Source organism: Uloborus diversus, chromosome 4, assembly GCF_026930045.1.
Source record: "Uloborus diversus isolate 005 chromosome 4, Udiv.v.3.1, whole genome shotgun sequence".
Classification (NCBI taxonomy): Eukaryota; Metazoa; Arthropoda; class Arachnida; order Araneae; family Uloboridae; genus Uloborus; species Uloborus diversus.
Window position 1 is genome coordinate 185488285 of NC_072734.1, and position 72089 is coordinate 185560373.

Genomic DNA, 72089 nt, shown 5'->3' on the forward strand with positions numbered 1-72089 from the left:
ACCCTGGAGGTTAATTCGTAGTTTAAACAGTAAAAAATATCGTTCATACTTTTATTCGCGACTCCTGCGCTCGAATACGCTACCTTTCGGTGATTAACAATACTAAAGAAAAAGGTAAAACATTCCATTCCACGTGTTTTCTTTGGGGTAAATTACAGGCTTCAGACAGTTTGTGGTGTAAAGTAATTTCAGAAGAATAGAAAAAAAAAGCTGCCCACAAACACGATGAAAAATTACGTCACTCACTAAGCGTCAAAGCAAATCATGAGTTACGGCATTTGTTTGTTTTACCTTTTTCATCCACCATTAGACAGTAGCTGCAGTGCCCCCTATAGTTTATTGGAGTTGCGAATAGATAAGTGGGAAATTTTAAATTGACAGTCAAAATTTAATTCTGATTTTAATCTCATAAATTAGATTCATTTTGCTCGTTAAAAAACCTGATTTTAGTGGAAAAAGTCTAATTCAATCTTTTTTTTTTCTCTTAAAAAGATAAATCTAAAAGCAAATCAGGATCGGAAAATACATACATTTTCTTGAGAAATATATAGAACCTAGTGTTGAGTTTGTTTTTTAATGAATAAGGGTCATTCTCCAGAAAACGTATCCTTTGAACACAAATATTTTTCAATTTCGAAACCTTTTGTTTTCTTTTTTTTCTTATTCTTACATGAAAGTGTTACCTACTAGAAGAAACTATAAACTATGGCCCAACTAAGTACCAATTATTTTACTCATAAATTGAAAAAAAAATTAAAAATACCTTGTTCATAGAAATAAAAAAAAAGAAAAAAACATTTAATTTTTAAAAATTGAGGCCAATTTAATATCAAAGGGGGTGAACAAAATGGAAATTGAGGCCGATTTTTGGGTTAAAAATTTTTTCGCGAATACAATTCTTCCTTTTTTGTAAAAGGAAGTAAAAAACAATCAAATAAAAACAATAAATCAAATAAATCGGTCAGAACAAATGTGGACTATTTCATAAGACATCATGCTAAATATAAGGAAATGTGGGACAAAGTGAAATAGTTGAGATAACTTATGTTTTTCAATATGAACAAATTTGAAATTTGTTTTGACAATTACAGTACATAAAGATAGAACATTTGCACAATAAAACTTGCATTTTTGTTTTCAATTGTGTTTTTTTTTTTTTTTTTTAAACTTGTATGAAACTTGTACTGAAACATTGTTTTTTATTTTTGGCAATAAATTTGTACCTTAAAAAAATTGGAAAATGTTCTTTTTTTTTCATAGAGCAAACTGAAAAATACAATATTTTTCTATTCAAATATTTTCTATTTGATTATTCAAATTGTTTTTGGTTCCATGACATGATCAAATAAAATAATGAATTACTAAATGAATGGAAAGTGAAGCAATAAACGAATAAATAAATAGATTAATCAATTAATATCTCAGAAAAAAATAAATGAGTGGATGAAATAGCGAATGAGTAAGAAAATAGGTAAATGAATGAATAAATAAGTAGCTTATTAAATATATTCATTAAATACTTTAATCAATAACATAATTTTATTTTAATTGATAAGTAATTAATACTTAAGTATTTTAATAAATAATTGAATAAGTCAAACTAATTAAATTTTTCAAGTTGCTCTACATGTATTTGACTAATTGTTTGAAATATTCAAAATAAAAACAATCTTAATATATTAAGTAAATAAATATGCACTGAATATTAGTAAATCTCAATTAATATTTAAAATGTTAATGACAAAAATTTTATCATTTTGTGATAACAAAATAATGTTTGACTTGCAACAAAATATTACAATATGAGTATCTTTTTTTTATTTTGAAAATTGCTTATAGTATCGTACGCTTTGATCTTCAGAGATAGCTTTTTCCTTAATGTAATAGACTGCATGTGTTGCTACATAGTTAAAATAGTGACAAACAGGTGGTGCTTAAGACAGTAAATATTTCATCATTTCACTTTGGCCCACTTCACCTACATGTTAGAAAATTGCAGAACAAATATTACGTTAAAAAAATATTGTAAGCGGCATAGCGACAAATATATAAAATAGCTCTAGGCCTATTTGGATATGTATATTTTTCCTCGACTCTCGCTAACATTACCACTGAGAGAAAAAAAATAACTTACCACATTTTTCAAAAAGTATATTAAAGTTTTTTTTTTTTGCAATTTTTAAGAATAAGCACTTTTAAACGTTGATGAATATTTATCAATAAAATTTTCTATATTTCAACCTTTTTATAACGGAGAATTTTTAGAATTGAACCACAGAGCTTCATTTTTACACTTAATTGAATAAGTTTTATCTGAGCTTCGCCTCAATACAAAACGAACTCATAAGATGCAGAAATTATTTAGTTTAGTTCGTGGAAATTTTAGCATTAATTGAACTTATTGCTAAGAACATATTGAAATATTGTTTGAAATTATAATGCTCCTTAGAGCAAGCCATCAGTACTTATAAGTAAGGCCGGTGAGAGGTCATGTCAGCCTAGTCGGAAACTAGGATCCCTTGAGGGGGCCCTGTTCGGAATCGGAGTAGTATAAATTCGACAAGTTTCATAGAAGGGTAACCACCGGCGACCAAACTGACAAGGGGCCTGCCTACCTTGGCTCTTGGCGGCACTGCTTACAAGCAACGAAATTTGACCCAAACATACAACAGAATACACATTCAAGAAAAGAAACAAATACGTTTCTCAGAAAAGTAAAAGAAATTATTACAACTTTAAATTGTAGAAATTTACATTGAGCTTCATACACGTGTTTCGGGGTTTCAAGGAGCTCCTTTTTTAATTTCTTTTACAAAAAAGGAAGTATTGTACTCGCAAAAAAAAAATTTCACTCAAAAATCGATCCTAATTTCTATTTTACTCACCCTCGAATGAATATTGAGTTTTTTTTTTTTTTTCCGAATCGACCACGTGTCGATAAGTGCCTAAGAGCGTATAGATACGCGAAATATCCGTAATGACGATTTCCGAGTTAATTACAACGAATTTTCTCGTGACGTCTGTATGTACGTATGTATGTGCGTATGCATGTCGCATAACTCAAGAACGGTAAGTCCTAGATAGTTGAAATTTGGTACGTAGACTCCTAGTGGGATCTAGTTGTGCACCTCCCCTTTTGGTCGTATTCGAGTGTTCCTAAAGGGGTCTTTTGCCCCTTTTTGGGGGGAATTGTTTTTATTTCAATGTAAACTCAAGTGGTGTTATAATTTGGCGGACACTTGGCGATATATCGCCATTTTGGTCGCCAAGTTTTGTCGACAAATTTGGCGGGTTTTTTAAAAAATCTGTTACAATTTGGCCACTGTTGATGATATTTAGAGAGTAAACGATTGAATCACATTAAAAATGCCACTAATGTGGAAATGACATTAAATTCGAGTAAAAGGAAGTCATGTGATGCACACATCAGCTCGTTTTCTATGAAAAAGTCGTAAAAGTGGATATTCATATAAATATTCGCAAATGACATATAGGGGCAGTCAGGGCTCGTTGGACCACGGGGGCCGTTAAACCGGTCTCGATAATTTTAATACTGCATTACTATTTTTTAAATTTTAATTTATAATTGACAAATAGCACCTATATAGTATTACAAACCCTCTAAGAAAATCACATGGTAGAATTATGTCGAGCAAATTTTATTTCAGAAACAAATTTTAAAATTGAATTCCTCTCCTAAATAAGTTCGCTTAGTTCATAACTTTCTGAAGTTTTTTTTTTCGTCGCAAAGAAAAAAATGATGACAGCATTTTTTTCAGACCGAGAACCCGGGGGAACGTTGGTTCACTTTTACAAAGCACACAGAAAACGAAAATTTTTAGAAGAATTAGAAAAGCAGAATGGCGTTGTTTCCTTCAGTCAAATGTACTACTTTTAGTCACTGAAATTGATAGAATAAGCAAAATAAAATACCACAGACCCAGAAAAGACTTTCATTTTCCCAACAGTTGTTTTTCAATTAATTTTTTAAGATGTCCGATTTTTGAAACAAGGCGTGGTCTTGATGACCTCACAAATGATGAACTTTGCCGCATCTTTCTACCGCGATTCCACGTTATGATAATCAAGAAGCGAATTAAAATTGCGCTCTACGCTTGCTATCAACCCTATCGTTGCTAATACACATAAGTAAAGATGCGAATTAAATATGTTGCTCTGTGAATGGCAACACAGAATGGCATTTCATCATTTGTGATGTCATCGGACAGAAGCATAAACATTGAAAGCGCGCCGATTTAAGTAATTTTTTTTAAAAATATTAAACTTAATCAAATTATTTAATTATTTATGTTTTTAAGCATGGTCTTTCAGAAAAAAAAAATACTTTTAAAATTTTGGAAACGACCCCATTACAAAACAACGTAAATTAACTGCAAAAGAGTGGATAAAATTTTTCTTTAAAATTGTAACAGAAGCTGTTTTCGTAACGCGGACCAATGTACCACAGACCCGGGGCACATTGGCCCACTTCACAAAGTTCTGTTATAAATTAAATACAAAAAATATTAATGAAGTCATAAAAAAAAACTGATGTGGTGGTCCTGAGAAATATTTAATTAAACACATGGTAGAAAATTAAAACTGCTCATATAATGTTTTTATGTGACAAAAAATGAATAGTAGAAAAGCGGACAACGTGCCCCGACTCCCAATACTCATTTTTGAGAGGTGGTGTTCGTAAAGTGGCAATTCAGTACATTAATATTTTTCAAGACACAAATATTTCAAAAACTATAAAGTTTCAAATGTTGGATGAATTTTTTTCAAAAGATCACACATAAGAAGGGTTACTTACCTTGTTGAATTCACTAGAAGAAATTGTAATATACGTTTTTGATTTCACAATGAAGTTTACTAAAGTGCATTGCAAAAAAAAAAAAAACATGCCGTGATACGTTCGATTTCGTTACGAGATTTTTTAAGAAATCCGATGTATCGCATACACAACAAAACTGTTGCTTCGTCTCCCTCAACTAAAAATAAACTCAAGTTTCTTAAAATGGATAAAATAAGCAACACGCGCATGCGCAATCCACTGCGTTCTTGAAAACTGACCGACCTTGCGGTATTTTTAGAACACGCTCTTTTATTCTCATTTTGCAATAGCCTGTACGAAATATTACAAGAAGCCATTATTTTTCTTTCATTTTACTCGTTTATTTATTTATTTTTTTAAATGTTTGAAAATGAACAGTTTTAAGAAATGATGAGATAAAGCGGAAATTATTTTGTGGATGATATTTTTTTTCTCCTTTTTAAATCCAGGTTTTCCTTTCCACATAAAATAAATAAGAATATATTCAAATTGCGTAGTTTCGCGTATCCATACTCGCAATTCTTGTGATATAACAAAGTGACATACATTAATATCTGACTAACATTCAATTTTTTACACGAAAACATAATGACTGCAAGTAGAATCGCTTCCGTATTAATGCATCGTCGAAGGAGAAATACAAAGCAGGGGTGCCCACTTTTGAGGGGGGGGCGGTCATGGCGCAAACTGTGCCATTGAAATTTTTAGTTGGGTTGCTCTGAGGGGTATTTTTCTCTTTTTGAGGGGAGGGAGCTCTTGCTCTTGGGGGGTGGGAGGGTCTTCTTGATATTTAGGGGTGGGGTGAGCCCTTGCTCTTAGGGGGCACCCTTGTAAATAGAAACAACAAGGTTGATAATTGAAAGAATGCAAACGTTAATAAATAATAAATAAAAATAAATATGAATCTGAAATAAAATATAGAACACACAAGAAAAAAATCCACCGAAATGGAAGAAAAACAGAAGCTGATAGTAAGTTTCATTTGAATCTTTGAAAATTGCTAGTTTCTGTTAAAAATTAATATCCTCTCAAAAATTGCTACAAATAAGAATCGGTTATTCTAATCATGATTTGAAGGATATTATTTATGTTGTCTCTTTCTGCGATAATCATGTCAGTCTCTAATTTTACAACATGAGATCCATCTATGTGTCATAATTTTATTACGGTTATTTATATTGTTCATTTGGTTCGTTACGATGTAATAATACGAAATAGAAGACCTCGAGGCAAGGAGTCCGATTTTGGGTTTTATATTATGACTTTGGGTTTGAAATTAATGAAGAAAAGTATTATCTTTCATTCTGTATAAAAAGAAGCCGTCTCCATCCAATATTCGATAAGAAAGCAAACGTAATGTTCTTCAAGTACCTGTTCGCAATGTGACGCCCCCCCCCCCCAACTTGATATGTTGAACACATGTCGTACAATAAGTCTAACGTTTTAGCAATTTTCGCGGTATTTAAATTTGCTTTAAGATTTTTTGGACCCCCCCCCCCCCCCCCCGAAGCGGCATTTTCCCCTTTTTCTTCTGCATCTAGTATAGTTTTGAATTTCGAATAATATTTCTGCCTTTTCAACGCTTGCATCCAAAATATGTATAAAAGTTGCTCTTAGTTCATAATTCGTTCAGTTGCTCTACAAAGCTTTTCAAAATGTTTGCAAGCAGTTGAAGAACGTATTTGGTAGGCTAAAATCATGAAAAATACGAAAATAATTGATGTGATAAAATCCCACCATAATTAACAAGGATCTAAGTTCGTTTTATTTATTTATTTTATTATTTTATTTATTCATTTTTTCATTTATTTTATTACATTTTATTTATTTATTTACATTTTTTATTTTTATTATTTTATTTATTTATTATTCATTTATTTTATTATATTTTACTTATTTATTTATCTTTATTACTATTATTATTTAATTTTATTTACTTATTTATTTTATATATATTTTTTGATGGTGTTGACATAAAGGAAGGGCAATCTTCTTCAAGAAGTCTTATAATCCGAAATCGAACTCCATATTTGTTCTTCTGTTGATGTTTTCAATCATCGCAGCTCTCCCCCCCCCCCCCCTCTTTATCTTTCCCGGTGAAGGAAACTGTTTTGCCAAATATTTCGAAAAGGGGTTCTCTATAAATAATATCAAACTTTTAATCAACATTTTTGACCGTCACGTTACTTTTAACATACATATTCATGTAAAAAAGTGCACGATGTTACATTTCTTGTTACCCACTCCCTCACCCCCTTCTCACAATTTCCCGAACTCTCCTCCCTTTCTCAAAGCGTGACATCATTTGTAGACAGTCCCAAAATAAAATTGAATAAAATATCATTTTAAATTTTATTTCTTCCACATTTTGCGGTTTTCCCCCGATGTTTTTCTTACACTGAAAACCACTTTGTGCAATGTAAGAATAAATCTTTGTCTTGACTCATTCATTTTACATAGTACTTTAATTTGATGCAGGTGAGAACAAGCCTGAATTTCCTCTCTACAAATGAGCACCATGTTCTTGGCTCAAGATGCAATTCACTACATCGAGGAAGACCCGTCGGAGAAACTTCCTCTCATAGATCAAGTACCTACTGCCCCCGTACAAGAATACGAAAGATTTCCAAAATGGAAGAAGTTCGCAAGAGCGGAAATAAAGCTGCCCAGGACTCAGACCATAGCCGGGATAATGCTTGGGTAAGACATCGAATCTTTTGTTTTGAACATTGGTTGATGTCTGTAAAAGTAAAAGTAAAGTTAAGATTTATGCAATATGCCAAACAACCCGGTTACCACATCTAGAGACTGCAGTTTCGTTCTTATTGGAACTCTTCAGTCTCGATTAGCGAATAACCGAGATGGATGCAGATCAGTAGCGTAACTAGGGGTTGGCGGGTGTGGCTCTCGCCAGGGGGCGGCGTTTCGTGTGATTAAAAAAAATAAGATTCTTTTTTTAAATTCTAGAGTTTGAAAAAATGCTTTATTTATTTTTTTTTTTTAAATCGCAGAAAAAGAGCTAGAGATTGTATATATAATCTACTGAGAAGGAACACATTGGGCATCACTGAAAACAATTCTAAAAAAGAAAATAAGAAAAAAAAGTACAATGCTGCCTCCTATTGTCAAATCAATAAATCAAAATGTTCCAAAAAAATATATATATATATAACTTTAAAAAAATTTGGGAGGTCATGATGACCTCCGATGATTTCCCACGTGGGTGACCCTGGGAGGGGACGCAATTTCTTTAGTTCGCCAGGAGTGCTCGACCCCATAATTACGCTACTGATGCAGATGTCCTCTCATTGAAGCTGAGAGTGCCACCAAACTGGTAGATAAAGCAAATTTATCTTACCAGCGAGTGTCCATATCATGGTGCGGTTCGATTCGTGAATCAACTTCAATTCACCAGTATCCTTCAATTTACTAGTCGAACCGCACCATGCTGCGGACTCTCACTAGTGAGATAAAGCCTTCATCTCGATTGCTCGCTATTCCAGACTGAGGAGATCTAATGAGAATGAAATTGCAGTCTCTGGATGTGATAACCGGGTTCTACCTTAGTCCTGTCTTTGAGGTGGTAACTTACTGCTAAAGTTAACATTTATTTTACTTGTGAGCGTCCGCAGCATAGTGCGGTTTGACTCGTGAATCAACCTCAATTCACCAGTATCCTTCAATTCACGAGTCGAACCGCACCATGCTGCGGACTCTCGCTGGTGAGATAAATTTATTTTATCTACCAGTTTGTTGGCACTCTCAGTTTCAATGAGATGACATCTGCCTCCAGCTCAGTTACTCACTATTCCAGACTGAGGGGTTCTAATGAGAATGAAACTGCAGTCTTTGAATATGATAACCGGGTTTTGCCTTAGCCCTGGCTTAGGGGCGGTAACTTGCTGCTAAAATTAGCATTTATTTGACTTGTAAGCGTCCGCAGCATGGTGCGGTTTGACTCGTTAATCAACCTCAATTCACCAGTATCCTTCAATTCACGAGTCGAACCGCACCATGCTGCGGACTCTCGCTAGCGAGATAAATTTATTTCATCTACCAGTTTGTTCGCACTCTCAGCTTCAATGAGATGACATCTGCCTCCATCTCGGTTACTCATTATTCCAGACTGAGGAGTTATAATGAGAATGAAACTGCAGTCTCTGGATGCGATAACCTGGTTCTACCTTAGTCCTGGCTTAAGGGCGGTAACTTACTGCTAAAAACATTTATTTTACTTTATATTAAACGATAAAATATCGCTTAATTTCAGAAACCTATTCATCTGCAAGCTCCGACGAAAATTAATAATCACAAACTTTGAACTATTCTGCCGTGTGCAGGTAAAGGGCAGTAACTGCAAATTTTTCCATTTTTCATTTTTTTGCATTTTTGTTATCTATTGTACATTATCTTTATTGTAGAAGCTCGTTTATTTGATTTCCGCTGAAAAAAAGGCCCGAAAAAACGTCTAATTCGAACATTTTCCTATTGTTAGTATTGAAATCCACCACATATTTCTTCAAATATCTCGAAAACTTATTTTTGCAGATACTGAAATTTACCGGCACACCCCAGTATTGGTAAACCTATTTACGCTTTTAAAAACGTATAATACTATTCTTCTCTGTGTTCTAGTTTGCTGCTCCTTTGCATGGTCTTGATGCTCGTGGCAGAAGCAATTCGATCGTCTAAACATCATGTTCCATTCTTGATAGATGTTCCAACTGATCTTCCTGATCTAGATTTACCAGGTATAGACTGATTCACTTTTTTTTATTCAAATGATTTGTAATTGGCAATGGGGTGGTTTCCTTCAGTTAAAAGTACTACTTTTAGTCATTGAAATGGATAGAATAAGCAAAAATAATAATATGGGGCCCAGAAAATAATTTCATTTTTCCAACAGTTTTTTTTTAATTAATTTTTTAAAGTGTCCGATTTTTCAAACAAGGCGTGGTCTTTGTGACGTCACTAATGATGCACTTAGCCGCATCTTTCTACTACGTTTCCACGCTATGATAATCAAGCAGCGAATCAAAATTGCACTCTACGCTTGCTATCAACCCTATCGTTGCCAATACACGTGAGTAAAGATGCGAATTAAATATTCTGCTCTGTGAATGGCAACACAGAATGGCATTTCATCATTTGTGATGTCATCGGCAGAAGCGTAAAATATAAAAGCGCACCGATTGAAGTAATTTTTTAAAAATATTAAGCTTAAATAAATTATTTAAAAAATGGTCAGATCCTGTGTTTTTAAGCATGTTCTTTCAGAAAAAAAATACTTTTAAAATTTTGGAAACGACCCCATTCATGCTTTCTTGTAAGATTAGCTTTTATACAATTTATACTGTAAAAATCACGTACATTTGCGTATTGGAAGTCAGCTATTCAATTGAGGATTTTTTTCGCTTTTTATGCATTACGAAAATTTTATGACTATAAAATTAAGAATAGTATAACAAATTAAAAAGTGCCAACATTTGCAGAAATTTCAGACACGTGCTTCGGGGCTACAAGGAAACGTTTTTTCAATGCAAAAAGCGTATACAGAAAAGATATCCTTCTAAAGCTGCTTTTTGGTTTTTGTCGAATGTTTATTATCTTTTCCTTAATAGCGTAAATGTATCTATTTATTTCTCATTATTAGCTATGCTTTAAAATCTTAAATATCTATGAAAAAAATACGCTCTGTACATATGAAGCAAGATTACAGTGAGGGATTAAACCCCCAACCCTCCCGGCAAAATATGGCTTAACAAACACAGAATCTGAAATGTGGGTTAAAATCAAGGTATGGCCACAATACTGTGTTTTGAGGCGTATTACCAATATGTTAATGTGTAATTCACATGCAAGGAGTGTGATCCCCTCAACCCTAGGTGAAAATTCTGGATTTCTAATGATCTCAAAAACCCAACAAGCAGAGGTTGACTAACTAAAGGTGAGACTAAAGGCCCACAATAATTTTGAGACCCCTTAAGTGTCTAAGCCAGAATGCAGCTGCAATTTCATACGTTACGGGGCCCGTTGGAATGCATTTTTGGTGGCCCCCTTTGCCTATCACGGAACTATGTTATTAACATTTAACATGAGCATTTTTGAATCCCCTTCAATCTCCAATAATTTTGAAATGGAAAATCCGTTACTAGCAGAAAGAAAGTTTTTTTGCAATTTATAAATCATTATTTTTTTAAAAAAAAACATGCTTGTACTGCTCGAATAGTTTTAATGATGTGCATAAATCTTTAAAGAAATATGGAAACCCGTTAGAAAGATGGCGCCGCCCCACGCCCATGCCTAGTAGTCCTATTGTAATTAGACCAGGGTTGGCCGGATTGGACCCACTTGGGTTGGACCCAATGGGTTTTTTTGAAAAAACCCATTTAAAAAAACCCATTATTTAGCCCACTTTTGGGTTTTTTTAAACTTTTGTAGAAGTTTTAAAAAAAATTAATTAATTTAAATACTTTTACAATTTAAACTTCTTTTTTATTTGTTCTTACCACAGACAATGGACATAAAAAATGAATTTTGAACTTAAATAGTATTTCTTAGCTCTTAACGTCATTAACAAAATACTTCAAAGATTTTAAATAAATATATTTAACTTTTTTCTTTAACTGGTCAATAAATAACTCAAATTATCGTGACTAAGTCCTGTCACGTCTGATTTTCCCAATATTTGTAGATTGTACAGAGGAAACTACTCTAGCTAAAATTCTTTCATGTGAATTATTTTCTGCAAACCAACAAGTCACAAATCTCGAATAAACAAGGTATATTTTTTAGAAATTAACGGGTTTTACAAACGGTCGGACAGAAAACAAAATAGGATGTACAGTATTTTCATTATCTTACGAAAAAGTTTAATATTTCTTACTATGTACACAGAAATAGAAAAACAGGCAACATAAAATTCAAAGAAATGTCTTGATTAAGCTGGAGTTCAGTAAAAAGGGATTTAAACTACTTGAGGTTCTATAGTAGTTTTGTGTGACTAAATGAAATACAATAAAGTAAAATGCAGAAAAAAATGTAGTAATTAAAAACGGACAAACGAACAATAGATTTTATTACTCGAGAAGTAACTTTGCCCTAACTGTTGGTAATCATGGAAACCAAAAAATCTGAAACTGCACCATTCTTGGGTTCCGTTGTCTTTTTTACTTTTCTTCAGAAAACGTTGAATTTTCCAGCTTTTTTTACCCCAAGACAATTTTTGTGCTTTGTCCATATACTTACGCTACACTATGCTACAAGCACCCCACATTTTCCCTAAAAAAAGACAAAAAAACCCACATTTCTTTTAAAAAACCCAGCTTTAGTTGGGGTTTTTTTTGGGTTTTATTTAAACAAACCCAAAAAACCCTGGGTCCATGGGCTTTTTTTAAAAAAACCCAGGTTTTTGCCAACCCTGAATTAGACCCTGTCAACAAGGTAAAACACGAACTGGCAACATTATCTGTTGTCAGTATTTTTTTTTTCTTTTTTGTGCCGGATTTCTTCAAACGTACAATTTATCAATTTTGAACGCCTATGGGTAGTATTATAATCTGACTTATGCGATCGTTTCAAGGTAAAAAGAAGCTCTCTTACGATTTTAATATCCAGAGGCTATACTTCCCATTAACCCTTCCAAAAATAGAAAACTTAAATTTTTTTTTGAGCAATCACGATTGCTTATTGTTCTCACTTGACTGTTTTGATGTCCTTTGATTTTATTTTCCCACCGCCACCCTCCGCACCATCACCGTCGACCGGCTCCTCACGATGCTGCTCCTATAGCGAAAGCCGTCTCCAGGTGGCATCCATGTCCTACACTTACACGCACATCGCACATACATACACAACTACACACACACGCACACACACACACAAACACACACACACACACACAAACACATACACACACATACACACAACTACCCACGCATTCATGCCTGCACACAGACACAAACACATATGCCTACGCACACATACACATACCCCCCCCCCACGCACACACATACACACAACTACCCACACACTTATGCCAGCACACAGACACAAACACACATGCCTACACACACATACACATACCCCCCACACACAAACACACATACCCCCACACGCAAACACACACGCCTACATACACACACTCGTGATTGCGAAAAATATAATAATTCAAGATGTCAAAATTCAAATTAATTTTTGAATTGAAATCAATTTTAAGGATATCTTTGGTGATTTACTGGAATGGGAAGGTTCGGCTTCTTTCTTTGATTTTTTTTTTTTTTAAATAGACAAAACAATTTTCTTCTAAAAGAAATCATGATGTGAAGAATGTTTCAATGTACAGCTACTATAAAAAAGTTCCTTTATGATAGTACCATTCATCATTCAACCTATACGCAATTTGTTTTTAAGCATACTCTTCTTTTCACATTTTTATCCTTGAATGGCACATAAAAAATCCAAAAATTCTTTCTGAGAACAATGTTTATTATTTTTTCAAGATAAGTTTGGACACTCCACCTTGTTTAAGAATAGTTCTGAATATTCTTGAATAGAGAATAATTATTTCAGTTTTGATTGTTTTAAAAGTTACTTTGATATTCAGAACAATAATAAAAACAGCTTTTTTAATAGCAATACATTTTAGCTAATGCTATATCTGTAAAGTATAATCCTTATAATTTTATTGTAGTTAAATTTAAATATTATTTCCGAGAAATTTAAACATCTTGATTAAGCTTCACATCAGCTTCACTGCGTCTATACCTCAATTGTAAAGGAACAAACTTTACAGGCTCAAACATGCAGCTTTCAATTTGGATTTTTTTTTTTTTCCGTGAATATACTTTGAATAGCATTCTTAAAGAATATGGATCGCGTCTTAGGTTATGTTAATCAGCAGAATAAGTAATGTTACAAAGAATAATCTTTACTATTAATAAAGCTAAAAGTCTCTCTGTCTGGATATCGGGATTTCTGTCAGGATCTCTGTGACGCGCACAGCGCATAAACCGTTCGGCCGATTTTCATGAAATTTGACACAGAATTAGTTAGTAGCATGCGGGTGTGCACCTCGAAGCAATTTTTCAAAAATTCGACTTTGTTCTTTTTATATTCTAATTCTAAGAACATTTTACCCAGAAAATTATCATAACGTGGAAGAGTAAATTAACAAATTATCATGACGTGGAACATGGGAGTGGAACATGGGAGAACAAATAGCCATAGCAAATTGGCGAGAAATTCATCATCCATTATTTGTAAACATACAGGCATTTTAAAGTGATATTTTTATAGTATGAAAAAATTAAAATATATTCTTTTTAATTAACAGAACTGATAAACTTCCCAAGCGATGATTTCAGAAAGGCATGGAGAGCTGGAGAAGTTCTAGTGCTTGAAAGGGAGAGATTAGAGAAAATGCTTAAAGAAAAAGGTGAGAATAATCATGGAAAATATGTACAAAACGTCATTAAATATTAGCATGAAAAAATAAATATTTTTTCAAGTAGCTTAGTTATCCGACAGTATTATATATTTCCAAAAAAGTAACTTAGTTTTCTCTCATGGAAATATTTAGTCATTTAACATAATTTCTTCACACAAAATAAATTCCCGTAATTGCTCTCAAAATATAGTTATTTTATGTAAAATTATTCCTGAAATTATTAATATTTTATAAAATAGCCATTAATTTTTAAAATTTTGTTTTCACAAAAAAAAAAAAAAAACAAAAAAATGATAAATCGTCAGGATAAACCATTCAAAAGAAAATGTTTTCTGAAGTGGCAAATCTTGGAACGTGCATCTTATTCAAATAAAATGTATTATAATCAAACCGCACACGACAATACAAAATTTCACGTACCTGTGTAATTGACTAGAAGCTATTTTACTTTCACAGTATTTTCTCGTGCACATAAGTACTGGAATTTTGTTTTATTTCTAAAACTTGTTCCATGAGCCTCCTTCAAATAATATGTGTAATTAATCTATGGATAAAAAGGTAGAGCAATGCAAAACTTCATTTGCCTATAAAATTTGTTGACAGATATTTCACTTTTAGTACATTTTTTCATTTCAATAAGTACTAGAATTTTCTTAAACTTCTGAAATTCATTCAATAAATTGAAAGTGCGCCTCCATGAAACAAAAGATATGATCAACCTATGTGAAAGCATAGACCAATACAAAATCTCCCTCACCATTAGAATTTACCGAAAAACACGTTTTACTTTAGAAATATTTTCCCCTATAAGCAAGTACTCGAATTCTAACTTATGGCTGAAAATGATTCCAGGTGTTGTGCCGAAGCACGGGTCATCATCCTCTTTGTTGCAAACATTCCAAAAAGGGGATTCACATAAAGGCTTAGAGGATTGTGCAATAATCGTTGAACATGTGAAGCGTGAATTAGGTGGTTGGTAAGTAAAACATATCTGTTTATAAAATGAAAGTTTAATTAATAATTATCTAAGAATTAAATCATAAAACATGTGGTTAATATTTTAATTTAAATCTGCTTTTTGCATGTCGAACGTTTGACTCAAAAGCATGATGTCGAATTATCTCAGAAATATTGCCTTCTAACATAACATGAAATGTATAAGCGGAGATAAGGGCGCCCATATAGGGGGCAATGGGGGGGGGCCTGAGCCCCCCTTAGAAATGAGAATTTTCTTTCTTTTAGTGCTTTTTTTCTTTTTAAAAAAGTATCAAAATTTCTTTTCCAGCCATTAATGAATAAGTTATTAAAAATGTCAAATTTTAATATCTCTAAATTGTACTGAAATCTGTTTCCATGGGGAAAATATTCTACTAAACCATGGGGAAAATTTTTGAGCCCCCCCCCCCTCCTTAAAATTTTGCATATGTGCGCCCTTGAGCGGAGATATGTTCTTGCTTTTTTGATTTTTTTTTTAAATATGTGCCGCTGTGGGAGGGAAAAAAGCTAATTGCTTAGATTAAATAGGAAGTACGAGAAAATAACAATTTTTTAAAATTGAAATTCAGAACAATTAGAAGAGTGAAGTCGCAGATTATGAGACGATTTATAAACAGTCAGTGCGCATGAGCAAACAAATCTTTAAAAATAGAGAAAATTAAATAAAAGTCTAAAAGGGGGGGGGGAGAGAAATCAACTGATCCACAAAAATTAATACAAAATATGGGAGCTAAGCCAATTGTATACACCAAAGATAAATAAAGTAATATGTAATTGATAAGTTACGTAGTAAATATAACTGCAAAATAAAGTGAAAAGATAAAGGTATGAATGAATAGATAGAAAGTTAAATGAATTGGTAAACAAATTAATGTGGAAATGTGTAGACAGATACGTTATCAAATTAGCAAATTAAAGTTTTAAATAGAAGTATTTATGAAACACGTGAAATTATGTGAAAAGAAATGTAATAAATGGTGTATCGTTTGAAAAAAAAAAACGAGCTGATGTGTGCATCACATGACTTCATTTTACTCCAATTCAATGTCATTTTCCCATTATTGGCAATTTTAATCTGATTCAATAGTTGTCTCTCTAAATATCACCAACAGTGGCCAAATCGAAACCAAATTTTAAAAATTAAAAAAAAAATCGCCAAATTTGTCGCCAAGTTGGCGACAATATTTGGCGACCAAAAGACTAGCGATATATCGTCAAGTGTCCGCCAAATTATAACACCACTTGAGTTTACATCGAAATTAACAATGATTTCCCCCCAAAAAGGGGCAAAAGACCCCCTTAGGAACATCCGAATGCAACCAAAAGGGAAAGCGCACAACTAGACCCCACTAGGAGTCTATGTACCAAATTTCAACTTTCTAGGACATACCGTTTTTGAGTTATGCGAGATACATACACACATACGCACATATGCACATACGTACGTAATACGGACGTCACGAGAAACTCGTTGTAATTTACTCTGGGATCGTCAAAATGGATATTTCGTGTGTCTGTACGTTCCTAGGCACATACCCACGTGTGGTCGAGTCGAAAAAAAAAACCAACATTCATTCGGAGGTGAGCAAAATAGAAATTAAGGCCGATTTTTGAGTGAAATTTTTTTCGCAAATACAATACTTCCTTTTTTGTAAAAGGAAGTAAAAAGGAAAAAGTTAGTTTGAAGAAAAGATTTTTAAAACTAATTAAATTTCAAATACACTTTCAAGTAAATGAATTATTCTAAAGATATGTCAATATGGACAAGTAGAATTTTCACAAATTTTTTAATAATAACATTTTTTTTTAAATCCTTCTTTTCAGTCTTGACCCTCGCCTACTTCCTGCTCGTTGTCAGGCGAGTAAGCCGAATTATTGCAATGCTTCTTACCCTTACAGAACTTACAATGGAAGTTGCAATAATTTGGGAAACAGCGACTGGGGGATGGCATTAACACCGTTCAGACGGATGATGAGACCTGAATATGCTGATGGTAAGACATTTTAATAAATTATATTGGCATTCATGAATCATAAAAGTCGGTATTTATGATGTCATGCGCAGATTTTATGCTTTTGAAAGCACTTATTTTTGTACAGTTTGAAAACTATCACTCTAAAAACAGCAATATCAAAAACAACGAAAAAGTACTCAAATTTGAGCATGTCGCCGAGTCAATATGGCTCATACGATGTGGTTTTCAAATTTGAGGCAATCAAACACTCATTTTTGAGGTATTTGTGCTCATTTTTAAGTAAATGGGATAATTCAAAATTTAGTACTAACCGAGTTATGTGCAGTAAAACCTGTAAAATTGACCACCCTTGTAAGTTTACCACCTGTCTAAGTTGACCGCTATTTTCGGGCACAGAATTAGATCTACAGTCGAACCTGTCTATCTCGAACCTGCTTATCTCGGAAACCTGTCTATCTCGAATTTTTTTAATTTCCCTGAATTTTCAGCCAAAATTTAATGTATTTTCCATGTTTATCTCGAAAAAAAATCCCGAATACCTCCATATCTCGAATTCCAGCAATGCTGACATTTTCGAATTCGAAGTCCAGCAATCTTCAAAACGGCAAACAACTTTCCTTAAACACAGAAACAGTAGCACTATTCTCAATGGCAGGGGAAAAAAAGGAGAAATGCAACTAGGTATTATTTTTTTCAGGAAGACAGTCATTTCGAGCACTTTCTCGGAAGCAGAGCAGAGGGCAGAGAATGGGACAATGAGGAAAGGGCTGGGCTTGACAGATTTGACATGTGGGGTGACTTTTTCAAGTTCGTAGTTTAAGGTTATTCAAATTAAAACCTGTTTCATTATCTGTTATCTGGTTTAGGTACTGATCCGCGAGTCATCTCTTGCTTGAAGTTGTGATTGCGTAGTAAACCAAGATGATAGGCGTGAAAAGAAAGCTAAAGATTTTTTCAAATGATAAAAAAGTGAAATTTCTAGAATTTTTGGACGGCAATCCATTAATGAAGAAAAATTAAATTGCCGCCAAGTTAAGTACGTACAATAGGGCAAAATGGGGTTTTAGCCATTGCCAACCTCAAGAGAGGATATTTGAATCTAAAAAAAAAAATCAGACACCGAAAAACAATAAAAGACTACATATTTTGCTTGCAAAATTTATGCTTAAAATTTCATTGCTGTCAAAATGATTCCTTAAACTTGCAATGAAGTGCTTAGTATAAAATAGTAGAATAAATACCTAACAAAACTTTTACGGAAGAATTTTAATATTTCGCATGTTTAATCTTTGGTATAAATTTCAAAAATTTTCATCATCAGATTCCAAATTTCAAGAAGTTTCTCACCTCCGTATCTCAAAACCTCTTTATATCGAATTTTTTTTTCTATTCCGTGAAATTCGAGATAGACTGGTTCGACTGTATATCATATAATTCAACCTCTATAAGTTGACCACCTGTTTGAGTTGACCGCTAAAGTAGTGCACCGCAAGTGGTCAACTTATAATACAGGTTTCACTGTACTCATTTTTGAGCATGAAATAATTCTGCAAACTATTTGAAAACTTGGGTACTCCTATTTGAAACACAGATTTCAAGAAAATTTGAAAGCATTGTCTACTCATTTTTGAAAACTTCATCTTTTTCGGTGGTACTTGTGCAAAACTGAGTTGAGAGTAATCCTGTTTATTTGCGTTGTATACTCACGTTCAACATTAATTTAATTATTAACCAAATGACTCTTTTGTTAAATTAAGCCTTAAGCGTTTTTGTTGTTGATGCTGCCGTGTAAAAGCTTTCAGTGAAAAGTATAAACAATAGCCTTAAATACAGCATCCATTCATTAAAGAAAATGTTCCTTATAATCCATCCAAAACACGAATCTTCATTTATTTATTTATTTATTTTATTTATTGAGCAATCACGAATGCTTATTGCTTTCATTTGGCTGTTTTTGGCGTCCTATCATTTTATTTTCCCACCGCCACCCTCCGCATCATCACCGTCGACCGGCTCCTCACGATGCTGCTACTATAGCGAAAGCCATCTCCAGGTTGCATCCATGTCCTACACACACGCGCATACATACACAACTACACACACGCATACACACATACACACAAACACATCCACATACAGACACCTACACATACACACACAGAAACATATACACACAACTACCCACACACTCATGCCTGCACACAGACACAAACACATATGCCTACACACACATACCTTCCCCCCACACACACATTCAAACACACAACTACCCACACACTTATGCCAGCACACAGACACAAACACACATGCCTACACACACATACACATACCCCTACACACAAACACACATACCCCCACACACAAACACACACGCCTACATACACACACTCGTGATTGCGAAAAACATAATTTGAATTCAAGATGTCAAAATTCAATTTTTTTTTAAAATTATTTTAAAAATGCGTGTTTTTCTAGCGTTGCGTAGATTTTTACTATTCGGTATAAAACTATTTATTCATTTATTTAAGTCTCGTATTCTTGATTTTGCCACCTGTATCATGTCAGCCTGTATTGCAGACATGGCATCTTTTGCATTGTTTTTAATTTATCTTCTTATCAAGTATAACAAGGTCACACAAGCATAAGCAATCGCCTCGTTAATTTTTGTTAAACTTCTCATGAACGTAGTTTTAAAATTACTCTAAGAGAAGAACAAGAATTCTGGAGAAAAATCATTTGTCATTGAAAAATTTTCTACTTAACTTCAATAGTGCAGAGATAAAAATCATCAAAGAATGAATAATACCAAAATCGTTATTATCAAAAAGAAAAGAATAATAATTTAATTTTAAAAGTTATTCATTTTCTTAAATTTTCTATCGCACTTCTGCTGTTTTTTTCCTTCTGGAATACCATGTTCACAAACGTATATATGGGGCAAGTTACTTTAATGAAGCCATAAACTTAGATAAAAAAAAAAAAAAAAAAAAAAAAAAGCCCAGAGAAGATTTAGTTAAAGCTAAAATAAATTTGAGGAAAGAAAGAAGACACATTTTTGATAAAAGATATGTCACTATCAGTAGCAGGAATTAAAAAAAATGGTGTGGTTTTATGAATGCGAGTTTAAAACTAAAGATTAAAAATATATTTTAGATTAGTACAAATGTTACGTCGATGACGTATAGTCATTCGTTACCCAACACTGGCTGAAACTACTTCATTGAAATGTTACGTATCGAATACTTACGTAACTGAAACACATAGATGTTTTTGGCAAATTTCAAAGCCTTTAAGTTACATTCTTACTTGAATATGAAACTATGCTGTAGTTGGTTAAATAATATCATCTTTGAACTGATCGACCACGGACAAGAAGAAATCCACTGTGATGAGACAAAAAATTAAATAAATAAAATAATTTGAACTTTGACATCTTGAATTCAAATTATGTTTTTCGCAATCACGAGTGTGTGTGTGTATGTAGGCGTGCGTGTTTGTGTGTGTGAGGGGGTATGTTTGTTTGTGTGTGGGGGGGTATGTGTATGCGTGTGTAGGCATGTGTGGGTAGTTGTGTTTATGTGTAGTTGTGTTATGTGCATGTATGTGTTTGTGTGTATGTGTTTGTTAGTGTGCGTGTATGTGTGTATGCGTATGTGTGTGTGTTTGTGTGTATATATGTGTGTGTAGGTGCGTGTATGTATGCGCGTGTGTGTAGGATATGGATGCAACCTGGAGACGGTTTTCGCTAGAGGAGCAGCATCGTAAGGCGGCCGGCCGACGGTGGTGCTGCAGAGGGAGGCGGAGGGAAAATAAAATCATAGGACATCAAAACAGTCAAGTGAGAGCAATAAACAATCGTGATTGCTCAAAAAAAAAAAAAAAGAAAGAAAGACCCTAGAACCAATCGCTTCATTTTTAAATTTTCCATGCGAGGGAAGAGGATATATCGCTCATTTGGAAGAAGAGTCCCACAATACGAAGAACTGAAATTTTACAGGAGAAGCATTTGAAGTTGAACTCTTCAGGCAAATTGCATTAAGAAAAGTAAGTTTGCTGTGTTCTCCCAGTGTGGTTAATATTCGAACAAAAAACCTGTCATTATTTTCCAAAGAAGATAACGTCCTTTGAAGGCCTTTAAGCGAAAAAAAGAAAAGAAAATTAAAAGTTTCGTATTATGGCATACTCTTCTTCCAAACGAGCGATATGTTTGTACTGAACTCATGAAGGGAGAAGCAATAAAATTAACACAAATACATAATTACACGATGTTTTTAAACCCGAGGGGGGGGGCAATTGATTCCCCCCACCCAGTAGCGTAACTAGGGGTTGGCAAGAGTGGCTCTCGCCAGGGGCGCAGCAGCCAGGGGGGCGGCATTTCAACTGATTAAAAAAAAAAAATTTAAGAGTTTTTTTTCCGATCATAGAATTTAAAAAACGCTTTAAAAATGGAGAGAAAAAAAACTCGAGAAAAAAAAAGGGTTAGAGACACATACATAACATCTACTGAACCATCTACTGAGAAGGAACCTTAGGTATCATTGAAAACAATTCTAAAAAAGAAAATAAGAAAAAAAATTACAATGCTGCCTCCTATTTGTCGAATCAACTAATCAAAATTTTCCAAAAAAAAAATTTTTTTTTTTGGAGATCACAATGACCTCCGATGACTTCCCATGTGGGCGATCCTGGAGGGGGACACAATTTCTTTAGTTCGCCAGGGGCGCTAGACCCAATAGTTACGCTACTGCCCCCACCTAATCCCTTAAATGATAGGCTTATGCCTAGAACTATTTTTATCTTAAAGCATATAGCGGTGTCCATTCCTTGTAAAAGCAACGGCGCATCCCCCGCAAACAACGGAGACCTCCAACCTGCCCCCCCCCCCGAAAAAAATACTCCCTAAAAACAACCCTCCTAAAAATTTCAATGGCGCAGTGTATACAACATGACCCCTCCCCCCTCTGATGGTTACCACTGTGTGCATGACTACGTAATTTTGCTACAATGGCATGTTTCAACAAGCAAATTTAATTTTACATACTTATTTATTTATTTTATTTTATATTATTTATTTATTTTATTTATTAATTTTTGATATGGAAATAAAACTTCTCCCCTTCATTTTGTTTCAGGTGTCGCCATGCCACGAGCTGCAAGTGATGGAACCGAATTGCCAAACGCTCGTTTTCTTAGCAATCACCTCTACACTCATAGATCGAAACCTCAGTGCAACAACACAGTAATTACCTTATACTTCGGATTGTTCATTGATCACGACATCATCAGAATCACCAGCAAAACAGGTAATTATGAAAGATTCAATATTTATATTATACAATATGCAAGTTTGAATTTCATATTTATTGTATTCAATGTTTGTTCTTAAAATACGTAAATATGTGGGAAATTCAATTTTATTTTTGTAACTTTTCTAAAATATTGTAAATATTAGTGCTAACATTTAGAAATCAAAACGCATTCAATTCCCTAATACAAGGGTGAGTCAAACTTAAGAAAGATATTAATGTATTGGAAAGGGTTCAAAGGCGGGCTACACGGCTAATAAATGGACTTTCTCATTTAGAATATGATTCCAGGCTTAGAAAGCTAAAAATGTACAGTCTTGAGCAAAGAACAGACCAAGGAGACATGATTCAGCTGTTTAAATTTATTAAAACGAAAGATGTTACGGGGCTGAACTTTAGCACAGAAAACAGGACAAGGGGTCCATTGTTTTAAGCTATTTAAATCTCAGGCTAACATGGATATTAGGAAAAATTATTATTATAGCAGGGTAGTGGAACCTTGGAACAGCTTACCGGAAGAGGTGGTAATGAGCAAGGGAGTAGATAGTTTTAAGAGGGCCATTGATCTTCACTGGGGATTGTAAATTGACTAGGACCAGTCTAGCTGGGCCCAGAGCATGTTGCTGGTCGTCACTTTTGTATTTGTATTTGTTTTGCGGTAAACTACTTTCCATATTTTGTAACACATTGTTAACTTTCGATACTTACCGTTCGAAGTAGAGATTTTCATGTTCTACCTGAATCGTATGATAAGTAGCGACACGTGTGCGATCTTGGGGTTAAACGAGGCTTTCTTCCTATGTCTACTATGGTGAAGTAAAGTGTTTTGCTTCTAGATTGTGGTTTCTTATTAACTCTTAGTTAATCCACAATCGAGAGGCACCCCAATCAAGAAGCAAAATACAATTGCTATAAATCGTTATATCAGACATAGGAAGGAAGCAGCATTTAGCCCCAAGATGGCGGACATGTCGTTATCATCTTCACTCTTGAGGTCGTCACTTAAGCTACTATCCTAAGCTAATATTTAGGGCTTTAGTTCTACGGCCTTAGGCAATTTTTCAGCCAGTTCTTCAATACTGCGACAATAACGTTTTGTCATGATTATTATAATGACAATTATAACCATTATAATAATTAATATTAATGCTACAATGATCATTTTCTAGCAGTATTGTGATCCACCGAATCTTTACCATCAGCACGACATATATTTCGCGTTGCCTCGGCTGCGTTATGGCCTAACTATAGAACTCATAAAGCAAAATTTCTCTAAGTTAATTTGACTACTTATATTTAATATTTGAATATATTAAATTATTAAATCTTATATTTAAATCGTCATTTCACCAACCTCGTGTCAGAACTTAATGGAAATTTGGACAAACAAGCCTAAGTACCGGCTTTTTTATTGGTTATCTGCTACGTTTCCCGCATATGTGCCGCTCTAACGGTACGTTGAGAAAATTTACATTTGTCAAGTATAGTTGTAAATTCTTGACGCATCCTAGTAGTTAAATGATGTTTGATAACAATAAAACGATTCTAAAGTTCCATCAGCAGAAAGCAGTTGTAGCATTCCATTTAAAAACTTGTAATAGTTATTGAAGATTGAACATTACATTTCAGGTCACAATGGAGCACCGATATCTTGCTGCAATCCAGAAGTTATTGCAGACCCCAGCCTACTTCATCCAGAGTGTATGGCCATCGTTGTTCCAAAAGAAGATCCGTTTTATGGACCAAGAGGAGTCAAGTGTTTGGATTTTGTCCGATCGGCTTCTATACCAGGTCTTTGCGCAGGTAAATTTTAATGGAAATAAATCTTGGGCACTCAATTTTTGATTAATTTTTCAAGGGTGGCTTTTGTTCCAATTTTGTAATATTTTCTTTTAGTTGGTTTCTATTCGTTATTTTTTCTTTTGTCAGTTCATTTCAAGGTCTTTGGAAAGCGTCCTTAATTAACTAGGCCATAAAAAGGTTGCACAAGGAGCAACTTAAAAAGTTCTTAGTCTTGTAGCATTTTCTTTTGACTAGTTTTTGGCTCTTTGCTTTCGACTCTTTCTTTACTCGGTAAAGAATTTCGTGAAAGTCTTTTGAACCGTTTTGACGGTAGATCCTACATATTTTGCATACAGAAGAATGTACACTTCTGGGGGGGGGGGGAATTGTTATTACCTTTAGCACTTTCTCTAATAAAATTTCTCCTTGCTGTATGTACCTTATTATTCGATTACTGTTTGTACTAGAGATCACAACAATGTTGCTGGGGGATAGTCATCTTCAAATTATCAACTTTAAAACTTCAACCCTCTTTTTATAACAAATTTGCAACCAGCAATTAAATTTAACTTTGTGTCCCGATTTTCGCAGATTTCTTTCATAAACTAATAAGTTTATGGCACTGTTCGCTTTTTCATATGCATGAAGCCATTAACCAACTCAAGAATCGAAACATATTTTAAGTGACTGAAAACATGAATTTAATTCTTGTTTTGAGTGATAAAATCAATATTAGAAAAAAAAAAATAGAAAAGAATCTGGAACAATATTAGATCGCAAAAAATTTAATTTGCAGTAGTTTTATACGGTTATCCAAAATGCCAGTTATTTTTCCAGGAACCATGATTTTACAATTTATCAGGAATGTCATATTACAGTAAACCCTTATTAATCAAGGCACTATTAAACCGTACTTCACTCAATCCGGACATCCATTGAGATATGCATGCTATATTAATAAAAGCGAAGTTAGCACACTAATAGTTTTTTCTGAGCCGTATTTTGCAATTTGCATTTTTGTAATTTTCTCTTATGCAGTTTTATAGTTCATTCTAATGAGTTCAAAATACAATTTTTGCTATGTACATTAGCTATTTTCTGTGCCTTGGATCAACGTATAGTTTATTTTGTTTAATCTGTACGACGTTTTCATCAATTCGGACGACGTGGATTCCCTATTAGTACGTATTGATGAGCTTCTACAGTTCGTGAATTTGAAATTATTCAGCAATCACGATTGCTTATTGTTCTCACTTGACGGTTTTGAATTCCTATCATTTTATTTTCCCACCAGCACCCTCTGCCAGCACCTCCGTCGCGTCGACGGGCCTGACGATGCTGCTCCTATAGCGAAAACCGTCTTCAGGTTGCCTCCATATCCTACACTTACACGCATACATACACGCACGTACGCACACACACAAACACATACACACACATACATACACCTACTCACATACACAAACAGATACACACACACACACAAACACATACACACACACGCATGCATACAGACACCTACACACAACTACCCACACACATATGCCTGCACACAGACACAAACACATATGCTTACACACACAAACACATACACACATACATACACCTACACACACACACACGCATACATACAGACACCTACACATACACACGCATACATACAGACACCTACACATACACACACACCTACACGCAATTACCCACACACTCGTGATTGCGAAAAACATAATTTGAATTCCAGATGTCAAAATTCAAATTAATTTTTTTATTTTTTATTTTTGCCTTCTTTTCAGGGGAACGAGAACAGATGAATTCGGTGACTTCTTTTCTTGATGCATCCGGAGTTTATGGATCATTTGATGACAAAAACAAACCACTGAGACAATTCCAAAACGGTAATGACAGTTATTCTACTTTTTTTTCTATCTTCTTAAAAGAGGGTTAAATGCTATTGCATTATCCACCAAGCTGAAATGTTTCACCCTATCATTCAGAAAATATTTAAAGATTGTCAAACTATTGTTGCAAAATTTTAATTGAAATTCATACGAGTAGATCTTCCTGAAAAACTATTGGAATCAGCGAATCTCAGCATAATTCTACCAAGGTCTTTAGTTTAAGCTTTTGAAAATAGTTCAATAAACATTCATTCCTACTTCAGAAGGATTCCCAAATAAAGCAAAAGACAGCTACACCCTTGAAAAAATTAATGGAATTAAGCCATTTTTTTTTACAAAATCACCTTTATTTATAGCATTTAATTATAATATCGAAATCACCACTTAGTATGCCCCCCTCCCTTTTTTTAGCACCATTTTGACGCTACTACATAGAGTTTTGCACTTTCGATGAATTCTTGGTCTCTAAACCATGTTTTTAGCAAAGCACAAATCATTTTTCCTTTTCTTGTGCAATCATATTTTCACTCGATGTCGCAATGGCCTGCCTCTTCCGTGGAGAAATATCCATGGCTAACAAAAAGATAAAAAGTGACCGGACTGAGAAAAAACAGCAAAAAATATGTAGAAATTCATTACACTTAAACAAAACACAATTTTTATGACAAAAAATCGTGAGGTTATAGCACCTAATCAACTGGTAGGCTAAACAGCTGTTATAAACAAGCTGATGTGTGCATCACATGACTTCCTTTTACTTCCAATTTAATGTCATTTTCTCATTATTGGCAGTTTTAATATGATTCAATAGTTTACTCTCTAAATATCACCAACAGTGGCCAAATTGAAACCAGATTTTAAAATTAAATTTTTTTTAAAAAAAATCGCCAAATTTGTCGCCAAGTTGGCGACAAAACTTGGCGACCAAAAGACTGGCGATATATCGCCAAGTGTCCGCCAAATCATTATACACCACTGGAGATTACATCGGAATTTACAATGATTTCCCCTCAAAAAGGGGCAAAAGACCCCCTTTGGAGCATTCGAATGCAACCAAAAAGGAAGGTGCACATCTAGACCCCACTAGGAGTCTACGTACCAAATTTCAACTTTCTAGGGCATTCCGTTCTTGAGTTATACGACATACATACACACATACGCACATCCATACATACGTACATACAGACGTCACGAGAAAACTCGTTGTAATTAACTCGGGGATCGTCAAAATGGATATTTCGGGTGTCTGTACGTTCCTAGGCACATATCCACGTGTGGTCGGGTTGAAAAAAAAAAACTCAACATTCATTTGGGGGTGAGCAAAATGGAAATTAAGGCCGATTTTTGAGTGAAAATTTTTTCGCGAATACAATACTTCCTTTTTTATAAAAGGAAGTAAAAAAGATTGAACAACCTAAAAAATCGAAAATTTAAAATTCCCCAACTTGACTCCATTAATTCGCACAAGGGTGTACCATATACCTACCTTATCCATCATGCCGATCCAGCTCTTTTCAGAACGGATAAAACATGGTCTACCTTCAAAATGATACGTGACAGTGGAAAGATTATTTTCGAGGCGTCATTTTGTAAATGTTAAGTGAATGAGAACGAAATGAGAACCTTTCGTCTTTAATGTCTAAAATAGCTGAGTCTCTCTCATCATCAAAAGAGTAGATTGCAACCAGCTTTTTAAAAAATCTTCTAAGTCTTAGTAAAACAGTAAAATGACAATACAATGAAATTCCAGTACTACGAATACCAGTACAACGAAACATTGGTTTCAACGAATTAAATTTTCAGTTCCGATTCGATTTCCATTACATTGCTTGAATGGGGTCGTTTCTAAAATTTTAAAAGTATTTTTTTCTGAAAGAGCATGCTTACAAACATAGGATCTAACCATTTTTTTTAATAATTTGTTTAAGTTTAATATTTTTAAACATTTACTTAAATCGGTGCGCTGTTATTGTTTAACGCTTCTGCCGATGACATCACAAATGATGAAATGCCATTTCGTGTTGCCATTCACAGAGCAAAATATTTAATTCTCATCTTTACTCACGTGTATTGGCAACGATAGGGTTGATACGATAGGGGCAAGCGTAGAGCGCAATTTTAATTCGCTTCTTGATTATCGTAACGTGGAAATGAGGTGGAAAGATGCGCCAAAGAGCATCATTTGTGACGTCATCAAGACCATGCCTTGTTTGAAAAATCGGACATTAAAAAAAATAATTAAAAAATAACTGTTGGGAAAATAAAAATATTTTCTGGGTCCATGTTATTTTTTCGCTTATTCTATCAATTTCACCGACTAAAAATATTACTTTTGACTGAAGGAAACAACCCCATTCCATTACAGTAAAATTCTCCTATTACAACAAACAAAATTGAGGTTTATTTCACTAAAAATATTTTTTTTTTCTTTTTTGTAATCGCTTAATTTTGCAGAAATGTCTAGTTTTGCTTCTACGTAATCTCATTAGTTTAGTTATTATTATTAATTTCAGTTTTTGTTTAAAAAGTAGTAAAATATGCAAGATTTATAACATTTATAAAATTTGTTATCTCTTTCAGGTTTATTGAAAGTATGTTGGATCAATAATACAGCTATGTTGCCGCCAGCACATCATATAAGCTATAAATGTGGTCTTCCTACTGCGCAGCAATATTGCTTTGAAGCAGGTATGTTCAAAGAATTTCTTTTATTCTTAAATTTAAACGAATGTTTCCGGAGTTTAAGATAAATGTTAGGTATCAATGAAAAACTTCTTACATGGACACTCTATTTGCAGAATACTGTTTTGTGTTTTCCATTCAATTACTTTTAAGTGGGTCATGAGCATTCAGATTTGAATTAGCAGTCAGATATGCTTGCATATTTTCAAAAGAAAAAGAAGTTTTTTCAAAATAATCATTAAAGCAATATTTTCAAGTTTCATGAATATTGTAATTTTAATCATTACGTATTAACGTTAAAAAAACTCGTAAAGATATAAATTAATAGGAAATAGGCTGCTACTGTCCAACCACGGATTCTATGGAATTTTCAAACGTCCAGATAAGACGAATCTATATGAGTGAGGGGGAAAAGTAAAAATTTGATGCCGTTATTCCGCTCATTTGAATGAGACTCTGCTTCTGCAAAAGCTGGCATCGCTAAAAAATAATAGATTCGTCCATTTCCGGCTGTAAAACGGATGTTTATCCTTCCATACAATCCGTGGTCAGACAGTAATTTGTGCCTTTATACGCTGTTTTACTTTCCTTTTCTTTTCGAGCACAAAGATGATGAATAAATCATTCTGTTTATTCAATTCTCGCCAAAAACAATGTTGATTAAATTTACCTTCCTAACCTGGTATTATCCTACACCAAAAATGTATAAATTCGAGTAACATGGCGCTCTCAAGCGCTGCACGCCTGGTAAAAGAAAATATTTGGCTACTGGTTATGTCAATTATTCATTTACTAGAAAATCGCCCGTCAAGGTATGACGAGTGAAAATTGCTTCTACTCTTCTACATTGGAAGGAGGAAATTGCTTGTTTGGGGATATTTTGATCGTTGAAATTTTAACCCTAACTCCAGTGGATGAACCGTAAACTCCAGTAGATAACGTTCATTGTTGGCTCTTTTTTTGATTCTTCATTCTCCTGAAATGACAGTCTCCAGTAAAACAGTTAAGTCACCGAATCGAGTTTAGCCCAGTCAAAATAAAGCCTTTCCCTGCATATCAAACAATGCCAAAAAATATAATCAAATTATCATGGCGTGGCGCGAGTTTCATCGTTGATAACGTCAGCGTTGCTCGATCATTCGCTATTATCCTCATATAAATAATAGCCAATGATCGAGTAAACCACGATTTTCAACAATGAAACTCGCTTCATGGTATGATCATTTAATATGTTATGGTAGCGTTTAACATGCAGGGAAAGGCTTTATTGTGACAAGGCTGAACTCGATCCGGTCACTTAACTGTTTTACTGGAGACTGTGTCATTTTCAAGGGAATGAAGAATCGAAAAAGTGGTTGAAAATTAACGCTATCCACTGAAGTGGAGAATTAATCCACTGGAGTTGGGGTTAAATTTTCAAATATCAAAATATCACCAAACAGGCAATTGCTTCGTTCAAATATAAAAGAGCAGAAGCAGTTTTCACCCATCATCGTAGTTTGACGGGCGACTTTCTAGTCGCCCGTCAAACTACGATGATGGGTGAAATATATATATATATATATATATATATATATATATATATATATATATGAGGATTGCCAAAAAAAATTAAAAAATCCATTTTCGTTGACTTTGTGTTACATTCACTAAAAATAAATGCACAGTTTTTTTGACTTGTGCTTTTTTTTTTCTGACAGGTGACATGAGAGTAAACGAACAAGTAGAACTGACAGCCATTCATGCCATTTTCATGCGAGAGCACAACCGAGTCGCTTTGCAGTTAGGGGCTTTGAATCCGCAATGGGATGATGAAAGATTGTTCCAAGAAGCCCGAAGGATAGTCATCGCCGAGCTGCAGCATCTGACGTACAACGAATTTTTACCTGCTCTATTAGGTAAAATACTTTTTGTTTATCTGTTCGTAAGTATGAGTTAATGTTAAAGCAGGGGTGCCCATCCCCCCCCCCCCCATCCCCAAGTTCAATGGCACAAATTCCGGCCCGAAATTTTTCCCAACGTTTTTTCCTTTATTTATTTTTTAGCTCTTTTTCATTCTGTTTTAAATCAAAATATTAATAATAATAATAATATTTTTTAAAAAATATTTCTTTATTTATTTTTTTAAATATTTTTTATTTATTTTTTTCAATATTTTTTATTTATTTATTTTTAATTATTATTATTATTATTTTATTTGAAAATTTCTGTGCTACGCCAATGACATACACACAAACTAAATAAATAATTGAAATCTATACATATATTAGAAAGAGAGAGGGCGGATTTTTTTGTTTATATGTTCGAGGTAATCTCTGGAACCACTGCACCTATTTGAAAAATTCTTTCACTATATGAAAGCTGCTTTCTTACTGAGTAACATAGGCTATAATTCGAAAAAAACGATGAATAGTTCTTTTTTTATTCCAATTTAGGCCCAAATTTCACGTAAATTGCCTATTATTGGCTATTAAAGGGGTGAAAAATTACTTGCACACATTAATACTATGTATCGTTGAAAAGGGTAGAATTTTCCGCGTTCTAAACAATTTATTTCAATGCTCTAACTTGATTACGGCGGGAGTAATTTGCGTTTTTAGTTCGAACTTTTTTTGACTTAGCTGAAATTTAGGCACTACTTTCTTCATTAAATCTATCAATGAAAAGTGAAGGAATTGTCCCACAGTTTTCTTTTTGACACCATTGGAAAAAGCGACATTTTTTACTCCAGATCTCTCTCGATCTTTGGTCGAAAAAATTAGCTTCCATCTTCAAAGGAAAAAAAGTTACAAGCGTTTTTAAATCAATTTCGAAATATGCCATTTTGATTCAAGTTCTCAACCATTTTATTTTCGCGTTTCCACGGTTACGCTTTTTGAATTCATTGTTTATTTCCTTATTTTGCATTTAATTTCTCAAACTTATTTTATTTCATGTTTTCATGGTTATGCTTTTAAAAACCATCTTCCGCATTTTAATTTCTTAAAAGTATTTTAATATCTGTCGTCATTGCTTGGAAGGATAATTTTGCATGGTGTTTTTTTTTTCCTTTTATTTAAGCCTGATTGTTGAATATATATCACTTGACGCAATTTTTATTCTCAAGGTAGAGCGGGCAAAGAACATTTATTATTGCTAAAGAAAAAACATCCGCTTCACTCGCAAAAGGGTTGGGTTCCGGTAGCGTGGTCGCTTGACGCATTAGGCGCTGAGCAGGGGTTCAGTTTCGGATTATTGTTTTAAGGCACCCGTAAATATAATTCATTGTTTTGGCGATTTGTTTTGAAAGAAAAGAAACTTTTGATTTGTTTTTATCCGAGTGAAATGTTCGACATTTTTTTTTCTGACGACGATTTTTGAATGTTCCACAGGATGTTTTTTTTTTTTTTTCGTTAGACGGATCGATTTTGATAGCGTGGTTGCTGGGCAAGTTTTGCGATAAACAATAGAGTTGCGGAATTTTTTTTACAATTCTAAAGAAACTTAAATAGTTTTTTTTTTTTTTTTTTTCAAGAGGTGTGTACGCATTTTATACAAAGAAAAATTATCATTTCACATTAGATGGGGAGGGGTGCCAATTTCTTTTATTCGACGGACTTCCAATAAATTTTTTGCACGGGCATCGCTGTGCGGGTACAGCTATTAAAATATAATCAGAATAAAACAAAATAAATATTTTAGATTAAAAATAAATCAATAAATAAATTTAAAAAAAAGTTTAAAAAAAAAATTAAAAATCCCCCAAAAAAATTTGATGGCACAACTTGCACCATTATCCCCCCCCCCCTTGGGAACCCCTGAGTTTAAGAAGCCTAGAATTTTGTACTGCAAAATTTAGTTCTTACGTGTAAAAGAAAGAGCTATTGTGAATTAGTCTTGTTTTTTAGTGTAAAACATACTCTTTTTAACAAGTTCTTAATAAAACCCTGTCAAAATTTTCTCAAACGTGTCTGGAGTATGAATCTCAGCAGGAGTTGAATTTTTCCCTCTCAGGTACATTAATTTATGTACACATTTTTTACACCAATTAGTGCTAAAGAGTGAAACTTATATGAAATGAAAAATAATGACTTCATTTTAAATGCGTTTAAACTTTTATTTTGTATTCTGCTATGTTTTGATATTCGATTTTAGTTCTATTACGTTTTCGACCTATTCTCACGGTACAGTGTGTACTTCAATCGAATTAAATTTGTTTTAGCCTCAGCAATTGTAAAAATAGCTGTGGTTTAATAACATTCATTTTGATGAAATAATCACATGAAAGATCAAAAAAATAATGTATCAAATAAATATTCAAAGGAGTAACGAAATTTCGTTTCGTTTAACGAAACGGTGCTTTGTTAGTGTCAGTTTAGTGTAATACGTATATTGGCGTGTATTATTAAGATAAACATAACAAAAAATTGTTCTTCTTTTCTTAATATGTCGGTTTAATTTAATTATTGTTGTTTACCAACTGACTTTTTTTCCAGTTGAGCGTTACAAAATGATTTTTCTTTTTTTTTTCTTCAAAGGTCAAGATGTTGTTCGAGAGCATGGCTTGGTGATTGACCCGAAACGAGGGTTCGAAGGTTACGATCCTGATACCGACCCAAGTATTTATAATGTCTTCGGTGGAGCCGCTTTTAGAGTTGGACACAGTCTCATTGAGGTACTAATAAAACGATTCACAATAACTTTTTTTTACTGTTTAGCTTTCTAAATATTATAGAAAAAGACATAAATAAACCAATTTAAATTACTTGTCAAATGAAAAAAAAATAATTTCCTTCCCGCAATCACATATTTTCTGATTTTGTACTAAAAGAATGAAGAGTATTTTATTCATTGGTGTGCAATCAAAACCAAAGTTCGCTTTTTGAGGCTGAATCCGTTAGAGGAAGCTGTTTCACAGGTCCGAATCTACGTACTCGCAGACCCCGCAATGAGGGGAAGGGGCATGCCACAAAAATGACCCGTGGCAATTAGTGGCATATAAATCCAGTAGGCAGTTGGGGAATTTCCTATTTTTTGCAGGGTGCCCAGAATTTATAGATCCGGACCTGCTGTAGCACTACATTTAATATCTTTGAAAGCAACATTTTTGAGACAACTGTTAAGTCTCAATTTAGATTTAGTCACGAAAAGTTGACATTTAAAAAATGTTTTCTCTCGAGAATTGATTTCTTTACATTTAAAATGATGCTATTTAACGTTAAGTAAAATTAACTTTAAGAAATAAAATTTTCGATCGGGATACTTATTTATTTAATTTATTTTATTGAAGGTTAACTGTAATTTTATCTATACTTTTCTGGACTGTTACTTTTCTTTTTTTACTTTTGTAATCTTTCAATTGAAAAAATGTAATTAAAATGCGGTTTATTACCTAAACTTAATCAAAGTGAGAGCATAGTATACGATATGTTATCTTACTTTCCACTTCAGACGCTGTGAAGAGACTTGTAACTTTTACACAAAATAATGAAATGTGAATAACTGTGCAATGTGCATATTTTACTAAAACTCTTTGAATTCAAAGTAGAAGAGCATAAAGAAATAGTCATCATGTAATAGCGTACTAGTTCTTTTCTGTTTTTGGAAATTACATTCAAAAATGTGAGAAGCCACTAGTTATGATAAATTCTAACTTTTAAATATTTCTGAAAATAGAGGATAACTTAACATCAATATACTTTGTCTTAGTTATGAAACAAGACAAGTTGATTCCTTTCATTTTTGATTAATCAAAAATCAGTATCTATTGGAAATGTTTATTAGGAATTGTTCAAGAAATCATTTCTGCTTTTAGGGCACGCTGGATCTCATTGGGCCTGGCTATTCAAAGGAGCGGCAAATTCCACTTCACACGGCTTTTCTAAATCCTCATGTATTCTACGAGAAAGGAATGGACTTGTTGCTTCGGGGGCTGGTGAGGGAAAAGGCTGCATCCGTTGATAGTTACATTACCGATGAGGTGAGTTGTTTACTATTTAGGCTCTCTCAGATCTAGTGGAAAACTTCTATCTAGTGGAATGTTTTAACCAATGGCCGAAATTCAATTGACTCATTCATTGGAAGGAACAGAATAATTCTACTTATATACTTAACTTTATAATACTTAACTTTATAATACTTAAACCACATCTGCAAATCCTTTTTAGAGTTTTTTAAATAAAAATTAATCTCAATCTAGCAGACTTATCCACATATTGAAGAATTATTTTTGATGTTGAAGATTAATGGAAAGTTTGCTCTATTTAACATTTTCACAAACATATCGAAAAAAGAAGATAAAAAAATTTAATAAAACCTAAAAGGTTTTATTTCATTTTTTGTATTTTTATACATAAAGGGCTACTTCTGTCCGGATGTCCGGGGTAAACTTCAAAACTACTGGACGGATTTTAACCGTTTTTTTCACCATAGGTAGCTACATTATCAGGGAGCAACTTAGGCTCTAATTTATTCCTAAAAAACTTAGTTTAAAAACGTCGTGATCGAAAACAGTAAATTTCATGTAACTTCCCCATGTTATGATTAAAGATTAAACCCATTAAGATAAATATATACCTTTGTGCTGAACAGTAAAGTAAGACAAAACAACGTTAGAAGAAGCACAAATTTGTAAATTACAGCAGACACGTGTTTCGGCGTTACAGGGAACGCCTTTTTCAATGCAAAAAATAATGAGCTTATGGATGAAAAGACATCCGACAAAAGCCAAGAGCAGATAAGCATGCAGCTTAAAAGATAAAAACAGCGGATTGGCCAAACACCAATGACAAAGTTATAAACCGATCAGGAACCAATAGGAATGCAAGCAAAGGCCAAGAGCTTTCTCTTAGGTACGAACCCAGAAAGAAAGAATTCAATTGGACAAAGATTAAGCCGAAGCTTAAACAAAAAGAAAAGAAATTGTCAGTAACCGTGAACGGCAAGAAAGGAAAAGCTGAATGGAAAACCATGAAATAAAATAAACAGAAACAAAAAATATTCGAAAAAAGGAAAAATAAAGAAATAGAAGAAAATTTGGGGGGTGGGGCGGTGTCAATCAAGACAAAAAGGTAAAAATAAACAAAGGAAGATCGATAAAAATGAATGGAAAAAAAAGGGGGGGGGATGAGGAAAGGACAGTATTAAAGATATGGGAGCCAAATGTTAGAAAAATATGGAACTGCACTAAGATCGTTAACTAAGTTAGAACTGTTCCTCAAAATATGAAAGGATTCCCAAAAGTCAAGATCTGATGAATTGGGGCATTTTTGGATAATCTGATCCATTCAGCTTTTCCTTTCTTGCGGTTCACGGTTACTGACAATTTCTTTTCTTTTTGTTTAAGCTTCGGCTTAATCTTTGTCCAATTGAATTCTTTCTTTCTGGGTTCGTACCTAAGAGAAAGCTCTTGGCCTTTGCTTGCATTCCTATTGGTTCCTGATCGGTTTATAACTTTGTTATTGGTGTTTGGCCAATCCGCTGTTTTTATCTTTTAAGCTGCATGCTTATCTGCTCTTGGCTTTTGTCGGATGTCTTTTCATCCATAAGCTCATTATTTTTTGCATTGAAAAAGGCGTTCCCTGTGACGCCGAAACACGTGTCTGCTGTAATTTACAAATTTGTGCTTCTTCTAACGTTGTTTTGTCTTACTTTATTAAACCCATTGTTTCGAAAATTCGTTGCCTTACAACTGCAATATTAAAAGTAATCATAATGAAAATTTTGAATCAAGGCTTCTCCGGAGCAAACATGAGTCTAAAGTCATTTAAACATTTGGAAACTACTTTTTGCACACGTAAGAAAACGTAGTAGAGAGCTTTTTTTTTTTTTTTTTTTTGTGTGTGTGTGTGTGTGTACTGTTTAACTAAATAAAGCGCACGGTTTTTTTAGTGATCTTTGTTTTTGTTAGATATATTTTGGAAATTCTTCAAATTTTTATATGCTTCAATTTGCGCTTTCGGTTCTAAATACTCGTTCGTTCTTTATACTTATTGCTGTTTTACTTTTATGAGTAAGGAAGAAGCTCAATTTTTAATCACGTCAAAGCGGTGTGTTTTGAGTTCTTTCAGTTAAAACTGAAAACAAAAGAAAGTAGCGATTGTTTCTCACAATTATTACTGACCCAGGCAACACCGGGTATTTTTGCTAGTTAATCATAAATAAAGAATACCTGTACTTATTAGATCATAAGTATAGGTATTCAATACTTATGATTACACATACTCGATCATAAGTATAGAATACCTATACTTATGATCTAATCGACATTTATTGAAGAGAAAAATTTTAGTCAAATTACGTAATTATTGGTGCATGGACTCATATTATGACTTGAAAACATTCAATCTGTCTTTCTTTATTTAAATTACAAAAAATAATTTTAGTCTTATATATATATTTCTTTTCCCTAGACTTGTGCGATAACATTAGCTTTCAGTCACTTACCAGCAGTAAAACTGATTTTAAACAGTTCACATTTGGCAGCACTCTCTTCTACATATTTTTAAAAGTACTGCTCTGTGCTCGAAAACAAGTTACTTCTAATTATTTCACTTCTTGCGTTCATATATTGTTTATAACTGAAACATCTTTTATGATTTAGGTTCGAAACCGATTGTTTCAACCGCGCAATGAAGATTACGGAATGGACCTTTCTGCCATTGGTATTCAAAGAGGTAGAGATCAAGGTCTTTCTGGTTATGCTAAATGGCGAAAATTCTGTGGCCTTCCTGAAGCTAACACCTGGGAAGATCTGTTTAAGTTTATGGATTCTACTCATGTGCAAAGGCTAAAAAGCGTGTACAAGTAAGTAAATGTGTTAAAAACGTTTTCAGTTTTAAGATTTCAGCAAACTATTCTAAGCTGGGATGAACTGCATTTAGCATTACAAAGTAAAAACGATTTAGAAACGTTCCTGGAAAATAATGGATAGCTGATGTGCCCAATTTCTGCCAGCAACATATCTTGCTAAAAACAGGAATGTTTCCGCTAAAAGTCAGTAACCTTCCTGAAATCATCCTAAAGTCTTTCTAAATAATATAGAAAATATCTCCGGTAAAAACCAGCTGTGTTTCCTGAACCTTTGGAGCAAGCTTAAGTAGGTTTTATGCAGTAGCTTGGCGCCAACCTGCTCCAAAAGCCTTATTGCTAGTAGGGCGAAAGCTAACAAAGAACTGCAAGTACAGTGAAACCTGTGTAAGTTGACCAATCGCGGTGCATTACTTTAATGATCAACTTAAACAGGTGGTCAACTTACAGAGGTTGATTTATATGATAAGGGCTAATTCAGGGCCTAAAAAAAGCGGTCAACTTAGACAGGTGGTCAACTTACAAAGGTGGTCAAATTCACAGGTTTTACTGTACCAAGCATCTACACTTACTTGAAAAGCTGAGGACTCTAGAGACTTATTCGCTATCATTGGGAGCTTGGGTAATCTGGATGTGTCGTAATCGCTCTTAAGCCAAGACACTTAATAAATAGGTTCAGTCAATTTTTAAACTGGTTGCTAAAAATATATTTTACCCAACAGCGAATAATCTGCATTCGTGCAACTTGGAGTAATTCAGGAAACATTTTGACAAAAATATTTAATTTTCACAGGAAATTGGTGAAAATCTGTAATCCCGAAACGTTCCATGGAAATTACCAGTAACGTTTCGGAGTATTTTTACCATGTATACTGGGGCCTATAAATAATTATATTTGGCTAAAAATTGGTAGCGGACAACAAATTCTATAATTAAAAACAATTTTGATTTTTATAGAACAGTTCAAGACATCGATCTTATTCCGGCATCACTATCCGAGAAACATCTGCCAGGGGCTTTAGTCGGTCCTGTTCACGCTTGCTTGATTGCCAGACAGTTCCACCGCACCAGATTTGGGGATCGCTTCTGGTTCGAAGTTAAAGGGCAGCCCGGATCATTTACTGCAGGTATGTACTGAGACCATTATTTTATCACCAGCATTGTAAAAACTGAGGTTATTCTAGATAAAATTTGAAACGCAATAGTATTTTTTTTTTTTATGTAGAAGCCGTTTAACAGAAGAATTAATTTTAATAAAGTGGTCGCCGCTTATATAAATCAAGTTTGTCCTAAGCAGTTTTGATTCCATAAGCGGCTGATTCAATATAAAGTGGCAAATTCAACAAACCTGGATTTTGTTCTGTTCTTGACGATTTGATTCATTAAAGCGGTTAATTCAACTAATCACTCATTCAATTAACCAGCGTCTACTGTATACCAGAAATATCACAAGATGACTATTATACAATGACTACAGTACGGCTGATTCAATAAAGAGGCACATTCAATAGACCTGGATTTTGTTCTGAACTTGACGATTTGATTCATTAAAATATAGTTGATTCAATTTACCACTGATTCAATTAACCGGCGTCCACTGTATCATAACCATCTCGTGATATTTCTGGTATACAGTGGACGCCGGTTTATTGGATCAGTGGTTACTTGAATCAACCGCTTTAACGAATCAAATCGTAAAGAACAGAGCAAATTCCAAGTCTATTGAATTTGCGGTTGTATTGAATCAGCCGCTTTATGGAATCAAAACTGCTTAGATCAAACTTGATTCCTATAAGTGGCGACCACTGAACTGATGCCTATATCGTCTATTATTGAAATCATCTTTGTGTTTGAACGAAATAAGTGTTTGAATGAATATGTTCTCGAAACGAGAATAAATAACTAAGACATGTGTCACAATACAAATTAGCGTCAACACTAGAAATACTAGTTTTACAATAAATGTATCTCATAGCGATTTCCTATAAACCTAAAAATCACAAAAACTTTTACGAGGCATTAGTTCAACCTTCAAACAAATATTTTAAATTAACTTATTTTTCTTCCTTTTAAAATAAGACGCTAAATTAAAAAATAGTTTCTGCATTGAATTTGTGTCCCTTGCTTCCTTATGCTTCCTGTTACTTATTCTTATGAAATTTTCATTGAATAGTTTCCTCATATTTGTTGTTCGTATTTAAAAATATTTTAAATAACCCTCCTGCAAACATTTTTCAAACACGAACGTTGAACTACTGCTTAAAAATGTTCAGAAACAAAAATCTTTCTTAGTTGATATTCCTTAACATTTGAACTTTGAAACATTGTATGAAAAGAAAAAAAAAAAAAAAAAAAAACTAGTTGGGTTGTTTTCCTTGTTGACAATACCTGAAATATTTATTTTTTCTTTTCAAGATCAACTCGGGGAGATCTACAAATCAAGTATGGCTCGATTACTCTGTGACAACGCAGACAAACTACAAGAAATTCAGAGATGGGCCCTCAGAACGATTTCTGAAGAGTAAGTAGCAATAAATGGCATTTTATACATAAAGCTAGACTAGAGTCTCGTTAATTGGATCAAACTGGAACCAGTGTTGCTTACATTACCGAAAATCCAGATTTAACTAAAAAATTGCTGATTTTGAATTAAAAATATATTTATATCTAATTCTTTTGGGTACATATATATCGTCGTCTCAGAGCAACAGTAAGTTATCTAATCCCAGAAATAACCACTAAGATGTCTTACGGTTGGTCTGAGGCGACGATTTGCTTTTTGAACATTCTTAACACAAATAAGAACCGATTTTTTCAAAATATGTATGTAAAGGAACATATATGCATTTTGTATAATTAACTTTGGATTTGAGTTAAACGTTCTACTAATGTATTAATCACTATGCAAATCATAAATCAAGGACCAAAACGCTCAAATTCTGCAATTAGAACGAGTCGAGCGAGCAACCCGATTCGCAACTCCAATAAACTATAGGGGGCGCTGCAGCCACTGTCTAATGGTGGATGAAAAAGGTAAACAAACAAATGCCGTAACTTATAACTTGCTTTGACGCTTAGTGAATGGCAGTAATTTTTCACCGTGTTTGTGGGAAGTTTTCTTTTATATTCTTCTGAAATTACATTACACCATCAACTGTCTGAAGAATGTAATTTACCCAAAAGAAAACACGTGGAATGGAATGTTTTACCTTTTTCTTTAGTATTGTTAATCACCGCAAAGTAGCGTATTCGAGCTCTGCAATTGAGCATTATCTTACGTCACGGGTTAACTTCAATATCGTTTTCGACTGAGTCACGAGACGAATTTGACATCAAATTGGCCAATCGGATTAAATTTCGCCCACGTGACTGAACGAAAACGACAAAGAGGAAGAAGTCCAACCGGTACGAGCTTGGCCTTGAATGTAATGAAATAACAATGAGATTAAAAAGAATAATTATAATTAATGCGTTCTCTAAATTCTTTTCACCTCTTTGATTCAACTGTTTTTCCAAAACTTGTGCAAAAAGCAGACATGTGACCCAAACAGGATGAAAAATACTGAAATTGCTTGGCTGTGTGAACTAACACAACACTGTTAGTATATTTTACTACAACTGAAAGTTCTCCCAACTATTTTTGTGTCAACAAAGTAGAATATTTTAACTGGATTCATGAAATTAACTGGAACATGTTGAATTTAACTTCGAATGGTCCTTCCTTTATTATACGTCCAGTATTTTGCTCTCCCAAAAAATACTGATTTCAGTAAAAATACTGGAAATTCACATGTGTGAAAAAGCATTCCCACCTTCATCTAGTTTCTAAACAAAAATTTATTTTTCAGGAACCCGGTATTCAGCTGCACTGACATTCCCTTCGTAGATTTGAACAAGTGGAAGGAATCTTAAGACAAACGGTACCTGTTGAAGAAATTATCATTGTGTTCACCTCGCCAAGAGTTGAGATGATTAGGTACATTACAAATACGCATGTACCTTCCATTCCTAATAACATTGTGTTCAAAACGTGATCTACACAGTGCTATGAATACCTTGAAGCACATTAGTCACTTTACATCATCTAGTTTATACGTGATATTAGTTTTTAGTGTCTTTTTTTTTCTTTTCAATTTTGAACTTTTTAAATTTATTACATCGAAAAACACATGTTCTTAGAACGGTTACCCCCAGTGATGTTTGCATCAATTTTTCTGAGGGTATACTACCAGTAATCCATTCTGCGCAATATACGATCATACACATAATATGTCTAAAACATGTTTGAGAGTATATGGCGTAAATGGAGTATACCCTATGGGAACACCCCTGGCTACCTCCCCCCCTGTTTCACTGACACTAAAATTTCGTTTCCCCTCACACTTAGAAATCCCCCCCCCCAACAAAAGGGGGAAACTGCAGTGGGTTACCTTATCGGTTTGCCGACGCTATTTTTCCAAAAATGAAAATGAAATGAACAATTAAATGTATTTATTATTAGAAAGATATTTATGTTCATATTTGATGACTTTGCAGTCGTATTAATGTAAATACAAAAACAAATCATTAATAACTTGCCAGAGTAATGATATCTTTAATTTTATTTGATTCCTCTAACGGCGCAGTATTTGTAGCATTTTTTCAGATTAAGTTTGGTATTTTTCTGTTTTAAAATCTGGCAACCCTGCCACCGATTTCTTATCAACGCCCACCCTAGTAATAAAAAAAGGCAATTAAAAGTGCATATAGTTAAATCTTTTGTGACATTCACTTCTCTGTCTGATAATATGATTTTTTTTTTTTTTTTTTTGGACGTTAAAAGAAAGAAAAAAAATTGAAGAGATAGACACAACATGACTCAAAATAAGAGAAAATATTTTTGGCCGTTTCTGCTGGCGCATGATTTAATTTTCTCAGTTTTCCCTAGTTCCAATCGTTTTGCCGACACAAAATCCTAAAATTTCTCGAAAGGGAAAATTGAAAGGGAAAAACAAGGGGGGGGGGGGAGGGAGAGAAAATTTCGTATCGGCGAAAGGGGATGGGGACACCCTTAGAACTTACGAATTAACAACGTTTAAATGTTTCTTAATTTTCTTGAAACACGGAGTAAAATGAATAGGATAAAGCCTTAGATCGTAACTTAAGCAGCGACACGTCCGCCATCTTGGGTGTAAATGCTGATTATTTTCTTATACAAATACAAATACAAAAGTGACGACCAGCAACAGGCTCTGGGCCCAGCTAGACTGGTCCTAGTCAATCCCCAGTGAAGATCAATGACCCTCTTAAAACTGTCTACTCCTTTGCTCATTACCACCTCTTCCGGTAAGCTGTTCCAAGGCAGTGGTTGGAAGTAGCGCGCTACAAGTAGCGACGCTACTGTAGTAGCTACATTTTTTAGTAGTTTGTAGTGTAGCGCACTACTTTCTTAAAAAAGTAGAGTAGCGAGTAGTTCGATACAAAAAAAAGTAGTTTGTAGCGATTTCTGCAAACTACTTTTAAATAAATTTTCAAAAAAAAAAAAAAAAGAAAGAAAGAAAGAAAGAAAAGAAAGAAAAAAAAAAAAGAGGTTTCAAGCGAATCTGACGGGTGCAAGTTTTACGCAAGTATAACTTGCACCAATCAAATTTGTAAGACTCTGAAAAATTCGAATTTACCTCAAACATATTATTTTGGTGCCATTCGTTCCATCTATGACGCCGTTAGTTTGTTTGGCATCGAAATTTTCCCATTTCCCAAATATTCGCCTTGAATGGCTTAGAAAGAAAAGAAAAAGCGATAACTGCCAATTTAGTACCGCGTTTGCGTTTTCTGAGGTAGGGATGGGGGAGGGGGCTCAAAAAAGTATCTATACGATTTTCCATGAACATGCCTGTAATTTTTGACATTTAAAAACATCCCTCAATCTGTTTCAACCCATTTCTTAACTTCATATTACCGAATTTAAATATAGAGAACTGAAATCTTACTGTATTAAAAATAAATAAATAATAATAATAAGCTGTGTTATTGAATAAAAACACTATTGGGATGCACAAACTCAATGGAGGAGAATGACATAAATTGAAATAGTACGGTACATATAGTATGTAGCTATAATAAAATGCAACATTACAATAGTACTGTACAGTGGATACAGTAATTATATTCTACACACTCTTTAGTTGTTCTAGCATATCGAAAATCTTTACATTTGTTTAGTTGTCAGAAACTTTCTATTTTTCCCTCAATTTTTGAACTTCAGATAAACTTATGGGAAATGATGTATCATCAACTTCATATTTAGAATGAAAAAGAAGCGGAGCGACTTGTACACTGACAAAGCGATGTTTCGACTAGTACGGTGTGGGGAACTTCTGCTTTCAGTGATTGCTAAAGGGAAAATTTATTCACGAAACTAATATTAAGTGTGTTGCGGGTGAGGAATTCGCGTTAGTTCCGAAATTCGTTACTCGAGGAAAACTCCGCATAAACCGAATCGCGTTGCCGCGCGAGTTCACCGTAGTTTAAAATTGTACATTGAAGAGAAGTAAGCTTTTATTTCATATTTCGGATATTTATTAATATTCGATTATAAATACTAGTACCGTTTTTCATATTTTTCTATTTCTTTTTTAACTGATTGAGTGTGTTGATACATTAACCTAATAAAAGTCAATTATTGAAAATTTTAGTTTTTGAGGCTTTCGGTAAAATTTAAAAATGCTTTTATTTCATTTTATGAGTGGCATAAGGTGGGAGATAGTGTCCAGGTCCGGACCACTAACTTGATGATCAAAACCAATTAATTAGTTCAAAAAATATAAGTTCTCTATAGGATTAACTCCTATAATAATAAATAAATTTTGTTTAAAAAATGTTTTTCATCATCTAAAATCAATTTTATGAATGTGTATGTATGAGTAAAATTTAAATTAAATTATGACTGAATATATTTACATTTTCAAGTAGCCAAGTTGCACTTCTTGAATTAAATATTCACTGTTAGGAATGGATTAAAAATCTGAAGGTTGAATTCTTTCAACTTTTAATCCTTTCCTGAAGCGAATACAGTAAAACCTGAAGTTGACCACCTTTGTAAGTTGGCCACCTGTTTAAGTTGACCACTAAAGTAAGTGCACCGCGAGTGGCCAACTTACACAGGGTTCACTATATTCGTAAAAATCGTAAAAAATGATTCGAATGACAAATTGGCTAATTAAAAAAAGGAAAGAATAAATAATTCTTAGTAAAATTCCATGTTCAAATAAGCCAATTTATTAGTCCAAACCACGTTTTGAATTCTTTTCGTTCAATCCTCAAACGGTGTGTATGTGTATGTTTTTATTTATTTATTTTTTAAAAAGTAGCGAAGTAGCGACTACATTTCAAAAGTAGTTTGTAGTTGCTACATTTTGAAAAAAGTAGTTGTAGTTGTAGTTAACTACATTTTTCATAAAGTAGTTGTAGTTGTAGTTTGCTACAAAAAAAATGTAGTTTTTCCAACCACTGTTCCAAGGTTTCACTACCCTGCTAAAATAATAATTTTTCCTAATATCCATGTTAGCCTGAGATTTAAATAGCTTAAAACAATGACCCCTTGTCCTGTTTTCAGTGCTAAACTTCAGCCCCGTAACATCTTTCGTTTTAATAAATTTAAACAGCTAAATCATGTCCCCTCGGTCTCTTCTTTGTTCAAGACTGTACATTTTAAGCCTTGTAGCGCGTTTTGCTTCTTGATTGGGTTACCTATTGATCGTGTATTTACATGAAGTTAATAAGAAACCACAATCAAGAAGCAAAACAAGCTATTTCATCACAGTACACATAGGAAGAACGCATCATTTAGCCCCAAGATGGCGGACGTGTCGCTGCTTAAGCTATGATTCAGTATTTTAGAGTAGGGTACTGTGAACATTAGTATTTTTAAATGCAATCCAGGAAAATTAATCCACGTGACTGCATTTCTCCATTTCTACTTCAATATTTATATGGACAAATACTTTAAATACATCATCAAAAGCAAGCTTTCTGCAAAATTGCTTCAAGTTACATGAAAACGAATTTGAAACATCGAAACATAAATTTAGCTATTTATTTGCTTTTTTACATTTTTGAGTTTTTACCTTTTCTGGATCATAAGCTTTGCGTTGGAGTATGAAAATTTGCGATATTTTAACGAAAAAAAACTGTATTTTTTAAACCATGGGTTCTCAAATGGGGTGCCGTGGCACCTTGAAAGTGCCACAAGGAAAGGCGAGGGGTGTCGTGAAGTGACCATATTTTCGATATGTATGATAATAGAGATATAGATTAGGCTGCCGTGAAAAAATTATAATTCTTCAAAAGGTGCTGCGAGTCGGAAAAGTTTGGGAACCTGTTTTAAACAAGAACTTTTTTTAGGTGACATTAATATCTTCTGATGCTTCAATAACATGGTAAAATGTTATAGATTATTTCTATTTGAGAATTCACAAAAGAAAATGGAATTCTGGAAAAAATATGTAACATGATCCTTAAACGGTCAAGAGCAGAGATTTTACATGTTCCATTTGATGGATAAAAAAATGAGTGTATAAATTCATTAATTTGGATGCATTTAATTTAATGTAGCACCAATAATAGTTCAAAGGAATTCATTTGTAACATTAAACCTTGTCAAATAACTGATGTCTGACGTATATATGCATATGCATATACACATGTATGTAATAAATGTAAATTATGAATATTGATGTTTTTTAAACTGTTCATCATATCTTTTTAAAGTATATTATTTAATCTGTATTGCAAATGTACAACATCATATTGTACATATTTTGCCATATGTGTTGTTCTAACAAAATCTCAATGTATTTTTCACGAAGTCAGTTGTAAAGTTATCATCAATTAAAATGAATTAGTTTAATCAATAAAAAAAATATTTTTATTTATTTTCGTACTTTGATGTGAAAGTTCTTTTAAAGTTAAATTTTTCAAGAGAAACATTTTATAAAAAGCACATTTAACAGTTTCTGTATAAATAATCACGTTTGCTAAAACTTCTCTTTTCATATAAAAAATAGATTCACCAATTCTTCTTCATATTGCCTCAACATATTTTCAAGGTGGAAAAGTCCGACACATTTGTGATCCATGTAAATTTTAACTACTCACGATTGAGTATTTCAATTACATATGATGAGAGAAATAGAAATTGAGAAATCTTTAGTGAAACTTCAGTTGATTACTTTCAGTTTATTATTTGCTGCCTTGCTTTATCCAAATAAATAAAACGAAGAGTTTGTGTGTGTGTGTTTGTTGGTCGCCTCCATCACAAATGAGAAGGTTCAAAAGAGCAAAATGTTGGTTATACGGAACTTTGGTCAGGTCCTTGTGCACCTGGAAGCGTTTTTCCCAAAATTCAAATTTATTCCTTTTTTCTGAAAAATTAAAAGTTCTAAAAATTATTACTAAAAAAGTTATAATTTTGAATAACGACTCAGCTCGAGTTTGTAAACTTCAACCAGTGAAGTGAGATCAGAGGTAAATCAGAGGTCAAGGTCAATCAGAGTGAAAAAATAATTGACGTGAAAAATGAATTAAATACGAATAGTTTCCTAGCTAAACGTTTTCTGCCTTTTTAAAGACTATTTCTAAAGTTTCAAAGATACTTTTGTTGTTAAAGTCAGCAACTAATTTCAAGGCTGAAGTTAAGCAAGCATAGATTTGTGAGTTTTAGGCAGTTGAAAACTTTTCAAATGATTCAAGTTTTTGAAGCTTTCCTTAATTAAAGCAACACCACACGATAAACATCTACCTCTGTTGCGTTGTTGATTCATGTGAAGTCATCAGCTTTAAAGCGCTTTAAACCCTTTTTTTTCACTATGTACTTCTTATTCAAAATTGTTTTTAAAGTCGAGCATACAAATTTGCAATTTTTTTTTAGAGCAGATAGCAGTAAATGTAGGCTATTCTCTCTTTATGCACAACACATTCATAATTATACATACATACATTATATATATATATATATATATATATATATATATATATATATATAAAGTAAATTCCGTTTATTTATTTGTTATTTTTAATCTAAATACTATATATATATATATATATATATATATATATATATATATATATATATATATATATATATATATATATATATATATATATATATATATATATATATATATATATATATATATATATATAAGCTTGTTTAAAGAATGAAACAAAATAAGTGTATGATTTCTTAATGTACAACCTAACAAAAATTGCAGCTAATCTTAATAACTTTGTATTTAAATTAATCTTGAAGCAGTCAGCAAGATTTAAATTAAAATTTTCAGAGAAGAAATAGCTGGTATACAACTTAATACGAATAGCCTTTACTTTGTATCGTTTTCATTTCCTCTACTCTAAGCATTTAATTTAAGTTTTATTTTCAGAAAATTAACCTAAATGTAAAGATATTAAGATTAATTTTTGAGTGTTGGATTCAAGAAATTATATGTTTATTTTATTTCATATTTTTTAGTGCGAACCAAGCTTGTAGTTTAGGTTAAACAAACATTTTTTATATTTTATTTTTTTCGCGGTTCTGTTTTAACGGATTGTAGTTCAGATGAATAATTAATGTATAACTACTAAGAGCCATTCCACGAAAAAGGTCCCGCACGTGACCGTTCATATATTTCAGTAAAACGTAATAATTTTTAAGAGTAATGACGAAATTTTTTTGTTTAAGAAGTCACACATAAATCTAATTTTTTAAGCAAAAAAATGAGTTCATTAATAATTTAAAATATTACTTTTAATGAAATATATGAGGCGTTACGTGTGAGACAAGATGACCATTTTCTGTGGAATAGTCTCTAAGCGTTATTGCATGGTTCATTCTAAAAAAGAAAACGTTTTGTTCTTCAATAACGGGGTATAATTCCCGAAAGAATTAAAGCTATTAGTGTTAAATTTCAGAGAAATATCATTTATAACCTACTACCTTTTTCGGTTAAATTGCCATTTCACGCCATATTAAACCGTCAGACACGATATCGTGCCAAATAAAAACACTAAATATATTTATTTCTAGTTTAATACTCGACATCGACATGATATCCATACCATACACATTTTGGAATTTCTCTAAATGTCGTGACTAGATTTTTATCATCGAGCTAAAACTTATATTAATTCTTTTCTTAGATCTACAAAATGAGTTCATCGTGCAGAAAACAAATTGCGCTCCTTTCAGGATTATTTTGGATGTCAATACTATGAATGTTGTAAAAAATATTGGTGACATAATTCGCGTGCACAAGCATTTGAGAAACTGACGAACTCTGTGAAAGTTGTTTCTTTGTCAAGGTAGTGTTAGTGCAGAGAAAACAACCACCAGTCTTCGCTAAACTGCCAAACTACCCAGTGTACAGTAGCTTCAAGTATATATGATGCAGTACAAAGTTTTCGACTACTTTTTATGTATTCAAGTATATATATTTTATTTCAATAAAACAGAAGCAATCGGTAGGAGTTAGCTGTATTTTGGTGATTTCTCAAAACCTTCAGCATCATACATGTTCCTAGCTATTTAATTCCAGTTTGAGTAGGTCCTATTTCTCTCTCTCTTCGTTATAATTAAATTGTATGTTCAGTGGATTATAAGAATTAAAAATAATTATTGAATAAAACAAAAAACCCGACAGCGTAAAAACCGAAAAAAAAAACTGAAAAAGGAAAAAAAATAAGCCCAGTAGTTTCGAATGTTATTAACTACTACTGAATTACTGAATAACTACACCATTGAAATAGTTTTATAATCGATACACACATAAGACATATCATAAATTCAAAAGCAGAAGGATTACTTTAAAGATACACTTTAAGGATTTCAAAGAATTTTAGTCTGGCTATTAGGGGGTCGTGTTTTTTTTTTTTTTTTTTTTTTTTTTTTTTTTGAGGGGCTCTATTAAATTGCGGGAGAGGGGGGTCGCTCAAGGGAGGGGGGGGGGGCAATCCAAGCTGATGTTTTCTGCAGACTAAAATCTGAAATAGAGAACAACCATTGGCTATTTTATTGTATGAATAGTCCTGTAATTTATTCTACTAAAGTAGGCGTGCCTAGAGCCGCTATATAGACAGGCCGACGCATCAGCTTAAGTTAAGCCATTTTGGATCGGATTTCTCATTGTTGCACTGCTAGGGTTACCACAGCAAAGTTTCAGATTTCGCCAAATTTGCCGAAAATAAAATTTTAAACAATTCACGTGCCGCTAATATTTGCTCGCAATGAACAATAACCAAAGGCGATTGGTCGCCAGAAAAGACAACCACTCAAACACGCGCTCCGATCCAAAAAGGCTAATCTTAAGCTGATGCGTCGGCTCGTATATATAGGGGCCTTAGGCGTGCCTAAAGGGGGGGGGGGAGTCATGACGTAAACTGCAGCGAAGTTTTAGAGAAGGTATTTTAATGTCAGGATCTCAGTCTCATTGTTGGAGGATTGCGTTTTGGGGGTATAGTATTGCGTGGGGGAGGGGGCACCGCTGTTTGGGAGGAATGGGCACTTAAAGTTTCTGTATTTTAAGATCTGTAACAAAGACAGCCTTTGACCTCCTCAATAAGTAAATATTCCTGCAATTTATTCAAGTAATTTATCTAATAGCTGAAGCGTGATATAAAATAATCAAATATAATAGAGTCAAGCAAAAGCCGAAATCCGATATGGCTGAAGTAAACAAACTCAATTCGCGTAGTGAATTCTGAACACTCACCCAGTAACCGAGCAAAAACTCTAGTAGAAAGCAGGAGCATTGGCGTAAACTAGGGGGGGGGACATAGGGGGCAAGAACCCCCTACTTTTTTTGAGCCATGGGCAGAGTTATTATTTTGCACTAAGCAAAGGATTTTTTTTAAATTGTTTGCCAAATGATCTATACCTCATTTTCAAACGATAATAAAATGTAATTCGTATATTACCAATGCAATTGCTATGAATTATATGCAAAAGTTGTATCCTTGTCTTCAACCTATCTTACCTGTTTTTAAACTGCACCACAGCGGCGGCGCAATCTGAAGCCCAGAAGAGGCCCATGCACCTGATCCCAAAGTGATGATGAACCTCCTTCCCCTCGCCAATAATATTGGCATGTAATGGTAGTTTACTGAATTTTGGTAGTAAACTAGTGTTACATGTCCAGAGAAAAATCAGTGTTTCGAGAAAGAGCGGAAATGTTGCTGTATTTTTGAAGTTTTTCTTAAAGCGAAATTTACTTTTAATCCTTTAACTGGCGCTCACAGCTCACATGAATGAACAACCTGCTATGTAATCGATGGGCAAAAAAGAGCAGTGGCGTAACCAGAAAGAGAAAAGGAGCCCAAATCCCCCCCCCCCCAAAATGCTGAATCAAATGTTTTTCAAAGCTATTCTTTATTATTGATGAGAAGAAAAGAAAATTAATAGTAACGTTAAGGAAAATCTTAATTTCTTTAAAAAATAAAATTTCCCAAATGCTGCTCCTCCGAACACCCCAACCCCCTCCACACACACACAACGGAGCATTATGAAACATCTGAAATTTCATTTTCAGGTCTTCAATTTCGCGAATTTTCGCAGGGGAAAGCCAAAAACTACCGAGCAAATTCAAAAATCGCTTAAAATTGCGTTTTTTGGAGTTTTAATTTTGAAAAAATACTAGCTCTACTATTACAAAATATGGTCTTACAATCGCGTTTTTAAGACTTGAATTTCAGAAAATGTTCGAGCAAGGATCTCTATACCGCCTTCCTCCACTATCATAAGCCATTAGGTTTTTTTTAAATTACACTTACAAAACTTTTAAGTGGAATACCCCCTGAATATTAAACATTGCTTCAGTTTTAGCACCATAATTTTGAAAATTTTACCAGGGAAGAGCTTCAGAACCTCATTCCTGTAAAATCTTCAACGTTTGTCTAAAATTGCGTTTTTAAAACTTCAATGTCGAAAGCAGGGGGGAGGAGGAATTGATTTCGAAATGTTAAAAAGAAAATCGATCAAGGGCAGTCCTTGAGCTTCATCCGTTACCCTAAGAATAGCGTTTTTAAAGCTTCAAATTCTAGAAATTCTACTGAGACCTCTGTACGTTTTGCCCCCCCCCCCCCCCCCCCCTAATAACATCAGCGAAGAAAAACTAAATTGCGTTTTTAAAGCTACAAGTTGCAAAAATTTTCCGGGGGAGAATGCTGAGCACTTTGGGTGCCGGGCATATTGGGCAAGGGCGTATATAACGGAGGGGCTGAGGGGGCCCGGGCTCCCTCCAAAATCTGAATTTTTTTTTGCTAAAGGTAGTTATTTTTGGTTTTAGTTGCTCACAAAGAATTTCCAAACTTTTAGCTACAAAAAAAAAAAAGAATAAATAATTAGGATAGTGATAGTAAAAATTATAAAAAGTTAGATCAGAGATTTCCAAACTGGGTGCCGCAGGAGGAGGTGAGGGGTGCCGCGAAGGGACTATAGGATGCTGTGAAAAAATTCTAATTCCTCAAAGGGTGCCGCGCGAATCATTAAAGTTTGGGAACCTTGCGTTAGCTGGGCTGGTACTATGCAATGGTGTTCAAACGTGGCCAGGGGATCTGCCCCCCCCCCTTACTAAGGTTACTACAAAAAATAGTCTGAAATTGTGCCTTTAAGATTTCAATTTTGAAAAGCTTCGGAGGAAGATCCCTGAAACCTCTCCTTTCGTCGAAACATCTCCAAAGGTGACCTGAAATTGCGTTTTATCTTTCGGAGGAGGATTCTTGAATTCTTCCTTTCCAAAGGTGCCTCATTTTAGGGGAAAAGTTAGAATTGCTTTTGAAAAGAACCTTAAAATAAAAATAATTAAAAGTTACTATTTATCAGGTTATTTCGTCCAACACCTCATATTTCTTTCACCCTCCCCCCCTCGGCCCATTTTTATTTATTTTTTCTTTTTCCTAGTCGGTCTAAAAATAGGAAAGTCTTCTAAATGCTACAATTTGCAAGACCCCTCCATCCACTAAAACCATTAAAGAGCTTCTCAAACCTCATTTTCAGGGCTTCAGTGTCAAAAATTTTTCAAAACCAAACGCTTTGCCTTCTGAAAGCATCGAAAGTCGTTTAAGATTGCTTTTATGGAGCTTCAATTTCGAAAAATGGCCGAACCCCCATAACGTTACCAAATATGGTCCAGAGTCGCGGTTTTAAGACTTCATTTACGAAAAGATTTCAGACGGAGGGTCCGATTGCTCCCGTATGAGATCTGAAAGCGGAAAAAACTAGTTTCGAAAAATTTAAGGTGGAGAGCGTTTAAATTCCTCCATCCAGTATCACTGAATATCTCTTTAAAACTTCATTTTTTAAAACTTAAATTTCAAAATAGTTTTTGGGGAGATTTCCAAACCGCCCTGCCCGTAACATCAATGAAGTTATTCCGAAACTGCGTTTTTAGAACTTCAATTTCGAAAAGTTGAGCGGAGGGGTGGTGGATTTCGCTCTATTAAAAAAAAAAAAATCAATCGAGGGCAACTTCAAAAAGCTCCATTCCTTTCATTAAACTAACGTCAAAAAATATAGCCTATAAGGGCGTTTTAAAGATTTAAATTTCTAAAAATTTCCGCTGAAGGCCGCCCCCCCCCCCCCCGACTTTTTCCTCCCCGTACCATTACCAAAAACTTAGGACTATAATTCCAAAAAAAATTTCGGGGGAGAACCCCCGGACCTCCCTCTATTCCCTCCCACCGAACCACCGAAAGCGCGAATTTTTTAAGAGTGCCCTCCTAACACTATTTTTTGGTTGTGCCAATAGGTGACAGTATGAAGTCCTTGCTCACCTCGAAGAAAAGAAGATCAGGGCACTGTTGATCCCCCATTTCAAAAAGTACATTGAAATTACAAAAAAAGTGTGGGGGGGGGGGGGTAATCTTGGTTATATAGGCCCCCTCCAAAATAAAAACATATATACGCCACTGATATTGGGCACCGGGAACATTAGGCGCCGAGCACATTAGGCCCAATGTTCCCGGCACTCAATACGCTCGGCGCCCAATGTTCCCGACGCCCAAAATGCACGGCATCCAATGTTCCCGACGCCTAAAGTGCTCGGGTTCCAATGTTCCCGGCGCCTAAAGTGCTCTGCGCCCAAAGTTCCCGGCGCACAAAATGTTCGGCATCCAATTTTCCGGGCGCCCTAAATGCTCGGTGTCCAATGTTCCCGGCGCCCAAAATGTTCCCGACGCCCCGATCTTCCCATTTCGGCATTGAGGCAAGATGATTTTTCTTGACACGTCAACCTTTATGAAATACAGAGGCAAGTACTTTTGCTTACTGGCACAACCTCTCTAAAAATTTCAATGGCACAGTCTGCGCGATGACCCCCCCCCCCCCCCCCAGGTGGACACCTCTGGATATTTTAACAAACATGAGGTGCTTTTTTTTTTTATTCACACACGGTTTTAAAAATTTGTCCCATTTGTTTTTGATAAACAGAATTTGAAAATTATCGCTTGAAAGTTTGTAAAAGTAGTTGTAAAATTCAAAATTACCTCCTCTTTTTGCTCTCGTGCATGGTATGACACATCAAATTTCGACATCAATTGAGGAGAGAAAATTTAGCGGGGCGGTTTCCTTATCTTCCGAGACCGATTCCTCTTGGTCCCACGCAACTTTTAGAATTTATTTTGTCTCTGTTGCAAAATTTAAAACATTATAACAATACAACCTTTAAATGTTAATATTTGACTGTCACAAAATAAGTTAAATTTCAATGTTTCATTTAATAATTAACTGGCTTTTTCAATTTTCAACATTTACGCTTTAAAAGCTTGATTTCATAAACCGGTGTTAATGATTTTATTAAAAGACGGTTTTAATATGTGTTGATATTTTAATGATTCTGTCTCCTTCCAGATTTGATTTTAAAAAGCGGCTGATTTTTAATCCAGTGATTTTTTAAGTGGCGGACACTGAATATATATATATATATATATATATATATATATATATATATATATATATATATATATATTATATATATACTTTTTTTTTATAAAAAACAGGTGTGCCTACCTAGAAGGGGGATCATGGGGGCCATGGCGTAGAATGCGTCACTGAAAATTAAAAGGGGGGGGGGTTAGAGATTTCTCTTTTTATTAGGGGGCACCCGATTTCGGGGGTTCTTCATGATATTTGGGGGGAGGGAGAGTGCGCTCTCTGACGAGTAAAAACGCCCCTGATAGTTAAAAAAAAACATTAGTTTATTTTTTTTTCTTTTACAACCTGAATTCTTCCTTTTCCAATTCAAAAAGAAGTGACGCAGCTGCCCTACCCTCCTCCCATGAAGAAAAATATGCATAAAAACAACTCCCACCAAAAATTTTAATGTCGCAGTTTACGTCAAGACCCTTCTCCCCCCCCCCCTAATTGGACCCCCGGTTTAATGTTAGCCAGACCCGTGTCTAGGATTTCATAAAAGGAGGGATTGAAACTTTTTACCTTTGTAACTTACGTTTTCAAAGAAAAACTAACTACGCGTGTTGAATAGTTCATTTTAGTTCGATAACTAGGCTTTCTTTTTAAATACGTTTTGTGTGTGTGTGTGTGTGTGTGTGTGTGTTTTTTTTTTTTTTTAAATGAAATCTTATTTGTACAGTTGAACATTTTGGAAAAGCACACATATTTCTTTTATGCCACCTAATGCTAGTTTCTTTTTTTTTTTCCCCTTTTGTTTTTCCATCAAATAACATTTGAACAGGAGTTTAATGAAAATAAAACTTTATTTTTAAAAAAATGCTATTTCGCATAGAAACATTTTTCGAATGTGCGAAACGACTAATTCATCCAACACTAAAGGCGTACCATAAAAAAAACCTAACAGTAAGCAAAGTAACCATTTTACCTGCCCCTAAGTGTTTTTTTTTTTTTTTTTGGGGGGGGGGGGGGGGGGAGGGGCTATGTCATTGTCTAATATTCTTTTAAATAATTTTCCCCTGCATGCTCACAGCATTGCCGGACTCTTCAGCCATTCCTCCGTCGTTAATTTTTTCAAGCACTTAGAAGCGAAGGGGCTTGGGAATCCTACAATTGAGGAAAATACTAATTGTTAAACATGGGGAAATATTAAAGAGAGTGAATACTGTATCAGAGTTTAACTCTAAAATTAATTAAAGCTTAAAATTCGTTTTGGTAAATCGTTTAATGATTCATTGATTTTTTTTTTCTTTCAATGGTAGGGGTTTAACCCCTAAAACCCTCCCCTTGGACACGGCTCTGATGTTAGCGCAGTAAAGCTGTGTTATGTAAAACATAAATCAGCAACTATAATTTTTTTACAAACATTTACTTTAATTCATAGATGACGCCACTGACAAGATAGCGATGTATAATTGAATTTCCGATTTCACATCTTTTTTCCTCTACTTGTGGCACAGAACCCCTGATTTTGGATAGGTTTTGACTTAGAGCTGAAAGAATATGATAGAGTCAGTATTTTTAAAGCATGAAATTGCTATTTAAAAACTTACTATTGAATCAATAACTGAACTTAACGTGTAAGTAACGCATTAAAAAAAAACAGAATATTCAGAGGTGCTGAAAATGAAATGGAACGAAAATGAATGATAGGACCATGGACCCAGGGAAAAAATAGAGACACCTCTTCATTTTCAATTTTTGACCTTAAAAAAAATTGGTTGTCTTGATCCGTACAGTCCTCTAATGAGATCACTGGATCCGTATATCAATCAGCACAATAATACAACTAAACTTTTCTTTTCAGTATCCAGTATCCGTCCGTGCGGTCCGTGTCCGCTTACTTTTAAACGAGGTTTTCGCGCTGTTGTTGTTTTGAGTGAATAAAAAATGAATATATAAATTCAAGAACTTCATTTCTGTTAAATTGTCTTTGTCACAGCTGTAATTGCTATAAACGAACGATGTGGTTCAAACAGGAAGTTAGTTTTTTTCTTAAATTTCTGTATTATAAACTTGAATAGTTGTCATGCCATGTTTTTATTTAGATATTTACCTACCTCTAAAACATTTTGGATTCCTGAATATATACAAACGGTTTCAAAGTTTCATGCCATGTTGTCATTCAAATTTTTACCGCTAGTTTACTTTAAAAAATCGAATTTCTATGTACAGGTTTTGTATCCCAGACTTACAAGGAGTTTGCTTTGGATGGTTTTTCTGCAAGAAGTTTACCTTGTTGTTTTCCTCTTCTTGGTGAAATTTTCTTTTTGGAATCCACTTTCTAGTGTTCTAGGTAAATGTTTTATTTTTTCTCTTTTTGAAACTTTGTGTTGAAAAAATTTCTTGACTTTCATTCTGTAAATGCTAACTAGGTAGAAACTTGCATCGTCATCCTTACATCGTGATGTTGCGATGTATCACGGTGTTTTTTTTTTTTTTTTTTCTAGTTTTGCTTAAACTTGCTTGTTTAAATTTTACAAAATGTAAAAAAAAAAAAAAATATTATCCCAGATAATTACAAACATAGATTCTAGCACCAACAAAAAATTATCAAAAAAAAAAAAAAAAAAAAAGCCTTCAAAGTGCAAGATATCAATAAATAATGTTGGGACTTGTGTTTTGAGAAAACAATGAATAAGTCTATTTTGCAATGCAAAACGATTTGAGCTTATAGAAGCAAAGTCTTACATTCAATTCACAAGCTCACATCTAACATTTAAAAAGGGGCTCCTTGTAACACATAGATGCATATCTGCAGTTTTTGTTGCTATTTACCGCTTTAACCTTAACTTTTTTTAGATAAGTGATTATATACAACAAACTTCATTCATTAATATTTTCTTTATTAATATCAATTAATTTTTTTTCATATGATTTCTAATATTTTGAGACTGTAACCTTTTTAAACTTTATATTCCTACTTTTTTGGATTATAAATACATTTATTACGAGCAAATTAAACCTCTCATGTCACACGCAAACATCTTAAAATTTACTGCTGATGTGTTTATTTTTATACATGCTATTACATGCATTATCCTCATATAAATAATAGCCGATGATCGAGTAACCCACTTGTTCAACAATGAAACTTGCGACACGGTATGAAAATTTGATAATATGTTTTGGTAATGTTTAACATGCAGGGAAAGGCTTTATGGTGGCAAGGCTGAATTCGATCTGGTCACTTAACTGTTTTACCTATAAAACTCATTTTAGGGGAATGAAGAAACAAAAAAATGGTCAATAATGAACGTTACTTACCAGAGTTTAGCGTTAATCCATTGGAGTTAGTGTCGCGAATTTGCTCTTTCGTATAATCGTTTTATTCGGAGTACCGCATTGGGTAAGCTTCCATATTTTTTTGGGATGGTTTGCCGCTCCGATATGTAAGTGAGAATCAGCACTTTAGTCCCAAGTTTTTTATTAAAGTAGTAAAAAGGGACACATCACAATTCACATATAATATCTGGTATAGTATGATTGTTCGAAAAAAAAATGTCCAAGAAAGTCAACGAGAGACAAGACATCTCCGGAGCTGTATTGCATCCTTCCTTCTCTCGTCCCGTTCTCTGCTTCTCCCTCTTTCGTCCAGTCACCCGGTTCCCACCAACCCCACTCGAAAAGAGCCCCCACATCCGGTCAGGGGTCAAGAGGGGAGTGAGAGGCGACCTTGGACGAGCGTGGGAGCGACTGTTCACGACAGTTAGGGCTACAATTTCAACTGTCAAAATATCACCAAACAAACAATGGCTTCATTCAAATGTAGAAGCAATTTTCACCCGTCATACATTGACGGGCATCTATCTAGTAATTTATTAATATTCATTTGTATTATATACACTTACAATATGTATAACTTTAAACTGATCTTACTTTTTTAAATTTTCACTCTAAAATATCTTACAATCGGTAATTGTTTATATACATATTTATGTTTGATATTTTTATATTAAAATATTACTTGAATGGGAAGAATCTGTATATTTATTTTTTTCAAACATTGAATTTTTAAGTAAGTACTTTCAGTTTACTAAGAAAGTGGACAAAATAGACAAAATAATATTTTGTCTGGGCCGGTTTTTTCCGGGGTGGACAAAATAGGACAACCCTGTCCGCCACAGACAGTATTGAAACCCACTCAGGTGCAGTTTTGCCAGATTGGGGGAAATTTCCCCATTTTGGGGAAATCTGGTGCTCTTTGGGGTAATTTTGGGGAAATGGGTTTTGAGGGAAAAATTTGGGGAAAAATGTTTTTCTTGGGGAAATTCAGGGGAAAAAACCTCGGGGGAAAAAAGAATTTTTTTCGTATTTAGATTTGCGCCAAGAAGTAGTAGTTACATCGTTTGTATCAAACAGCATTGGTTTAGCTTTGCTCAACTTTATGGCATTTCGCATTATGTGGAATATTATGCTACGGAATTCGCATTAATGTTCTGCGTGAGTAACTAATTGATACGTGAAACGGGTAAAAATAAGTGTGATGAAGAATGTTCTTGGATAAATATATACAAAAATCATAGTTTAAATGTACATACAGAAGCAGAGTAGTAAATGCAAGTAGAAAAAAAACATTTGGCTATTTCTTATACTTTGGTCAGGCGCTTGTATTTATGACTAGTGGCACCCGCATGGCTTTGCCCGTAGTAGAAAATTAAAAGGTCTTTTGGTTCACCTGTATATTTACAAATAATGCATGATGAATTTCTTGCCAATTGGCTTGCCCACGTTACGGTTCCACGTTATGATAGCTTGGCAATTTACTCGTCCATCTTATGATAATTTTGCTCGTGAAAATGTTCTTAAAATTTGAATAGAAAAAGAACAAAATCGAATTTTCGAAAAATCACTTAAAGGTGCACACCCCCATGCTACAAACAGCAGCAGCTACATGCAACAGAGAGATATCCAGACAGAGAGATTTTCAGCTTTATTATTAGTACAGATAAAGAAAGATAAAGATGAAGACCAAAAAAAAAGCGAAAATGGGAAGAAAAAAAAAGTTGGAGAATTTTATAAGAAAATTTGTTTTTTTGGGGGGTAATTTTTTTTTCAAGAGACAAAAATATAAGAGGAAGTCGATACATTTTCTGAAAATATTAGTGGAAAAATAATTTTTGAATTTGGGGAATTTTGGTAGAAAACATTGCTTTTTGAGGAAAAATTGGAAGGGAATTGGGGAAATCTGGATTTGACCATCTGGCAACACTGCTCAGGTGGCTAACAAAAATTGGCAAATGGAAGGAGCAGGGGAAAAACCCCTAGTTTATCTATAATTTGTAAACATGAATGTGTTTCTGGTTAAAATTGTCAGGAGAGAAGCAATTTAAGGTTTTTACGTATTAATGTCACCACAGCTACAGATTTGGTGGCTTTTATAATTTTTGGCAGTTTTTCCTTGTTGCCAAAACATGGCAACAAGGATTCCAAAAGATAACTGTGCGCATGTGAACAACAGTGCGTCAAATGATTGCTCTTTATTGGCACATTAACGCAACTTCTGCTGCGGTGACGTTAATTTGTAAATACCTAATTTAATTATACACAATATTTTCTAAAATTTGTTGTAATTGTAAGAAGAACCATAAAATATCATAAATATTTTTATGATAACAAGCAAACTCCTAAATCAAGCATTTAGGAGTTACATTTGCAGGTCCTGACCAAACATAGTTAAAACTATGCAATAAAAATATTAAATTGCTAAAGTACTAACTTTTCCTTTTTTTCCTAAATTGGTTGATTATTCTTGAAATTTAAATCCAAAAATTTCAATGCTATGTTGATGTAATAAGTTTTTTTTCCTTTTGTAATTCTCAGATTGGGTTTTGCATGTGTTTCATTGGAAAATAATGCTATACCAGGTTTTTCTATGTCTGTCCACTGTTGTATTTGGTCTCTTGAACATGCACTTTTATGCTGGTAAGTAATATTGCCTCTCATCATTTGACTTTCATTATTATAGTTTAAAAAAATTTCTGTCATTTATAACAATACTAGAACACATAGTTGCATATTTACTTTAGTACTTAGCAAATGAAATTCATTACAATATGACCTCAAATTTGAACTTCTTGGTAATTCGGATTGTCTGGATTTAAAACTTTTCCAAATTTTAGAAATATTTATAATTGCAGTTATATGTATGAAAAAATCTTCATTGCAAAACTTTTTTTAATGCTCATTTTTTTTCCTAGTAAAATTCTTTTAAAAATAATCAATTAACTTTGGAATATAAAATTTTGAGCTTGTAATTGTCCTGATTTTCCTCATAAAAATATTTTGTCCTGATTTTTACCTTTTTGTCCTGATATTCCTGATTAAAAAAAAAAGTTGTTTTATTTATTTCTCGACTACAAAATACTAGTCAATTCTGCATCAAAAGTAACTTCTTTCTGCAATGAATTCTCTCAAAATTAGTTCCATACAGGCACCAATTTTGGGTTCTGCCAAAGTGCATTTATGTGGTTCGGAGGATTAATCTAAAATTTTCTGCTTTGTAAGTATTGTAAAATAACTTGCAAAGCACTGTTCGTGAAGGTTCGAGATTAGGGCCACCTTTTCATTTCAAAGTTATTCTTTTTTTTAGCCTTCAACTATTAGAATGAAATTAGAAATGACCCAATAATACATTTGAAATGACGTTTTGACAAACTAAATATGTTCTATACTGGTAATTACTTTCTAACTGATCAGTCTCATTTTGCAAAGTTTTTGGTTTGTAAATTATAACAATTTCCCGAAGTTCTTAAACTAAATTAGTGCTGAAATTTAATTTCGAAATTGAAATACTAAACTTAAATGAAACAAGAATTTATGGTTATATTATTATTGAATTGTAAACTTAAATAGAACAGTCACTTGAGGGAGACATGTCAATCCTTTTTGATGGAGGCGGAGAAGATTTCAAATGCTGTCAGAAGAGTTACCTGGCATTTTTTACAGCATTGCTCCTCTGCTATTTTTATCTGCAATTTCGTTGCCCTTAATGTCTACATGTGATGCTATTCAGCATAGGTGGATGTTGTGTTGCTGAGAACAGGGTCTGAATTTGTTGTGATCTATAAGCTAGTTCTATGTGCAATATTTAGTTGGTCGTTGATGCTGTAGAGTGCTGCAGCTATCTGTTAGGATCCAGATTTCTTGAAAGTTGTCCTCTGTTGCAATCGTTTCAGTGCCTACCTCAACTGCTAGAAGTTCACTTCTGAAGAGCAACAATTAAAGTTACGTTGGAAAAGGAAAATCTTGCATTGAGCAGTCTCAATACCACTCCCTGCTCATTTTCAGTGATGTTATGAATGACTTCCAAAGCTATTTTTGTTTGAGGTGGTCTGGGGCAAAGTCTTTTTTAGCGACAGGATCCGAGAAGTTGAAGTAGTAACAAATTCCAGAAAGCTCTTCTCAAGGATCAAAGCAGAGCCAAGTGGAGTGAGGTTCCACATCTTCTTGATTGAAGAGTTGATTCAAAGAGACATGTCAGAAAGGGTTATTTTGTTTCAGTTGCTGGTTGCTCGTCAAAAAGTTAAGGCACTTTGAGGTGTTTTTAAATTCACCATAGTTGGAGAGCCTACTGAAGTATTTATTTAAAGAGCTAAGCCTCCGCTCTTAGTTGCTTCCTCGAAATCCTAGCGGTCTGTCTCAACATGACGAGGATGTGGCCCTATTCAGAGTGGGTGAATAATGTTGGGAGTGTAAACTCCTGGTAAGGTCACCCAAGATGTGAAGACCACTCCAATATGCCCAGCTAAAGTCGGCAGGTTAACTCTCTGATGGTTTTGAACATCTTATCACGCCCTAGTGAGCATGTTTCAAAACAATTTTACACTTATTTTTCTGATGCTAAATGTTGTTGTCAAACAGTCAGAGGCGCAGGGTAGTAGCTAGGCAGTGATAGAAGGTAGGGCACTTGATTTACATGGCAAGTTGTTAGGCATAAATGCCTGTTAATAACAACAGTAAATAATCCTATCTCATCACCTCACAACACCAAAAGTAAAAGAATGTTTTTCCTTACTTATAATGCATTACCAATCATTCTGCATGACTGGGGTAAAAGAATCTTATCAGCACTCATTCACATTGGTCGAATCGACCGAATGTTTGTTTCACTTTCGTTCACCCTTGGCGGGAACTCCGTTGTGGATGACGTCATAGAAAGCTTGTAGAAGAAATCTGAAGGCACGTGTGCTTAACGATAGCAGTGATGTGTCCGTTCACGTGACTCGGATATGCTAATGACCCGGGGGGATATTTAAACTGTTCGCGGCTTTAGTTCGCTCTCTTCGATCATCTCTCGTCGATGTAGGCGGTCGCTTGATCGGTATGCGAACTTGCTTGTTCGTGCCGTTCGCCCTTTATTAGAAATGATTAGCTGGACTTAGCTTATTTCCCAATGGGTCTACTTCATCAAAGTTTTTAGTCAATAGTCATGCAGTTTGCGTTGCACTGTTAGTTATCTCATGCAGAAGCAGCATGCGGAGAGATTATGTTAATATTTATTTTTATCATTTACAGCATGTTTTTAACTATTTACATTATCGTTTAAATAAACTTCATGAAAGTTAGAAATAGTTTGTCAAGTTCTTATTTCCGAACTCACTCTGCTAGTATCAAAGAAACATTGGGGAGATATTATTAGATTAGAAATTCTCCCCAACACAAGTTACTCAAAAAAAGAATTTTATGGGGGAAGAATTTCACGTTATCTTACTCATGACCCCGGACCGTCAGAGGGTTAAGGTGCCGAGACAGACTTCTAGCTACTAGTGCACCACAAAATAGAAGCTGCACCCACATTCTCATGATTCATTCAACACCAGATTGCCATGCAGCATCATCCTTTGCGTAGATTAACCAGGAACGCACTCCAAATTTAGGCAGAGAACTTCATTTGACAAGTTCTCCATTTTAGTTCTCAAAAAAAAAAAAAAATGTGGTAGTAAAGATTTTTAGATCTCTTATTGTACTATGCACATGCCAATAAAATTTGAAGTATTTTACGAAACAAATCATAAATGCTGGAAAGTTCCGATACCACAAATTAGAAGAAATTTCCGAGTATATATTTTCCGAAGAAAAAAAAAGTTTCAGAAGATCAATATTTTTTGGTTGATGTATCAATAACGTAAATGTTTTGAAACAAAAAGGTGTTGTCACTGATGTTACATCTCTACTTCAAAAAAGTTGATTGATGAGTGCTAAAGTTTAATATAGATTTTTGTTAATGCTGTGAAATGTTAAAATTGTCATGAACTAATGAATTTGAATGTGATTCATTTGAATTGAAAAAACATATTTCATCTTAATGTCTTCAAAACTGATTATTATTGTTTCTTGCTTTAAAATTACTTTTGATTTTGAACCTTGTACTTATCCTTTTCAGTTGAAAAGTTTGTTTGCTCCACAAGATTTGAAATCATTTGCAAATCATTGAGCCCTCATTATCTGAAGCATATTCTCATTACTACTATATTAGGAGGAGTTATAGCATATTGCTGTACAGGATTGTTTTACAATAATGATGAAGAGTCAAGAACGTATGCCGAATATTTGTAAGCATTTTATTTTCTGTCTTTCAGCTTATACATTTTTTGTACATATTTAAAAAGTTGTGTCATTTACTGCTAAGTACTGTAGTCACTTATTTGACAAAATGGATAAAGGGTTAGGGAAGGGGGACATATAAATAGCTCAATTTTTCCAAACTTAATAAATGTAAAAATTATAATATCTTTCATTGGCAGCATTATGATACACTTTCCATCAAAATTTGAAGCAATTAGCCGTAAAATTTTCCAAGTTATAGCAATCAATACAACATTAGTTTATTATAAGAGATTGAGGAAATAGGGTGCTTAAAATAACTTTTAAACAGCTAAGAAAGACTGGCTTTCATTCTTCGCTTATGTATAAGTTGTGTAGATATGTTTGGATTGAAGTACGGCAGTCAACATGTCTTTACAAAAAGAAGCTAGCTTTAAAGTTTTTGTTGTTTATTTAAAGTTATTTTCTTTCAAAAGAGTTTTTTTCACCCATTGTCAGTATACATTTTGTAGTTTTGAAAAATATTCCTTTTTTTTTCGGGAAAATCCAATTATCCAAATGAGGTCTGGTCCCAATTGATTCAGGTAATTGAAGTTCTACTGTACCCCGTATTATTATTTAATGTTGCAGCTGACAAATTGCTCAGAATAACTTTCAAAGTAAGATTTTATGTTCAGGTGAACTTGTGGTTCCTTAGGAACCTTTTTAAAAAATTTATAGCATTTAAGTAAATTAGCAAAAGCTGATTAAATGAATTATTTCATGCCTGGCATGAAATTTCAAGAGACCAGAGCATGCCACCCTCAAAACAAACTAATTGCCAAACTAATCCTAGAATAGTCTTTGTAAACAAGTATAAGCTAGCACTGATTCAATTTCTCACGGGTTATTTATACCAGTAGCATACCCTAGCATGGGTGACACCCGGGGCGGTAATTTGTGGTGTCACCCCACCCCCATATAAACGCAAAAGAAAAAAAAATGCAATTCATGCAATTCAGAAACTACATTTGTGTTACAACAAAATTTTTAGTTGGCTAATGTACAAAAAATATATAAAAACTAGGGGGCTATCGCCCCCTACTCGCTAACTCTCGCCAACCCCTCGCCTTATGATTTTCATACATTTAAAAGGGGACAATTACTTTGACATGCAACTTGTGCATTGGATTATTATTATTATAAAGCAAAAGTTTGCAATTCCATTATCTTTTGAGAGAAGTATGCAAAGGAGCATTTTTGTACTAAAATTAAAAACATAATATAATCTTTGTTTCCTACATTTACTTGATGCAAAAGAAATTGCAGTGAAAAAATTATGCAATGTTAACACACTTAAAAACATTTCATGGTCATTAACTATACTATGTTCAGTGTCGAAATATGTGTGTACATATGTTTTAAAGTGTCTAACAGTTGCAAAGAGCAAGCAACTTCTGACGTTCTCTGAAAGCAGTGATTTAGTAAAAAAAATGTTAGAATGAGTGTTTAAGAGTCAAGAAACCAAATCCAGTGGCACGACAGCTTATGAGGGCCGAGGCCTACTGTACTCATCTCACTCCTTCTGACCAAGGGCTCTGGGATGCTAGGCAGATAGATGTTCTGGTTAAGAGGTCAGCCTAACGTGGAACCCCCAGGGTTTAGTTCCCAAGCATACTTGGTACTTATTTTATCGACCCACTGAAGGGATGAACAGCTGAATCAATCATGCCCAACCCGGAGATCGAACCCGGACCTGCAGCATGGAAGGGCTACCACTGAGCCTCTGGGTTTCAGAGCACTTGAATATAATTTACGAAGCAGGCTACAGAGTCTTCAGATGAAAAATCTGAAAGTGATTGGTGAGAAATGCTGCCGATATGCTAAGGTGCACAAATGCACACCGTTTTCAAATCGAGAAAATTCCACAAGTGTTTCCAAATACATTTACGGATTAATCATGCACTTTACTGGAGAAAAAGGGTTGAACTAAGACTGATAATTATAAAACTGGAGAAAAAATTACTGTAGCAAAAAAATTATTGATTATTATATAACACTAATATTTGTCATACCTTGGATACCATTTATTTCATTCGATAGCAATGTGCCTTTTAAATTCAAACGTAAACAATTTCCCGTTACATTAGCCTTCCTAATGACTATAAATAAAGCGGAGAGTCAAAATGATTTTGTGAAAACATATTAGCAGTAAAATCAGGTTTCACAATTCAATTTGTTGCTTTACTTTGCCACTGTGATTCAGTTCTCAACATCAATGCCATTACAAAAGTATGTGAAATGTTTCACTCTTCAGGTCTTCACGATTCAATTTGTTGTTTTACTTTGTCATTGTTGTTTAGTTCTTAACTTCAATGCATTGCAAAACTAAGTGACATGTTTTGCAATGATAATTATCCAATAAATTCATTTAGTCTATGTGGAATAACATAATACAGCGAAGTACGGTTCATACGTTTCTCTTCTATTCGTTTTTATCAATTATACGTTTTTTAAATAGTCCCTAGAGGGTCTAATATACATTTTCTTTACCAATTATACATTTTTTCATTTGTATGCTTTTTACATTAGTCCCTTCAAAAATGTATAAGCAGTGCTTCACTGTATATAAAAAAATGTGGTTGGAAAAAAAACTTCAGTATTTACAGGTTGCAGTTAAGCTTGACCACGAGAAGAAGGCGGATGACCTTGAAGCGAACCATCATTTGCATCATTTGTTGTAGGTAGAATCTTCCAGAAAGCACCAAATAGTAAGAGGCATGGTCTCGCTAATCCTATCTATTCCAAAATAATAACAAACACCCTATTACAAATGATACAAATGATGTTTTTGCGTTAAGGTCATCCACCTTCTTTTTGTGGTAAGCTATAGCAGGGCCGTGGAGTCGGACTCTGGTTTTATGGTAAAGGAGTCAGAGTCGAAGGTGGAAAATTTCAAGAGACGAAGTCAGTAATTTTCTCTCAAAATTCGCAGCTCTGTCAATATTTGCGGAGTTACAGCCGGAGTCAGACTAGCTTTGGGTAAAGAAGTCGGAGTCTCTAAAAATCCTGTAGTCGGAGTAAGACATTTTTCCTCTGCCTCTGCGGCCCTGGTAAGTAGGGAACTTTATTTTTTTGTAAGCACTATGGTTAAGGGAAAAACCTTTTGACATTCAACATTAACTTTGCAAAGGAATTTAAAAAAAAAAGAAAATCATAACACTTCTCTGCATACACGAAAGAAAATTTCTGGGTTTTCAGATACTATGACTCTTGAATGCCTTACATATGACATGTTAATGACTGAAAAGTGGTTTTGTCAAATCTAAAAAAAATTTATCAAAATTTGAACCTGTGCGTTATCTATAGTCATTAGGAAGGCTAATCTAACAGGAAATTGACGTTTGAATTTAAAAGACACGTTACTGTCGGATAAAATAAGTGGTATTCTGGTATTCAAAGGCTAAGTATCAGTGTTATTATTAGCATTTTTTTAAAAAATAAAATATTTTTCTCCAGTTTCATTACTATCACTGTTATTTCAACTCTTTTCTCCAGTAAAGTGTATGATTATACCGGAAATATGTTTGAAACCACTTACAGAACTCACTCGATTTGCAATTCGCGGTTCACGGTGTGCGTTTGCGCGCCTAATCCTATCGGCAGCATTTCTTACCGATCAGCATTTAAATCTTTCATCTAAAGACTCCTAAGTACACTGCTCTTTTCTTTGTAAATTATATTCAAGTGATTGGAAACACTCATTCAAAAATCAAACACTAAAAGCGAGTCTGCAACTTGTAAACAACGATCGTGATCGTAAACGAAGCGGATCGTTGCCAACGGAGAGAAGGAAATAAAGGCCTCGCCACGCATAAGCGTTTTATATATATAGATGGAAGGTCTGGGGGTTGTCCCCCCCCCCACGCATTTTAGCTTCATACTTTTCAAAAACTTGCAATTCTACTTAAGGTGTCATCCCCTAGACGGATGACACCCGGGACGGACCCCCCCCCCCCCCCTTGTAGTAACGCCTATGTTTATACATATCTCAAAATATTTTTAGTCTTGAACCCATGCTTGTCTGTTCTATGTTTTGCCCCAGTGATGTGATACTATCGTTCTGCCTTCAAGCATTTCTTGACTATTTCGTTGTCACTATTCATTGCAGTTTAATATACATATTTTTCTTTATAGCTTAACTCTTGAAGATGGCAGTTACTGTTTCTTTGTTGTTGGTTATGGCTGCTATACTGGAATTATGTTTAGCTTGAAGTATTTCATTTGTAACTCGTTTTTAGTCAAATTTACATTAGAGCAGGTATGTTTAATTTTTATTATTTTTTTTAATGTAGAACAAATGAGTGTAATGAAGTTTCCAAGGCATATTGTATTTTATTCATTTATCAATTTTCAGCTGTATGAAATCATGTTTAACCTATAAAATGAATTCTACCACATTAAATTACAAACACCTAAAATTCAATACCTGTCCTGAATTTTAGGAGATAAAAGATTATGTACATTTCTGCATTTTGTCAGAAACATACTTTATTAGAGAGAGGAAATTTAGAAATCGCTGAATTTTTACATATAAGCGAAAAAATGCTTTGTTTTCTGTGCAAATCCTGCCCAAGAGTTTTATTCTTGTTTCAATGATCCTGCCCAAGAGTTTTATTCTTGTTTCAATGATTTTGAAGAACAGTATAACCCTGATTTGATAATTATCCATGAAAAACTAATTATCTTTTAAAATTTGTTTGTTTCCTAAGGTTTGAAAAATTAAAAAAATAAAAGCATTAACAAATAAACTAGCATTTTCCCCTAAAGTGGAATTCTGTCGATGTAACTATTTCTTAAGTTACATTCTCTGTCATAATGTTCGAGTTTTACCTCTGCTTGTAAATTGTTGCCAAAAACAATGTAAAGTAATAGTAATTATTAAATTAACACTCTTCCGCTTTTTATTTGTTGCCAAAAATGATGAAAAATAATAGTAAGTGTAAAGTTAATTTTGTTAATAAATTTAACAAGTTCATTTTGAGGTTGAACTTAAGCAAGCATATATTTGGATTTTAGGCATTTTAAACTTGTTAAAAAATGCTAGTTTTTGAGCTTTCTTTGATTCAAGTTTTAAATTTAGTGTTTTGAAAAACTTTTTGTTGCTTACTTGTTCAAAATTGCTTTCGTATTTGAGCATACAAAAATTGCAATATTATTAGCAGGTAAAATGTCCCTCGTATAACATGGTTAATTGGTCCCGTGTAGTATCGAAACCGTGTTATACGAGACTTTTTTTAAACCATTTTTACTTATTTTTAATACTAATTATGTATGTGAATGAGAAAAATCAGGTTAAGATGTATTGTGTTATATCAAAACCATGTTCGGTATTATATCAAACCGTGTTATAGAAGACTTAGAAATAATGTAAATCAAGGGATGTGTACCATGTTATATCAAAACCAAGATTCATCAAAACAAAGTAAAAACTTATTAGGGTTATCAATCATTAACAGAATGTATTAAACAAAAATGAAATTCCATCTTTTTAAAATATAACATTAGAGTTATATCAAAACCATGAAATAATTAATTCAAGTGTCCTACCGGTGTAATATCGAAACCATGTTGTAGAAGTACTGTGTTATACGAGGGACGCCTGTAATAGTAAATATAAGCTATTCTCTCTTGACGCTCAATATATTTTTATGTATTAAAACTATAGTCAATCCTTTTTTCTTTTTTTAATAAGGATGGGAAGCAGGTCAATATGCTTTTATTTTTAAAGAGTTTCACTTCAAAGAAATTTCAACACATTATAAAAAGTTTATTCTAAAAACTTTCTTTAAGCTTGGTTCGCTCCAAAAACTGAAAAAAAAAAAAAAAAAAAGTATATAATTCCTTGATTACAATTTCAGTAAACGTTTTTTTAAACAGATAATTGTTGTAAATTTAATAATATAGAAGATATATAAAATTTAGTTGGTATAATGTAATTTGTAAACTAGAGAAAAGAAAAAAAGTAATTTTTCCTCACTTTGAAAATTTGCTCATAGTATTTTCAAATTCATATCATAAGTTTTTTATGTGTAATTTGTCTGTAATCAGAGTTTTTACAGCTTATGTTATTCATATATTTGCTATCCGATTTTACAAGTTTTATTTGTATATCATTTCTTGTTACTTATTATGTAAATTTTACAGGATGTAAAAATGAATAATGTGAGGCGACAAATTTGGGATGTATCAAAAGATGCATTTACATATGTGCTAAAAGGAACTCATTGGTATTATATATTATTTCTCATTCTAGGTAAGTGGAAAACTTTCCTCAAAATTGTTTAATAATGAAATCCTCATTACATTTGCAAAACTAGCTAGCCACACTTTTCTTTTATTTTTACAAAAATGAGTTATTTATGTCTTAAAGAGTAGAATTCTGATTGAAATTGATCCTTACAACTAACAAAAGGAAAATTTGAGTGCACTTGTTGCAAAAATTAGTGTCTTGGCTACATGCTGTGCTAAATCAATTTTTGATTTTTGACACTTTAAAAACCAGTTTGGGAGCGAGTCCTGTTTTTGTCCTTACCTTCACAGAATCATGTTTCCAAACTGTCGTTGCTTCGTTTTTATTTTGGGGTTGTGAACAGTCTGTTCTAGTTTTCCTCAAAGGCATTTTGTGTGAAAAGCCCGTTCTTCCCTTACAGAATGCTGATTGGTTGATTCATGCCAAATGTCAAGTAGGGCGTTAACAGGAGGAAAGAAAGAAATGGTGGAAAGGCATTTTTTCCCGTCATCAGTCAGTGCCCTCACAAAGAGCATAATTTAAGTGAGCCTGACTCGCTATAAAAGCTTTGTGTGTCTTGATATAAAGTGTGGGGAGGGTTGGAGAGAGAGAGGAAAGAAATATATCAATAAGAAAAAAAGTGGTAAAAAAGAAAGAAGCTGAATCATTGAAAATGCTGTTTTAAGCTATCAAACATGACTAATTTTAGATAAGCATCACTAGTTCCAGTAAAGCATACGAAACACTCAATTAACTTTCATGGAAAAACAGTAAAAAAGCTTTATCAAAAGTATTTACAAGAAACAAAACACATGCTGCCAAAAAGAAGCAGCACTAAAGTTTGTCTGAGCAACAATAAAAAGATTTGTGTAGATTTAACAAAACAAATAGAATTCTTCTCCTGGATTTTATTATTTGTCGTTTGCCATTTTCAGTTGAATGTTATTCTCTGTGTGTTTTTTTCTACAGTGAATTGAATGAAATTTAAATTGAATTTTTTGAAATCACATTATATCAAAACCGTGTAATATTAAATTCAATGTCTCTACCGAGTAATATTGGATCCCTGTTATAATAATCTCAATTTTTTTACTATGTGATATCGAAATTGTATCGCTCAAGTACCATGTTATACAAGGGACACCTGTACCTCAATTTTTCCCATAGCAAATTAGCTGAGATAAAACTTACTTTATGGTAATGCTGATCATTTTAGAATATCAGTGCACTCAATATCTAAAATATGCAAAAGTGCATCTAAGTGTCAAGGAATAATAATTGCACAGAGAAAAAAATTTAGAATGGAAATCTATCTCATGATCAGTATGCACTTATAAGTTTGTAAAACTCCTTTTTTTGTGTGTTTAGGATTCATGTTCAATAACTCCGCTTCATCACTTACCGGAGCCTTCAGGTATGCATATTTTAGTCCAATTAAAAGAAAACTTAACAAAACTTGTTTTTGAAGTAGGATTTTTTTCCCTGATAACCATAGTTTTTAAGTTAAAACTAAAATTAATGTCACTAAAATTCATGTTTTTAAGTAATTAACAATTACTGCTTACTTACTGTTATTTGTATATACTTTACGGAAAAATGCATTTTTTAAAACATTAGTTGCTGT

At 33.7% G+C, this 72089-nt stretch overlaps 2 protein-coding genes across 2 annotated transcripts in view; both read left to right on the forward strand.

The window, feature by feature from the left end:
- Positions 1–7355: 7355 nt before the first annotated feature.
- On the forward strand, positions 7356–41692 carry LOC129221044 (peroxidase-like). The gene is made up of 16 exons (XM_054855480.1): positions 7356–7537; positions 9473–9588; positions 14172–14273; positions 15138–15261; positions 17106–17275; positions 22390–22560; positions 24193–24366; positions 26139–26240; positions 28824–28931; positions 30626–30823; positions 33443–33579; positions 34720–34884; positions 37507–37709; positions 38670–38839; positions 40128–40233; positions 41561–41692. The coding sequence occupies exons 1-16, from the start codon at positions 7356–7358 to the stop codon at positions 41622–41624; spliced, it is 2292 nt and encodes a 763-aa protein (XP_054711455.1). The 3' UTR covers positions 41625–41692.
- Positions 41693–56499: 14807 nt separating this feature from the next.
- LOC129221045 (nucleoporin NDC1-like) overlaps positions 56500–72089 on the forward strand; it is a 33947-nt gene continuing 18357 nt past the window's right edge. Inside the window, exons 1-7 of the mRNA XM_054855481.1 lie at positions 56500–56630; positions 56824–56944; positions 60472–60573; positions 64034–64202; positions 68371–68494; positions 70381–70489; positions 71834–71879. Coding sequence (XP_054711456.1) covers positions 56613–56630; positions 56824–56944; positions 60472–60573; positions 64034–64202; positions 68371–68494; positions 70381–70489; positions 71834–71879 — 689 coding nt within the window. The 5' untranslated portion in view covers positions 56500–56612. The remainder of the gene's footprint in view (positions 56631–56823; positions 56945–60471; positions 60574–64033; positions 64203–68370; positions 68495–70380; positions 70490–71833; positions 71880–72089) is intronic.

Coding starts and splice junctions, on each gene's coding strand:
- LOC129221044 (XM_054855480.1), top strand. CDS start 7,356: ATGTTCTTGGCTCAAGATGCAATTCACTACATCGAGGAAGACCCGTCG. Junction 9,589..14,171: donor TCCTGATCTAGATTTACCAG/GTATAGACTGAT, acceptor TTTAATTAACAG/AACTGATAAACTTCCCAAGC. Junction 15,262..17,105: donor AAGCGTGAATTAGGTGGTTG/GTAAGTAAAACA, acceptor CCTTCTTTTCAG/TCTTGACCCTCGCCTACTTC.